Raw genomic sequence first — 72,089 nt, forward strand, 5'->3', positions numbered from 1 at the left:
AGGTGTAAAATTCTTGAATTTTCCACTTAACTCATTTCAGTTCACTTTAACGTGCCGTTAATTGTTCGTCTGGTCTTTTTCTCAAGTTAACAGAACCCTAACGTCGTCTTGGCCCTTTCTTCGAGTAATTTCTCAATAAATTACCGTTTGAATGTTTAGGCGGGTAAAATGATTTTACCATTTTACCCCCATGAATTCATTCTATAAATATGGGGAGTGAATTCTCATTTTCACACTTTACCCAATTGTGAATTCTAGAGAGAAGGTAGAGCATTCTAGTGAGAGAAAGTTACTTTTTCCTTAATCTTCAAGAGCGCCGCCGTGAGTTTGAGTTTTCCGGTCAACCTTCAAGAGCTTCACCACCACCTTCAAAGTTTTCAGAACGTACAGAGGTAGGCCGTCTACATTTCCTTTTTTTTATTTTTTCCTTGTTTTATTTTTCTTTTACTTCAATTCTGGATCCATACTCGGCTTCGTCCGACTCTTCTCATGAGGCCGGCCGTTCGCCTGGGACTGAGGAATCTAGAGTGGACGGAGAAGAGTTGTCTCCTCCTTGGAGTGAGTCTATGTCTGATGCGTACATACTCACCCCCACTTATTCTTCTCTGTCCCAACAGGCAATGGCAAGAACCATGCGTACGCGTGAGTGTCATGCGGCCAGGAACCCAGAAGGCAGTCTGGTTCATCCCAGGGTCCCCTATGACCCTAGTAACCCAAGTACTATGGTGGAGACTAACTCCACCACTCAATTTACGACCGCCTCCACTAGCTCCCATCATTTGGCCGTGGAGGTCACTTCTTCTTTCGAGGAACGCCTTCAAGCTGAAGGCGCCTCGTCCGCCCCTGCTCCGGAACTTAGGTTCCCTCATTTCGCCAGCTCGGTCATGGATGGGGCCGAGCTGGTAGCTTGCAAAGACAACCCTTCCGATCCTGGGGAAGACGCTTCTGGTTCGTCCGTCCCCACTTCTTCTCAACCTCGGCCTCAACTGGGTGGGGCGGACAGACCCTTAACAGGAATCTCAATCCGCGAACCGTCCGCCCTGCCTATTCGCAACGCCCCTCCTTCGGGAAATGAGGTGGACGCTGCCAAGGATAAAGGCAAGCGTCCAATGTTCGAGGAGGACGTTCCTTCTTCAATGGGCGTTCCAAGCTCAAGGGGCCGAAGCTCGGCCGAGGCAGCAGATTTGGACAGAGTGCTGTCTTCGGAGTTTGGGAGTGCCCCTTCTCACCAAGTGGAAGAAGAAGAAGTTGAGAAAGAGGCCGTGGGTGAGACGGCCGAAGGCGAGGCGGCGGCCGAAGAAACTGTCGCCAACATGGATAACTTCAGGGACCCGTACGCCTGTACAGTTGGGGAGACAGCCCTGAAGTTTTTAAGGAAGGATTTTGAGAAGTACAAGGAGTCCCTCCATTTGGGGGAGGGATTCGAAATTCAAGTCCCCAAGAAGGCCATTGCTGTGGCTACCTAGGATGAGGAGAAGCCGCGCAAACGAGCGTTTTGCGTCTACAGGGCCGCCTTGGATGTGGGGCTCCGCTTCCCTCTTCACCCATTCGTCCGGACTGTCCTGGACGAGTACGACATCGGCCTCTTCCAACTGACGCCAAACAGTTGGTTGAACATTTTTGGGTACTTAGTGACGTGCATTGCTAAGAAATTTACGCCAGACTTTGCGGTCTTTTGTGAGATGCACTCACTCACTCGGCTGGAAAAGGATGTGGATGGTTGGCTCATCTTGAGTGCAACCAGGGATTACATGGTCGTGGTCGACCGTGTCAGTAAGTGGAGGGACTGGAAGCACCGCTTCTACCGTGTCAAAACTCAGGACGCGGAGTTCAACCTCCGCATGAACAGGTGTCATCCAGAGCCTATTCAACTCGGACGCGGAGACCACAAGCCTGACAAGCCGCCCATCCACCCAAGCCACGAACACCAGCTCGAGTACTTCAAAGTTAATCGAGTCAAGCGGGGCAACAAAACTGAACGGGCCCCTAGCCATTGGGTTCCTCTCGCCAATTGGCTTAGGGACCCTATCTTCATGTCTGCGTACGACCTGTACCAGAACATGCCCCAAGGTGGACACTTAGATATATAAACTTTTTGTATGCACATAGAGTTTTTTAGAAAAATATTCTAACACTTTTGCTTTTTGTTTTTGCAGCGGAGGCGTACGCTTTGCTTGACTCGGCCCAAAAAGCAGAGGTTGAGATGTCCGAGGTGGACTTGGCCAGATACAAGGCTCGTTTCAAGATGTACGAGCAACTCAAAGAGGTAAACACTTAGTTCATTTTTTGAATTTCTCATTCCTTAATGTGTTCGTTCTGCTATATTGGGAGGAACCTACTTCCTGAGTTTGCACGGACGCTTTATGTCCGTTCAGCCATGCTGGAAGGGAGCTCCTTCCCCAATTTACACGGACGCGAGCATATACTTTGCCTTGTAAAATTTTGTTTTCACTTTGGTTGTATTTTTGCAGTCCTCCTCTACTCCGAAGGCTAGGAGGAAGTAACCGGCCACGGCCACTCCTGATGCGAACGCATCCAAAAAGAGGAAGACGGTTGCTTCCAAGACGTCTTCACAAACCGCCGCCAAGGCGAAGTCGCAGACTGCTACAACGCAGTCTTAAGGAGAACAACCCCGGCTGACACAAAGTGGGGCCTCCAAGCCCATGGAACCTGTTGCTAATCAGGTCCATGAAGAGTCCGTCCCTTCGGACGGTGGGGATAAGTTAACCCCAGAAAAAATGACCGGTCGCTGGATCGGGACGATGCTGGTCAACCAGCCGTCCAGCGATGCTGATGAGGGTCGTCCGGATGAGGGGGAGGCTCCTTTGCCGCCTCCTCCCACCAATCTTTCTCCTCCAAGCTTCTCCACTGGTTAGCCTTCTTCTTTCTTACTTTTTTACATCTTTATTTACTTGTGAATTTTAGCTAACTCTTCTTACACGGTCGTCCGCAGATATCTCAGAGGAGTTGCAAATGAGGCTGCCCGGCCAGTCACTGACTGGCGCGGACAGGAAGGCCATGCGCGAGGCCATGGTTCGCGCTGTTCCCCAAGCGCAGCGTGATAAGCTGCGGGGAATCAATGAGGGCTTCCTCGGCCCTATGCTCAACTGTACTGCTGAGGTACGTCTCCTTTTCTCTATACCTTTTCTTTCCAACACTTAGCAAATTCTTCTATATTTGACTAAGTTTCCTTCTTCTGTCCGCAGCTCTTCCTCCGCCTGAACGCCTTCCTTGAATGGAAGGATAAAGAGAACGAGCGGCTGAAGCAGGCTTGGATCGAAATCAGGAAGGCCGAGGATGCTGTGACGGGGACGGCCGCCGTCCAAAGGGTACATTTTGAGACCCAAATAACCGCGCTGTCTGACAAAGCGGCGCGGCAAACAGAGGACCTGGTCAAACTGGGCAAGGCACTCGAACAAGAGTCCTTGGCCAGGGAGGCCTTGAGGGTTGAAAGGGACGAGGCCGTCCTGGAGAATGAGAAGTGGAGGTTGGGCTTCGAGGCGTCCGAAGCCTTGAAAAGTGCGCTGAAGTTGGCCCAAGCCAACCTTAAGTCTGCTCTAGATGAAGCGGACGCGCTGAAGGTCGAGGTGGAGACCTTAAAGAAGTCCATTGCGGACTATGAGGAGCAACTTAAAACTCCTCGGCCGATCAGCGTTGAAGAAGTCATCCGCATCGAGCAAAATGCTGAAGACAGGCTTAAGGCATACTTCTTTGATGCCTTCAACTTGATGGTGGACGAAGGTGAAGCCGCCTATTACGAGGAACGCTTCAAGAAGCGGCTTCAGTACGTCTGCCTTAAAGAAGAGGCAAGGAAGGCCGGCATGCCTCCTCCAGAAATAGTAGTTACTTCCCCCGAGTCCGGAGAGGACGGGGATGAGGAGGAGGAGGTGGACAACAAGGCTGCCCCGGCCAAGGATGCCAAGACAGCGGAGGAGCCTGCCAAAGATAACACGGCTAAGTAGAGCTCAGGTCCTCCAGCAGCCGTCTGCTCAGCTTTCCTTCTTTTTTCAGCTTACCGTGTACTTAGCTTATTTTGTACTTCTCTTTTTTTTTGTTCTAATTTTGAGGCCGCCTGCTCAAGCGGTTTTGTAAAAATTTCGCCCGCCTTTGTGCGGTCTTATTAATGAAAATTTTGTCCGCCTTTTGAGCGGTTTTTACTTCTGTTTCATACTTAGCAGTTTTTTGCAAATTTTCTGCTTTTTGCAAGTTTTTCGTACGTCTCAATATTATGCCTTTTCGTACGTTCCTAGGGGTATGCCCCTTTATTCGGTGTTCGCCTAGTCCATTTTCTAAGTGGTTTGATTAACTTGGTAGTTTTTATGCCTTAAAAGGGTATGAAGACTAGCAAGTTAATCAAATCATAGTAAAGATTGCCCTTGGACTAGGTGAAGCACCGAATCAATTTAATTGGCCGTTAGGCTATCATTGTACGAGTATTCCGTTGAATCTATCGCTCGGACGTACCCTAGAAATCCCAAGTATTATCTCAACTTAGAGATTCCTTGCTCGGCCGGGCTAAATGCCTAGGTATGCCCTTGCCCCATTTGTAAAGGACACTTGTTTTCTACACAAGTTCGGAATACCTTGCCTCAATCGTCCGCCTAGAATTGGGCGGACGCATTGATCTCTGAATTAAATCAGTTTCAGTTTTTATTTTTTTATTTTTTTATTTTTTTATTTTTTTTGGGTGTGGCCGAATTGCTATATTGAGAGCAACCTTGCTTCCTTTTCACTTCGGCCATCTAGTAAGAATGGTAAGCCGTGTTGCCATATTGGAAGCAACTTAGTAAATCATTTCATTCGGCCTTTAATCAACAAATAGTTCAACAATGCCTAACTTTTCATTAATTTTGTCAAAGGTACATTGTTGTGGCCGTATGGCTTTAATTACAAGGCTCGGTTAGTAGACCTAGCTGTATAAACAGCTTTTTGGCTAAGTATTTAAAGAAATAAAAACTTAAACATGATATTTCTTCAAATTGTCAGTGTTCCACGTCCGTGGTATCTGACGGCCATCAATTGCCTCAAGGCGATATGTGCCATCTCGGACTTCTTCCCTGATTCGGTACGGCCCCTCCCAGTTTGGAGTCAACTTGCCGTCCTCATTGGCACGGCCAACAGCTTCCATTTTTCTCAACACTAGATCCCCCATTTTGAGCGGCCGCTTAGACACTCGGCGGTTATATGCCCTTGTCATCCTTAAGCGATAAATTTCATGCTTAAGCGCCGCATTGCCCCTAGCTTCTGGAAGGAAATCTAGGGCGGTCTTCATGGCCTCCCAATTGGCCGATTCATCATAAAGCATTACCCGCAAAGTGGGCTCGTACATTTCAATTGGGAGTACAGCCTCAGCTCCATAGACCAAAAAGAATGGAGTCTCCCCTGTAGAACTCTTTGCGGTTGTCCGTATGGACCATAGCACATTGACCAACTCGTCTGCCCATAGGCCGCCTGCCTTTTCAAGCTTGCGCTTGATCCCATTTGAAATCAACTTGTTATAGGCCTCAACTTGACCATTGGCTTGTGGTCGGCCGACTGAGGCAAAGCAATGGGTAATGCCTTGGTCTCCCAACCATTCTTTGAGTTGACGCGTCTCAAACTGGGGTCCATTGTCGAACACCATTGACTGAGGTACCCCATACCGAGTGATTATGCTTTTCCAAATGAAGGCTGACACATCCGTCCATTTAATGCCCCGGACGGCCTCGGCTTCAACCCATTTAGTGAAGTAGTCTACTGCCACTAGTACATATCGTCTCTGGCCGGATGCAGGAGTATACGGCCCCAAAATGTCCATGCCCCATTTGGCAAAGGGAAGCAGACTACTGATGGCTGATAGACTATTTGCTGGACGATGAATAAGGGTTGAAAATTTCTGGCACTTGTCACATTTTTTCACCATTTTCATGGCGTTCGACTTCAGGCTCGGCCAGTAATATCCCAAATGTGTCGCCTTTTCAGCTAAGGCTCGTCCTCCAATATGCGAACCACAATGCCCCTGATGAAGGTCATCCAACACATCATGCCTTCTTTCAGGAGTTATACATTTAAGGTAAGGCTTCACAAAGGCTCTTTTGAATAGCTCCCCATCCTTCATCTCAAACCAGGCCGCCTTCCTCTTCAATAGCCAACTCTCTTTCGGATCGTCCGGAAGTATTCCATCCCTTAAGTAGGAAATAATTTCGTCCATCCAGGTTGAACTTCTATCTATTATCTGAACGGGCTCGGCATCAATGCTCCTTTTTTCCTTTACTTCCCAAAACACTGATCTTGGAGTATCACATGACGCCGAGGAAGCCAATTTGGAGAGGGCGTCCGCTTGATGATTCTCTGAACGGGGAACTTGCTTGAGAGAAAAAAGCTCTAGGCCTTCGGCCTCATTTTTAACTAGCTGCATGTACTTCATCATGGCCGGCTCCCTGGCCTCAAAGCCACCATTGACTTGGTGGACTATTATCCGGGAGTCCGAGCATACTTCAATTTTGGTTGCCCCGGCCGCTTTACACATCCTTAGGCCGGCCAACAATGCTTCGTACTCAGCTTCATTGTTTGACGCTTGGAACTGAAACCTCAACGCGTACTCATACTTGTCTCCCTCAGGAGATTCACATATAATACCAGCGCCACACCCGGTCGCTATTGCACTACCATCCACAAACACTTTCCAGACTTGGTCCCCAGCCGGCTGAAGATCAGGCCGCGTCATTTCAGCCAAAAAATCCGCAAAGGCTTGCCCCTTGATTGCCTTCCTTGGTTCAAACACAAGATCAAAACCTCTGAGCTCTAAGGCCCACTTGAGCATGCGGCCACTTGCCTCTAAAGTTGAGAACGGCTTCTTCAAGGGTTGGTCTGTATAGACCACAATTGAATGTGCTAAAAAGTATGGCCGCAGCTTCTTTGATGCCATGTACAAGGCCAGGCCAAATTTTTCAATTGGGGGGTACTTTAGCTCAGCATTGTGAAGTACATGACTGATAAAATACACCGGGACCTGATGGCCGTCCCTTTCAGTAAGAAGGACGGCACTTAGAGAGTGTTCGGAGATGGTAAGATAGATATATAGCTTCTCATTCTTGAGCGGACTGACGAGGCGAGGCAATGTATGCAAGTGATTTTTCAACTGTATGAATGCTTCCTCGGCCTCCTCTGTCCACTCGAACATGGCTTTCTTCTTAATGGTTTGAAAAAAGTAACGACACTTATCCCCTGATCTTGACAAAAATCTTCCAAGGGTTGCTAAACAGCCGGTCAGTCTTTGCACTTCCTTGATTGTTCTTGGGGACTTCATGTCAAGGACGGCTTGAATTTTTTCAGGGTTGGCCTCGATTCCACGTTGATCAATCAAAAATCCGAGAAACATGCCGGACTCAACACCAAATACACACTTCTTTGGATTTAACATCATCTTATGCCGCCTGAGTTCGGCGAACGTTTCTTGTAGATCCTTGAGATGGTCGGCCGGCTCTTTTGACTTGACAATCATGTCATCAATATATGCCTCCATGTTCCGGCCGAGCTGATCTCCAAAGACCGTATTAACAAGCCTCTGAAATGTAGCAGGAGCATTCTTGAGGCCGAATGGCATAACCTTGTAACAGTACAACCCCTGCTCGGTCACAAACGTTGTTTTCTCTTGATCTTCTGCCCACAAAGGAATTTGATGGAATCCGGAGTATGCGTCCATGAAGCTCATAAGGGCGTGTCCGGCCGTAGAGTCAACCAAACGGTCAATCTTAGGCAAGGGGAAGCTATCCTTAGGACACGCCTTGTTCAAGTCCGTGTAATCCACGCACATCCTCCAAGTCCCATTCGGCTTTTTCACAAGAACTACATTGGCCACCCAATCTGGGTAAAAGCATTGTCGAATGAAACCGGCGTCCAGCAGCTTTTTTACCTCTGCTGCGGCCGCCTGATTCCTCTCTTCTCCATGATTTCTCTTCTTCTGGCGGACAGGCTTTATCAAAGGATTCACGGCCAACTTGTGCACGGCCAGGTCAGGACTTATTCCTGGCATTTCACCAACTTCAAATGCAAACACATCTTTGAATTCCTTTAACAGCTGAACCAACTTATCCCCAAGCAATTCCAAGGCTATAGTGCCGACACTAACTGTCCGTTCTGGGTGGTTGGAGTCAAGCACTATATCCTGGTGGCTGCCGGCCGGCTGGGGCCTCAACTCATCTGGCCGGCCGATAGTCATTAGTTGCTAGGCTTCTTCTGCCCTGGTCGCCTTATGCTTCTGGCCGACCTGGTATGCTGGGAGTGAGGTTCCTTCTTCCTTAATCTCGGACAATTTTGGGCCGCGTGCTGTTAGCTTCACGGCCAGCTGATTACATTCCTTAGCCATTTTCTGACTTCCTTGAATTGTTCCAATTTTTCCGTCCGACCTTTCAAACTTCAGCAACATCAAATGGGGCACTATGACCGCCTTGGCTGCATTGAGAGTAGGGCGGCCAAGTATTACATTGTACCCAGTCAACTCTTTTACCACAAGGAAACGGACGACCATGTCTCTTCCTTCACCCTTCTGCCCAAAACGGATGGGAAGGTCAATCCGTCCAACTGGATGAATGACATTCCCCCCAAATCCTACCAAGGGGTGAGTTATATCTTGGAGAGCATCTTCTGGGAAGCTTAAATTTCTCAAGGCCGAGAGACTTATGATATCGGCCGAACTGCCCGTATCAATCAATATCCGTCCCACCTTCAAATTTGCTATTTTCATTACAAAGACCATGGGATCATTGTGCAAAGCTCTGACCTCTCCACGTTCAACCTCACTTATGATCACTTCAGGAAATGGCTCGGCCTTAACAACGTCCGTCTGCATCACATTTGACAAATTTCGAGCGTCCTGCTTGATTCCTTTCATGGTAGGGCCGCCTGAAGCAAAGCCTCCTGATATGACGGCCACAAAACCTGAATCAGTGATATTCCCATCATCTTCCTTGTCATTCTTCTTTTCACTTTGTTGCTTTTTCTCGGACGTGTTGTCTGTCCGCTTAAAGGTGAATTTGGACTTGGTCACATAGGGTTTCAGCAGACCCTTGTCGGCCAACTTATCCAACAGTCTCTTCAAGTTGATACACTCATTCGTGTCATGACCCACATCCTTGTGGTAATGACAATACTTGTTCTTGTTTCTGTACTGGGCCGAGCCTCTCAAAGGCTGAGGCTTCTCAAACTCAAACTTGTCTTTTATCTCCATCAAAATGGAGTAACCATCCTTGTTGAACTCATACTGAGGCTCGTACGTCTTGCTTTTCTTTGACTTGGGTTGCTTGTCATCAGCTACCCAGATTTCTTTTCTTTTGTTTCCTTCTTTCTTTCGACCGGCCGAGTCTTGCTGAGAAGATTGCTTCTTCTCAGCCCCCTTGGCCGGCTGTTCTGATTTGGTGAGCGAACAAAAATCCGCGGCCTCAATATAGGCTTCGGCTTCCCGCAATACACCTGCGTATGACCGAATCTTTTTTCTTACCAAATCAAACTTAAAACCATTATGCCTTAATCCTCGGAGAAATTCTGAGTAAGCCATTTCTTCCGGAAGATTATGAATTTGGACTTTTTCTTGGTTAAACCTTTGGACGTACGAGCGTAGTCCTTCATTCTTTCCTTGGACAATTGTAGCCAAGTTGAGACTTGTCTTTCTTGGTGGGATGTTGTATGAGAAGTTTCCCATAAACAACAAACTGAGGGTGGTAAAGCAATTGATGCATCCGGCTGGAAGGCTGTTAAACCAGTCCTGGGCCACCCCTTTGAGAGTGGCCGGGAAGCATCTACACCATGTAGCATCATCTACACTTTTCAAGTACATCAAGTTCCTGTACGAGGTAACATGCTCTTCTGGGTTGCCCGTACCATCATAGGCACCCACTAGTACACTCTTCACTTTTGCTGGTTGAGGGGATGCTAGTATGTCTTGCGAAAACGGAGGCGGCTTATCTCCCAAATTCAACAAACGCATTTGCCAATCAATAGGCTGAGGCTGAGCGGACGTTCCAGCCAGGTAGGGAGTCTGGCCGAACATCTGACCATACGGCCCATATTGCCCAAAAACTTGGGGAGTTGGTTGTATCAACCCATTGAGTAATTGAGGGGGCTGATATTGCAATGGCTGAATTGGACGGGGAGTAATAGTATGGCTCTTGCTGGAAGCAGCCGTGTTGGTGTATTGGGAGAAAGATTGGTTGGAGACTTCATCCGGCATGGTTGGGGTAGAGGCCGTGTCAGAGTATGCGGCCCTCTCCCGTTGCCTGTGCCGAATGTAATCCCTTGCGTCTTTGAAACGCTGTGACGGCTCAGTCTCAACTCTTGTCGGTTGTCTGCCCCTCCCCCGGCCGGCTGTGTTTTCGCCAGCAGGCTAGAGAAGTTGGTATGTGGGACTCGGGGAGACCTTCCATGCGGACGGCGGAATGGGGTGTTACCAGCATCAGTTGCGTTGGTCTTGTTGTTGGCTTTCTTGGAAGTGCCTCCTCTCCCCTTTTGCTGGGTAGCCGCCAACTCCTTGCGGAGCTTAGTCAGCTCGGCCATTAAAGCAGCTGGAGTAACAGGAGGTTGTTCGGCCTCTTCAAATGAGGCAGTCAAAGGATTGCTTGAGTGTATGGTAGTACGTATATCCTCTACATATCCATCCTCGCCTGGACGAGGTCCAGAATTAGGTGTCTGGCCATCTATTGCCATAACGGACGAGTATCCCCACAGACGGCGCCAAATGTTTCGGGGTTTTTTGTGATTCCCTCGGATACTGGTCACGCTCTGCTGACAAAGACTCGGACACCTGCAAAATAACGAATATTCTGGTGATCGGAATATTCGCCTCCGACGCTCAAGTTAGTGAATGGAAGCGGAAAAGGCTAGAGAGAGAAAGTAGAGAGAAGTTGGAGCTCTTTAGTGCTCTTGTATTAATGTCACCTCAAAATCCCCCCTCCCATCATAAATGATTGGGGTATATATAGGGGTGGGAGCATGTGCCCCCTAGGGTTTATGCCCTAAAATCTCGTGATATGACTGGCTGCGCAATCAGAGGTCGCCACGTGTCGTGGGGGGCGTCGTTTTACGGCTTTCAAGGTTTTCTCGGGGTTTGGGCCTGAGGTCATCAGGGCCCTTTTCTCTTTCTGATTTCAGCATTGGGGCATTTAGAGATGGCTGACAGGTGTCACCATGACAGGTGGACACGTGTCTCACTCTCATAGGGCCACATGTCGCCTGTTTATTGGGCCACGTGTCACTATGAGATTGGGCCACGTACCTGGGGTATTTTTACCCTTAACACTAAGCACATCAAAAGAAAAAAATAAATAAATAAAAAGAGAGAGGGTGAAAGATATACCATGCGTACACGAGAACCTCCCCCCAAGCTAAATTAGACAATGTCCTCATTGTCTTAAAGGGAAGCTAGTAGTCAAGGTGACTACTCATCATCATCACCACATCAATGTCACCAAAGCCTCGAGGATTGCAATGCATCTCTTTAGAACAAAATTGGGCAAGAATGAAACAAAGTGTTAGTGGGAAAAAGTCTAAATTTGAGTCAGGTGCACTATTCTAATCATAAATTTTGATATATAAATGATAATACAATGATTCTAATTGCATTGGAAACTAGACTTGAAGAGCTTTCCAACAACAGGTCACATGCAAAAATCGGATAAGAAACACAAAAGTTATGGCCTGTCGAAGTTGACAAAGTTTGCTGACGCGTACGCGCGCCCGATCGGGCGAGCTATGCCCGATCGGGCCCGTGCTACTGATTTGACAGGCTGATCGCTGTTACTCTCTGCCCAAATATCTTTTGTACTAGTTTGTCGTCTTCTTTTTCGCTCTCTTGATCAAAACCTGCACAAAAAGGTACTCCCACAAGCATAAGATACACTCTCCTTACCTCTCTATAACAAAACAAAAAGAAAATACAAAAAAATAAAAGACTAAAAAAAAAAACTAAATAAAAAGCAACAAAATACGGGTTGCCTCCCGCAAAGCGCTAGTTTATCAAGGTCCCGCTCGACCATACTCTTTCTCTCAATCGGAAGAATTCAACGCCTTGAGTAACTTATCAAACGCCCCTGCAAACATTTCATTAAGCACTACATAGGGCTTAATAGCAAGCACATTAATCCCTACAAAGAAAATGTTAGGAGCACATAAAGAGAACTCAAGGTAGAAGTTAAAATCAAAAGAAAGAGATGAAAATACACCACAACCTTCTACTTCCTCCGTTAAAAATTTAGAATTAACAGAACGAACATGGAGGTAGTCATTGTCTTTATCATCCAATAATGACTTGAAAATTTTACCCTCACAAATAACCTTATCATCAACAAAGGAATTTTCTACCACCGTTTCTACAATTAATGATTTTTCAATCACTGATTCGTCACCCAATGATTTTTCAACCACACATTCTATAACCAATGGTTCTTCAACCTCAATAACATTCGTATTATTATAGGGTCCATAGACTTTTTCATCAAGAGCCTTCCAATAACTGTCATTAGCAACTAATCGTTTCCGAATATGATCATATGTATATGGAAAGACTCTAAAATCATCAGGAGCACGCACGAAAAACTCACTATAAGGGCATTCAGGATTTTCATGACAAAGACGATATTGACAACAACAGTATTCAGGTGCTGCATAAAAATCATATAATTCTTGTAGTGGCATAAGCATGGGTATGTTCAACTCATAAAAAAAAATAAAAAAAAAATAAAATAAAAGATAAAAAAAAAAAATCTAGACTTTAATAACAACTAGAAATAAAAATAAAACCGTTTCCCCGGCAACGGCGCCAAAATTTTGACAGGCTAAAGTCGTATCACCTAATCAAAAGTATTACCTAAATCCTCTAACTAAGTAGATAGGGAAGTAGGGTTGAATCCACAGGGAAACTGATCTTTTTACTCCTAATTAATTAATATAATCTAAATTATTAAGTACCAAATTGTTGTTATGGAAAGGTATTAAACTACGAAGAATAAGTGTAAGGGGAAGATCAATAATAAAGAAGACTAGGGTATAGGTTCACCAATAAATAATACTCCGGGGTAAAGCATAATAATCAAATATTAACATTGCATAGATAACATGGATCTAACAGGCTCTCGCAATTTATTAGATCTAAGTCTCAATGAAATTAGCCTATAATATTAAATTAACATCTGCTCGATTCATCAATTCAATATTGCTATACTTTCACAAGCCATGATTGTGAAGCGTTAAAATGATTCAGTAAGATAATATCATGCATTACCAATAATCAATAATCGTCAATCATCAATACAACAATTAACCAGATCATAAAGGGCTCTCGCTACGTAGTACGATCACATGATTAATCTACCGGTATTAAATCTCATCTCTCGATCTCGACTTAACCATTTATAAATTAATCTGCCTATTGACACTAGACCTAAACATCAATTCTCATCTCTCGAATCTTGAATTAATATTGTCAAACTCATGCATAAAAGATCTGCGCAAATCTAGTCACAGAGAATTAAATCAATCAATAGAAAACTAATCTAACATTGATAATTAACAACAATAAATTACCCCTTCATATTATTCATGGATCCCCACAAACCCTAGAAAGTAAACTACTCAGACATAATTAAATCTAAACTAAGCAATAAAAGTAGTCATGATAGAGTAAAGAAATAAAATAAATAACTGAGATTAAAAGAGAAGAAATCGTTACCAAAGTTAAAAGGAACAAGAGTTGTAGAGAGAGAAAATAATACTAAGAGTTTAAAAGAAGAGAGAAAAAGAAAAGTTAGAGAGAGAAAAGAGAGAGTAAGGGAAGGGAGAAAAGAATTCCCCCCTAAATTCGCTTAACAAAAGCGTATTTATACTAAGCTAGAAAATCCTAAGTTAAAACAAATTAAACGACGCTTAAAACGTCCTCCAGAAACACGCGCCCGATCGGGCGAGGCACCGCCCGATCGGGCGCGCTATCGGACGGATCATCGGGCGGACCATCGGGCAGACCATCGGGCGGACCATCGGGCGGACACCTTTGGGCCGCTTGGACTCCTCGTTTGGGCTCGTAACTTGGCCCAAACCAAATATCCTCTTTGGGGCTTAAATCATTCGGTCCAAATGCCTCGTCTTCACACAAGTCGAGCCCTTATTCACCGGCTTGATTACTCTAACCGATCTTGGGCTATGAAAGATGGTCGTGCTCCTCCAATGCTCGTAGTTGCTCCATAAAATCCCGGGAAAATGCTCCAAAGGTGCAATTCCCTACAAAACTCAACCAAAACTACAAAAACACTAGAAAACACATATTAGTAATAAAAGTGGCTCTAAAGAGCCAAAAACACTACTAATTATGACCAAGGGACGGGGGTAAAATACTATATAAAATAGACATATCACTCAGGTAATATATTTTTATTTTCAGGTACTAGCTTTTATAGTCAGGTATTTATCTATTTTTGTCATGTATAACAATATTTTTTTCAGGAATTAAACAGTCTTAGAGTTAGAGTTTTGGATTTAACATTTTTAAGTTTAACATAATATAGGTCAGGAATCAAACATTACAATATTTAGTCTGGAATTCGATTATTATGATCAGGAATAAGATATTATTAGTCCGGAATTACTATGCTTTAGTAAGATATTAGAGAATTCATCTCAGGTATTGTTGTATTTTTTCGGGCATAACAATTTAAGTCAGAAATATGATTATTATAATCAGGAATTAAATTATATTGATCAAGAATTAGCAAGTTTTAGTCATGAATTTGACAATCTAAGTCAGGTGGTGTATTTTTGTAAGGGATTATAACATGTAACTCAGATATTAACATTTTATAGTCAGATATTAGATAACTTATGTCAGGTATTAATCTATTTTTGTCAGGCATAACAATATTTTATTTAGGAATTAAACGGTCTTAGAGTTAGAGTTTTGGATTTAAGATTTTGAAGATTAACATAATATAGGCCAGGAATCAAACATTACAATTTTTATTCAGGAATTAGATTATTATAATAAGGAATTAGATATTATTATTCAGGAATTATCATGCTTTAGTCAGGTATTAGATAATTCATCTCCTGTAACATTGTATTTAGTCAGGCATAACAATCTAAAAGTCAGAAATTAGGAAGTTTTAGTCAGATATTAGATGAATTATATCAGGTATTGGTCTATAAGATATAATAGTTTAACTTATTTTGTTTTTTTATTTTGCAGATAACATTTCCCATTTGGTACAATAATCATTATACTCTGATGGTTTTCAATTTTATTCCTGGTATAACTCCGCGTATAGATTGGATAAATAACAGGACCGATATTGATCGAAGTCATTTGAATGGAATAGATAAATATTTGGTAAGGTTTTGTAAACTAACTATCTCATTCTGTTTATTGAAAATTACACTTTTAGATGCTTATATATATATATACAGAGTAGAGTTGTTTCTATTTATTTGCAAAAGAATGAACATCCATTAGCGGAAAAGGTTACTAATTTGTCATGGCATACTCCATCTTTTTCTTGGAAGACGAGTACAGAAAATTATGATTGTGGGCTTTTTGCATTAATGTGTATGCAAAAGTACACTGGATTAGATGGAGGACTTCTTGATTTAAAACTTGTAAGTGTTTTTTTTTTTTTTTTTGATATTTGTTGTGATTTATACTAATTATTTTTTAGTGTTCTTATTTTTGTATTTTTGTATAAATTTACAGAAGCAAAATCGAAAGTTGTATAGATGCAGAATAGCTTATGATTTGGTTAATAGAGAAGACAATTTTTTGCGCAAGAAATTGTGGAATGATTGCATTACCTTTTCTATTACCAAAGACAAAATTTTCAAAGCTCAGCCTGCAAGGAAGAAGCTCGAGGCTCAATATCAGAAGCAAAAGGCTGCTATAGAGAAAGAAAAAGAGAGGAGATACAACTTGGAGCAGCAGAAACTAAAGGAAATGGAAAAACAGCAAAACATAGACAATAGTTAGATAATTTTATTTTGTATATATATTTCCTTTTTGTAGTTAAATATTAGGTTTGTTTTGGTTGATAAATTTTGTTTTTACAGTTATTTATATATGTATATTTATTTATTTTTCTTTAATATTATCAATCAGGCATACATGCTTGTTTTTGCATAAGTTAGATTAATTTTATCAGGAAAAAAAAAAAGACAGTTAGGAGATAGTATTCAAGAAATAAGTGATTTTTATCAGGGAATAAATCATATTAGTCAGGAATAGCATTATTTTGTCTAGAAATTAGATTAATTCTATCAGGAATAATAAAATTTATCAAAACTTAATTTTGATTATAAATATAAAATATCAAAATCAAAATATACTTGAAGAAAATATAATATTTTTTACAAATATTTTTAATGAATAAAAATTATTTGATGAATGTCTCAATATTAAATGAGTTGTGGATTTGGAGTTTTTGTATCAAACTCATTTGGATCTCTAGTTGTTGTACTTCTTCTTTCAAAATGTCCTCTAATTCTTTTGTTTTTCTTTGGCCTTCCTTTTGTTTTTGGTCATTTTGGATCTTTTACAGCATTCCTTCTCTCTTGTTCTTCTTCAAGCTCACGAATTTTTTCTTCATTTGTTTGGAACACTTTTCTTACAGATTTGTGCATTTGTTCCAAAGCAACGTCACATAATTTTGTTGCTTCTTCGTTCCCTTGACATATTGTTACAAGGTTGTAGAAATTCTTTGTTATTGATTGCCTCCAAGGAGTGTTTATTAATGAATGATCCGTAGTTGCATTTCCTAAAACAAAAAAAAAAAAAAGATTACTACATTTTTGTCATAAGATAATATTAGTCAGGAATAAATATATAAATATTAGGAATAATATTATAATTTTCAGTAAATACAACATATATATCAGGAATAAAATTATAATGTCAGGAATAAGATATGTTTGGTCAGGAATAACAATATTGTTTTCTCCTTGGGCCATAAGTGTTTTTGCATCATGAAAAGTTATAAAAATCTGAAAATTTAATATATTTCATTATGAAAAAGTCATATACAAATTTAACTAAAGTCATGGAAAAGTCATATAAAACTGAAAAAGAATTTAATTGCAACTTCAAAAAGTCATACAAATCTGAAAAAACTGAAAAAGTCATATCATTTCAAAGTAATTTATTGCATCATGAAAAAGTCATAAAAAACAGCCAAAAGTCAAAATTTCTTCTGTTAAATTACATGTTAATTATTGTTGTTCATACATAACTGTTTTCTATTTAAAGGCTGTTTAAATCAAGTTTTTTCTATAAAAAGACTTAAATTAACAACCTCTATTGTTTCTATATAAGGTTGACTCTTATATCATTAAATTTGCATTAAGTTATATTTTTGTTCTTTTATACAATCTTGAAGACAATGGCTGATTTCTATGAAAATTTGGCAAAATGTTCTGTTAAATTCAGATCAATTTATCGGCTTAGTTTGGTAAATATATTAAGCTTTATACTTATACATTTGTTTTGTGTCTTAGTAAATATTTAATGTTTTCATTCTTTTTTTTTTTTTTTTGTGTGTGTGTGTGTTTTATTTTTTTTTATTTTTTTTAATTTCAGCCACTTCCTGCAGATTGGAAAGGTTTTCTTTTAAATTTTACAGGTCCAGTTAGAGTCTATCGTGGGAAAAATAGCAGATTTTGGGAGGTTAGAGTGTTAAGCGTACCACAAAATACAGGAACATGTGGTGGTTGTTTTATTGATGATGCATGGACAAGCTTTGTATCATCCAATAATATTGTTGAAGGAGAAAGACTAGATATTTATCATGATAATGATTTAAATTTTTACATTAGAGTTTTTAATGATGATGGTAATGAGAGGGTTCATACTGAAGCAGAAAATGGTATTAATGTATAAGTTTATTTGTTAAGATTATGTTTGTAATAAATAAGTTTATATTTATCAGAAATAATAATATTTGTATCAGGTATAAGATTATGTTTGTCATAATTAAATTGTTTTATTAGAAGTAACAATATTTGTTTCAGGAAAAAGACTATATTTGTCAGGAATAATATATTATTTGTCAGGAATAAGTTCTTATAATTAGGAATAATAATACTTTTATTTTAAATTTAATTAACAAATAATAAATTTTAAAATAACAAAGTATGTACTTACATTATTCATTCTCATCCCATATCATTGATTTAGCAAGCTTTGTCCAACGCTTCAGAACGTATCTCTCTGGTATAGCATGTATGCTGTACATTTGCATTATCTTGAGGATGTGAAAGCACAACAATCCGGTCTCTGTGAAGCACATACAAGAACACAGAAACTCATTGTTTTGACAGTGATATACGACTTGATAGGTGTGCTTATAATCTTCTTCAAGAGAAACATCAAAGAATTTGACATAATGCATTGAAGTTGGCTTTTCTCTTGCATATGCTCCTAGACTTGTGTCAAATTCCAACTTAAAATCCTTGTATAAGTTTAGAGTATAAACTTCAGTAGCATGTTTTAATATTTTTGTTGTTGTTTTTGGTTTCTCAGTAGTACATCTGAAGTTGTCACTCTTTTCAGTGCTTCTCCATCTTCTCACAGTAGCTTCAAATATGTGAAAGAACTCCAAAAGTTTAGTGGTTCTGTTTGCCTTAAATGAAATTGCTCTGTTTGTTACTTCTACTCTTTGAGATGAAAGAATTCCAGCAGAGAAAATATCCTTGCTCAATGCTGTGCACCATTTTTCTCGTAGCCCGAATAACCTATCAAACCATTCTTTTTTTTTCTAATTCATGCTTTTGAACCATCTTGTTCTAGAAATCTTCAAATTTAGATTTTAAATCACAGCCACTTAAGCACTTGTGAAACATATTCTTGAATTCAGGATTTTAGATAACTCATGTCAGTTATTAATCTATTTTTGTCAGGCATAATAATAATTTAGTCAGGAATTAAAGAGTCTTAGAGTTAGAGTTTTGCATTTAACATTTTTAACATTATATTGGTAAGGAATTAACTAGTTTTTTTAATCAGGTTTAACATAATATAGGTCAGGAATAAGATAATATTAATCAGCAATTGTTATGATTTATAGGGGAACAATTAAAACTTAAACACCAAGATATTATATTTTATGATATATTTCCTCATTTCCCTGAATTGATTATGAAATATATGAAATCTGTAGCCTATACATTACTTAGTATTTATTTAGTATCTTACTTTAATTTTATTTTGTTTTGTTTGTGTATATTATTTTATGTTTAAATTGGTATGTTTGATTTATAAATTATACTGTTTTAGTCATGTATTGTCTTTTTTTTTTCAGGAATCAAATTATAATAGTCAGACCATAATACTCTTTGGTCAAAAATTAGTATATTTTAGTCAGGCTTTAGATTTAATTTTTCATGTAATGGTTTATTTTTGTCAGAAATTAGATTACACTAAATTTCTTATATTACAATATTTTGTATTAGGGCTAAGTATAATACGTGGACAAATTAAAAGCCAGGAAATGATGAATTGATTGATTTAGAATAAAATTACTTGGGAAAGCGCGCAATAATAATTGATTTAAGTAAAGTATTAAAAAAAATCATTTTCCCAAAAAAATCTATCCACCCTTCCATATTTCTCTTCTGTTCATTAAAAAAACCATCCATTTCCAGAGCTTCAACAAAGGAGATTTAGTAGTTTATTATTCAATTTTTATTCGGATTCAAATAAATTGCAAGGTACATTTTTTCTCTGTTATTTTTATTGTTTTAATATTGAAATTAAGTTGAAAATATTATTGGTATTGTAGGATTTAGAATGCTATGTTGATCATCAGTTTTTTTGTGAAGTCATACATAAAGTGTTATAATGTGTGGAATTTATGTATTTTGTTATTTGTGAAGTCATACATAAAGTGCTATAATGTGTGAAAATACTTGAGTAAGATGCTTAAAATTGGTTGATGTTCATTGTTAGTATTTTTGAAAACAGAGTATTTTTTGGTTTGAATTATTTTAAATTGTGGTTGTGTTAACACCATGATTATTGGGTGTTTTGTTAGTTTAAATGGATCCAGTAGACGACCCTCACTACATGGCTGCTCTAAAGGATGCCCCACATGCTTTATCTATTCCTGAAATCTTATGTATGTATATCTTTCCTAAGTGCACCCCTCGAGCCCAAGCGATGTGTAATTGCGTGTGTAAGCACTGGAATGATCTGTGGTTTTGGAAATCCTGGATTCCTCATGTTGTTAGAGCTAGACAGGCCAGTGAAAGGTGGTGGATTGCAACTGATATTATGATGCATAATGGGTATGACTTCCATAATTCAATGGTTCAGGATTGGGCTGAGTTTCCGGATGGTTTGCGATGGCTATTTAGGGATGAAGAAGATATGTGGGGTAAGAAAAGGAAGAGGGAGGAAGCTATTCAACCTGGTAGGCAGCAGAAGAAGATTAGGCTAGAGTAGTGATGTAGATAGTGCTAGGCTAATTGCCCTGTGAGTTGGTTTTTGCTTAACTAGAGGGCAGTCTTTTGTATAGTAACTGACTCTAAGTAATTAATGCATGGAATTTTTTGCTCTTGTCATAGTTTAGTGTGACATTGTTCTTTTGCTTTTGTAAGGCAATGTCACCAGTATGACAAAGTGTTAATGTACTTATTTGACAATCATTAATGAAATGAAGAAATTGAAGTACTGATTTTGACTTAATTTTTTGTTTTGGTTTTGGTTTATATTCTGTATCTTTTTATTGTTTATTCTTTTTTGTGCATAATGTTGGTGAATGGAAAAACACCCCTCAATTGGACTATTTAATATTATTTTTCTCAGGAAATAAATTACCTCAACCAGGATTAAAATTCTTTCAATTAGAAATTAGATGAATATAATGAGGAATAAGTACATTTTAGTCAGGAATTATACTAATTTAACCAGAAATTAACTTATTTTTGTAAATAAATATATATATTTCTAATCAGGAATAATATTATTTATTTCAGGATTATTATCCTTTTAGTCAGGTATTAGGTTATTTAGGGCAGGAGTTAAATTATATTTGTCAGAAATTATTTTTGTTGTATTTTTGTCAAAGATTATAATATTTAAGTCAGATATTAGTATTTTATAGTCAGATATTAGATAATTCTTGTCAGGTATTGATCTATTTTTGTCAGCTATAAATATATTTTAGTTAGGAATTAAATAATTTTAGAGTTTATTTAGATTGGTTGTGAATAATTAGAGTTTTGGATTTAACATTTTTAACTCGGAAATAAGATTATCTTAATCAGGAATTAGATATTATTAGTCAGATATAATTTCTTTCATGTTAGGCATTGGTCGATTTTAGTTAGGCATAACCATTTGTACAGGTATTAGATTATGTAGGGCAGGAGTTAATTTATAATTGTCAGGAATTAAAGAGTATTTGTCAGAATTATATTTATTTTTGTAAGTAAATACATTTTAAATTGATAATAAGATAGTTCCATTCAGGTATTAGATTACTTTTGTCAGGATATAAAACTTTATTATCAGGAATAAGATTGCCTTCATCATGATTAAAAAGTTTAAAGTCAGGAATTAATAAATTTAAATTTGTCATTAATATCTTAGTCAGTTATTGCATTATTTTTCACAGGAATCATATTATTTTTGTCAGGAATTAACCTACATTAAATTATAGAATGCAAATCACATATTAAATTATACAACACAAATATTATGAAGCTAAAACTGCTTACCTCTGGTATGGCGTTGCTCATTGCATGATCTTGATCAGTGAAAATTGATTTTGGTTCAATTCCACACATTGACTTTTTGAAAATTGAAAGTAACCAAACAAATGTTTTAGTCTTTTCATCAATTATGAATGCACATCCAAACATTGTTGTTCTCCAGTGATTGTTTATACCAACAAATGGAGCACATATCAACCCATATTTGTTTGTTCTGTATGTTGTATCGAAGATTAAAACATCACCATAAGCTTTTAAATCTTCAAGCATTTGAGAGTCACGCCAAATATAGCTCACAACATTATTTTCTTCTCCAAATTTCAGTCTATAAAAGTATGAAGGATCTTGATCTGCTCTTTCTTAAAGGGTGTCTAATACATTCTACATGTCTCCACCTTCAACCATACTCATTTTCACCCTTGATACATAGTTAAGGTGATCTCTCTAAGTATGACGTACACATTCTTCTCCTCCAGCTTCATTGCTTATATAATTATAAGCATCCATTGGTTGAATACCACTCTCAATCATGCTCTCAATTAGCTCACCCATTGGAGCTGATATTTGCCTTTCTGATCTTAGATGATGTCGTTGAACTGTTATTACCAATTCATGATTATGTTCCAACTCATGTGTAAGAACAGTGAATCTACCTTTTGCATTTTTCTTGAAACGAATATGAGCTTTGCATCCAGTTCTTGTCTCATTTACTTTCGTTTCTTTTCTCTTTCTTTCATCAGTTTTACCCAATATGGGTATTTCTACTGAATTTTGTTCACATGCAATCTTCATTTTACCCTTCGTCTGTCCTTCCTTAGAACATCTAAAATAAAACTCATACAGTAAATTATTATTATCTATTCTCTTTGTTGATTTTCTGACACTGAAACCAACAGATCTTGAATGAGCTTTATATAAAAAATATCCATCATTATAGTCTAATACTGTATAACCTGCTAAACATCTACTTATGTTTTCATCCTTGTCATATTTGTAATAATCTGCAGCAAAAGTAAATATAAATTATACAAAAGTCAGGAATTAAAATATTTTTGGTGTAAGAAATTATAAAATTTCAGTCAGGAATTAGAATATTTAACTCAAGAAATATATCACTTCAGATAGTTTGTAAGGAATTAAAGATATACAGTCAATAATTAGATTTTACATATCAGGAATTATAGTTATACTGTCAGGAATTTATTTTCAGCAATAACATCACTATAATTACAGAGCATTTAATTATTAGTTGGTTGAGTAGGTAAAATATTTAATATAGTTGGTTGAGAGTCATTTATTCTTACCCTAAACACACTGTTCTTCATTTATCTTTTAGTCATGAATTACATTATATATGTCAGGTATTTCTCTATTTTTGTAAGCATTAAAATATTTTTCTCAAGAATTAAACTGTTTTTTGAAAGTCAAAGTCTCAGGAATTTGCATGTTTTAATGAGGAATTAGATAATTTATGTTAAGTATTACAATATTTTACTCAGGAATCTAATTATTTTTAATCAGGTTTAAGATAATATTGCTCATCAATTGGTATGCTTTACTCAGGGCTTAGATTATTTTAACACTTCATAAATCTTCTAATATTTATAATTTTCAAACAAACATACCTATTATATTTGCAGCATCTTCATCTCTTTCTTCATCATCTCTTTCTTGATTGTTGTTCTCTTCTATAATTACATTATCTGTCGCATTCATTCATTATAAGTCGAAATTAACAACGATCTGAAAAGAAATTAGCCTTGGTTGCATACTATAAGTCGAAATTAACTCGAAATTAAATACAATCTAAAATTAAATTAACAGTGCATGCAAATTTATAAGTCGAAATTGATTGTATGCAAATTTAAATTGCATCCAAAATTGAATTAATTCTTTGCGAAAATTTATAAACTCGAAATTGATTATGAACTAAATATGATATGAAATTAAGTATAATCTGAAATTAAATACAATCTGAAATTAAATACGATCTAAAATTATGAAATTAAATTGAAATAAATTGTACCTATTTCAGCAGTAATTGAGCTCGAAATTGATTCTATAGGTGAATTAGATTCTTCTTCAATTATCATTATGTTGTTTGATTTCTCCATTTTTGTGATTTGAATTTTCTGAAATTTGAAGATTTGAATGCTCTGAAATTTGAGTAAATGAAGGAGTTCTTAGTTTCGCGAAATTAATGCGTTCGCAATTTTGATAGAAAATGATGGCGCTCGAAATTTGAGGAAAATGATAAAAAAATTCACACATTTTATAAAAGGCGCGCGGGCTTAGGTCGAGTACCTCAGGGCCGCGCCCTTTTGATTAATAGCCCGGTCTCACGTGAGTCCAGTCTCACACAAAACGCTTTCTAACCATTAATAATAACTTTTGATAAATTTGAATATTTTTTTAGACTAATTAACAACGATTTATTTATACTACCGAGTGGTAAAAGTTTGTAAGCCAAACATAGTATGTGAATATCACAGAAGTCGATATGTTCTAACTTGTAACTACTTATTAAGACTTAAGAGGGTTGAGTTGAGTATACTTTTTTTTTTTTTTTTTAAAAAAAAAAATTGAGTTTTCTAACCTTCCTTCATATATTTTTAATTCACGAACATATTACACATGCATATTGTTTTACATAAATTCAAATTAAACTCATACATATTGTGTGGGTCAAATTATTGTACTTAAAATTAACAAATGGAGTAGTTTGCATGTATATATTTTACCTCCATTTCTTATTTTGTGCAACTTTTGCTCAAAATGGATGTTACAACTTTTGCTCAATAAGAAAGTCCCTTTATAGTAAATTTTTTGAGTAAATTTATCAACAAACCTTTACTTCAATCCAATTATGAATTAACACATAAATCATATGTTATTATTTATTAACCTAACTTAATCATTCCTAAATAAAAAAAAAACTCTTACCCATATTCTCTCTCCTCTCCCACAACCACATCCCATCTGTCCCACCACCCACATTACCACATTTTCTCTCTCCTCTCTTACAAGCCACCTTTACCACCACTTTTCTCTAATTTATGATCCTTATATACATCCGAGTGTACCATGCGCATGGTACACATGGTAAAAATAAGAATAGTAGAAAAAAGATCTCGAGTCGAACTCGAACTCGAGTTGAGCTCAATTGAGCCGAGCCTATATCAACTTTGGTCGAGCCGAGTCTTGAACAGTTCATGAGCCTACTCGACTTGTTAACAACCTAAGTTTGAATACAATAATTTAGTATGACTCAAATTTTAAAGAATAGACTTGACTTAACCTGATCCCACCAAACTCGAATCGACACCTTTTGATGGACCACACAACTATGCGAGTTGGGTTGTATTTCCCATAATTGATAACTTTGACTGATCCCATGTTTTCACTACTAATGCCAATCCTACTAAAAATCCTAGATTCCAAGTAGAAGCATAAAAGTATTTCTTGCAGTTGGAAATATTTTTATTATTTATTTTTTTTTTTTAAAAAAAAAAAATCTGCACACATGCACGGAACAACAAAATGCCAGGAATATCCCCTAATTTTTCGTTGCTTACTCAACTCAAAGCCGATTAATCTAACAAAATTTCCCAAAAACAATTTGCATTGCACCAATTTCTTTGCTATTCCAACTTTTTATTGCCATTTTCAGAGCTCACCCACTCATCTTCCTGCTGCTCAGGTGTGATTTTCTTCTTTAATCTCATATGGGTGTCTGAATTTTCTATTTTTTTTTTTTTAATTTACATTGATAATCTAATGTGGGGTTTTCATTTTTTTAATTTTTTTTAGGAATTGGATTGAAATTGGCAAAATTTAGCGTTTTCCAAGATAAACCCAGAAAAATTAATGCTTTAATTGGGAATTGGTTTTTGATGATTTGATGTTGATAGTCAAAGGTCAATTAAAGATATTTTCAAGTAGCATTTTCATTCATGTTGAAATGATCAATCATGTTGCATGTTTAATCAGGTTTCAAGGAGTATGACTAATGAGTAAGTATATTAGTGGGTACATAGTCATTAAGTCAATAATGAACAATGTGCTGCAGGTTGATGATCAACTGATTTTATTTGGTTTAAAGGCCTTGAGAACTTAAGATTCTGAATGGCTAAGAAATTTCTGTATACTTGTGTGTTCGTCTTGAGCCTCTAGAGGGGGTAGAATGTCTATTACATACCCGGGTGTAAAATAAATACTAACCTTAAGAAAATTGTCGTGGTTTGTGGTGTGCTGGTTAGTGTGTCAAGTCTGTCAATTGTCATTTAGAGTGTAAATTTCTGATCAAATGTAGAGTTTCTGAATAACTCTATATGAAATTTAAGGTTTGATTGTTTGATGTGGTTGTATTGGAAGTAAATATGAGGATTTATATGAAGTTTAAATGCAATTTTTGATATATTTGGCATTTATACTTATAATTGGTGGTTTGAAGTACGAGACTTTGTTATAGGACATTGTTCAAGTTATGTTGCTTCTTGATGATCGTCTCTTAGGTAATTTGAATCAGCCCAAGTTATTTGCACTAGTGCTAAGTCACAATGTCACTTATAAGACATCATTTACTTTTCTTCTTTGCTTTGTTTCAAACTGATAACTCTACATCTTGTTTTCAAACTTCTTTATATCATCTTCTAAACCTTGTATAGGCTGCAAAACAATCTATGGCATCGACAGAGAATGAAGAACCTTCTTTACTGAGGAATGAAGTATGGCAAGATCAATCTTTTTTCAAGTGGAGAAAGAGAGATGCACATGTTCCACTACGCTGTCATGATACAATAGAAGGTATAAGCTGTATCCGAATTTTGTGCTATGGTTTTCTGCACATATATATCTATTGGGCAATACAGTGATAAGATATTATTTCATTTTCTGTTTAATAAATTTTTTTTCTTATAAAATAATGCACTAAAAACAAAGATAACAATTACAAGTTACGTGATGAGGGTGAATGGCTGGAGTCCTTGGAGATAATGGCAGGGGGTATTGGTTGTCAGAAAACCTTAAATTTAGCTGGTAGGATCTATGGAGTTGGTCATTAGTGGAGGGTGTAACCTTTGTGAAATTATGATGTTGATGAAATTTGCTTGATGTCATGAATTCAGAATTGAGATATGGTTTAAGAAAATCAGTTGAGCAATAGGTCAACTTGAGCTAATTTAAATCCTCATTTATCAGTCATTGCTGCATTTAAGCTTTTGATCTTGTATTTATTATGTGATATATACATCTGTTTCTGAGACAGGATCTCTCAGATACTGGCTTGAAAGAAGCAAGGTGGATATTTCAGCATCAAGCTTGGCCACATGGGATGACAATGCTGTAGCTGCTGCTCTGAAATGCGCTTCTTCTTGGGTCGAAGGCTTGCCCTTTGTGAAGTCTTTATCTGGTTGCTGGAAATTTCACTTAGCTTCTGGACCAAGTGGCGTCCCAAATTTTTTTTACCACAGTGACTTTGATGACAATGATTGGGGAACTATACCAGGTGCTTAGCATAAACTTTTTTCAGTCCCCCTCCCCCTCGATTTTGTATATAGGCCAATAAATAATGTGAACTCAAAAGTTTTATGGTGGATGACTCATATAGTTGGACTTGGACAGACTCATAAATTGTGTTTTTGGCATATATGACCTTCACAATATGGTGACCAATTACTTTGAATTAGATGGATTACTGGATACTGTAGAATGTTTCACTGGATTTCTGTTTTAAGCATTGGATGCAAAGAGAATACCCCATTGGGTTTAGGTACCCACCAAGTGACCACTGTTACATTTTACATTTGACCCGAGTTTCACTAGCATGATCCATGGCGACTGGGTAGTTGTTATGCTACTCTTTGTAGTTAAACTCTCTTTCTGTAAAGAAGATTTTTATTGCTACATTTATTTGCTTATATTTGCGTATGTTGAGATGCTGGAAGTCTGGAAATTAATCTTACCTGGCATTAATCTTGTACGTGTGTTATGTTTGGTCACATGGAGTGCTGTAGTCATAGAAACTAGTTTGAGCTTTGCAACTATACATATCTGAGGTGCCTCTCAATAATTCATTAATGCCTGTGTTGATAAGGCTGGATGTTACTCTGCTTTTTTTTGCTGGATTGACAAGTTTATAACAATGCCAGATTTTCTTTTGTTGATTGGCCAGTTCCTTCAAATTGGCAGATGCAAGGATATGATAAGCCTATCTATACAAACACTGAATATCCATTTCTAGTTGATCCTCCCCATCTTCCCGCAGAAAATCCTACTGGTTGCTACAGGACATACTTTGAAATTTCTAATGAATGGAAAGGTACAGTCTGTTTCTTACAAGTTTGACTGAGTTGACGATATTGAATATCTAGCTGGTAGTGCATCTTGAAGTAGCAGTACTGTTTTATGTAACTCCATCTAGAATATCTTTAACTGCATGACGTGTTTGTATTGTAAACCTCTTTTTCTGTATCTTACATTTCTTTGTCTTACATAAACATACATATGTTTCTAGTGAAATTAATTGTATTACACTTTCCCTTGTACTTGCTGATTGATTTTGTCACCATTGTTTCTTTTTTAACCATAATATTGTTGAATATTGAATTACACTAAGCAAAGTGAAAGTACCTTTAGCGAGTAAGCAACTGTAGATCTTAAATGACCTTTGGAACAATACCTCTGTTCTAAGTGTAAAACCATTCTTCAATGCATGCACAGTGAATTTTTTGGTCATCCTTGCCAAAATAAAAAAAAACCTTGGTGTATTTGCAGTTTATCTATATTTGTATCACAAAAAAACAAAAAAAAAAAAAAAAAAAAAAAAAAAAAAAAAAAAGAGAAAAAAGAAAAAAAAAAGAGGATAAATAGCCTGCTAGAATTTTGGTGACTTCGCTTGAGGTCATTTTTCTACAAAGGCTTCTCTATTCTTTTCATGTTACAATTTATTACTCTTAAGAATTTTATTATTAGCCTCCCTTTATCTGTTATCAGATCCTTTGATTTTATGCTCAATTCATGAGATGCACTATGGATTTTTCATAGGTCGAAGAATATTGTTGTACTTTGAATCAGCTGATTCTGCCTATCACGTATGGGTTAATGGGGTCCCTGTTGGGTACAGGTAAGCTCATCAGATTAGCTTTTTGAATATTTCTTTCAGTTCTTTTATCAATATGAGGAAGTTTCCATTTGCACCAACAGTGTTATCTTTTAAGCATTACAAAAACAGTGAGACATATGTTAGAATCTACTCAGTCTAGATCAAGCTCTGTGGCAGGACAAGAATTAGGTGATAGAAACCTGTGTGAAATTTCATTTGAACTTCCAATATTTGCATCTCTAAATGACTTCTTTCTTGGAGGCCAACGTCCACAAGCAGTATCTTGGTATGGGAATCAAAGGCATTAGGGCGTCTCTTTATCTAGGATTTCTAACGAAGAATGATCAAGTCTGTAGACTGATATATATCACTATTAAAGTAAAATGTTGAACTTCTTTCAGAACATATAGCTACCGTCCGCAGACTAAAACACTAATGAGGTCTACAATAAAAAAAGGCTTTAGAATATATCAAGCACATGGTCTAGGGATGTGGGCAAGTAGATATTGTTTGCTTGATGCCTTTTTGCCTAACTTAGATTTATAATGAGGGTAAAAAAATTAGGTTGGTGTGAGTGACATATACAGGTCAATCATTGTGAAGAGCCTATTGGTCATTTCACCAATGGAATCTGCTAATATTGTTGAAACAGCGGTTTCATAATTCCTCTACTGCTTACTGCTTGATCTTCTATGTCTTTTGTATTCTGATCATGGTAGATTTTGTCCCTATATATGGCTATAATTTTTGCCCTATAATCTCTGTTGGTTCAAAAATTTTAACCTTGGATCTTCTGGTGAAACTACAATCTTGTCAAAGAATGTAACTCCTCTTACAAGTGATTAATAGATGACTATTTTGTTTTAATCAGTCAGGATAGTCGGTTGCCTGCTGAGTTTGAAATTACCGAATACATTCATCCGTGTGGTTCAGGAAAGAAAAATATTTTAGCTGTTCAAGTCTTCAGATGGAGTGATGGTACGTACCTTGAAGATCAAGATCAATGGTGGTTGTCTGGGATTCATCGTGATGTGCTCCTTCTAGCAAAACCTCAGGTTGGTTTACTGCTGCTCTAGATATTCTGTTATGCTTAATAAAATCTGACTTTGTTCTGATTTCCAAGACCTGCCCCACCATTAAGAAAAGGCTTGGCTGTGTTTAATTCTTAACATGTGTAGTCAGGATGAACTAATTTAAGCTTTGAGCCAAGTTGTTTTTATATGTGATGTAAAAAAGTAATATGGGGTGCTATTGCATTTAAAATGACTACACATCTTCATTCGTAAATTTATATTTGATTGCATTACAAGTAAATTTAGAGTACTGCAATTTCATGTCTCTGCACTCACAATTAGAAAGAAAAATTGATATGGATGAGTCTGTGGAGATATAACAGAAATATATTGTAGAAAACCATAAGAACTATACTTGAATGATGCTTCTCCAATTTTGATTGATGTGATGCCAATTGTACCTCTCCAAATTAAAAATTATGATCCAGTGCAAAGATCTTGATTAGTTGATGGAAACAAGGTATAATGCATCCATTTACGGGGTTGACCATCAAGTTTGAATGCATGTGCGATTGATGGGTTCAGGAAGTATTTAGGTTTGATAATATTGGTTTCAGTTGGATATTTCTTGATCATTGCCCAATTTTCTTCAATACTGAAATATTAGAGAGGTTCCCATGTAAGTTGATTTGACTCGAATATATCTCTATCTTATAGAAGTATAATATTACATTGAACTGTTATCCTAGAATATGAAATGACTTGTTTAGTATATGTTTCCTTTTAATAATTCTATTTACTATTATTTTCTTTTAATTTTATCAAATTACAAAGCATTTGTTTTGACTAACATCTGATGTACACAACCAAATAAACTACCTTAATTTATCTGGTTGTTGTGATTGACGCAAAACAAGTATGATTTGACACACCAAGTATTGGGACTTTTGGGTTCACTCTATTACAGGGTGTGGGTCATTACTTCAATTTCAATTGTCCCTCCCCTCCTTCTGCGAAAACACACACAAACGCTTGTATCCTTTTTGAACAAGACCAAAACCTTTTTCAATTATTAAACAGCCTTTTAATTCTTCTTTATAGTTTACCCTGTTGATCAACATATTATCATCTTTTAAATGGAGTTTAGCAATATAAATTCTGTATACCTTCATTGGCGTATAAAACATTGCTAAATTCTTTGTTTGAATTTCCCCTTTTGATATGATTTAATTATTTAATGCATGTTGTCAGCCTTTTGAAAGGTCTTTTCTTTTCTTCTATATTGGGACCGGATATTTAAAGCCTATTAAACAATTAACAAGCTGTTTCAACTGTGGCGATTAGGAGGGAAATATTCTACACATTAGTCCTGTTGTAGTTATGTTACTTTCTTATATTCTTCTCTTGAGTCGAGGACATACTACAATATATATGAAGGTTTGCTAGATTTTCTGTAGAAGGTAATTGGTGAAAATTATTGGCATGCAGGTTTTTATTGCAGATTATTCCTTCATTTCAAATTTGGATGGAAGTTTCTCTTATGCAGATTTAGAGGTAAGTTTTCAACCGTACTAATTTCTTCCCGTCATCCTTTATTTACTTTAGATACCTAACGTGGGTGAAAGCAATTACTGTGAACTATCTATTGTCAGAGTAGCAGTGTTTTTCTAATGTGATAGTACTAAAATTTTATGTGTAATTCCATGATACATCTAAAACACAAAATGGAGATTTTTTATTTTCTTTCCTGCAGAAATTGCTCTAGTTCCTTAGAATCAAAGTGGGCTGTGTTCTCTTCAACTTAATAAGTTATTATTTAGTAAAAAGCAGAATATGTATTATTTAGTTCTAATTTGCATAAGAGAAAAGCAAAGGAGAATCAACAAAATTCAATGATCAGTAAATTTAGTAAAAATCTGTAAAAAACAGTTTTCAGGTGAAGAGTTTAGGGTGGTAGGGTTTTAACTTTTAATGTGATTGTTCGTGGCTGGCTTATGATTTTTAATTGAGTCTTCTTCTTTTTAACATTACTTGTAAAAGTAAGGAAATATATCCTCTTATAATATGTGTGCCCGCAATTTCATAGAGGTAAGCAGTGGTGAATGTTAGCAACACTTTAGGATTTCATGTATTACTTTCTCTCACTTAGAACTTGCTTCTTTTCTTTCTTGAAGATCCCATCCAATCATCCATTCATCTCACTTTCCTGATCAGTGGAAGTTTTTGAATGCTATTTTGCTGCCTTCATGCTCCTTGATTTACTGAACACTATCAATTTGGTGATTGGTTTCATGCTCTGTCTCCCATCAGCATATTTTTCATTTTCATGCTATGATGTCTGTGCTCAGTAATGATATCATGGAAGATGAGCATTGAGCAATGTATCCATCAAATTATTTGCAATTGTGAATTAGTTCTTGCTAACATCAGTATATAGATCCTTGAGCTTGTCATAAATATTCCCGGTCCTTTTTTGTAGGTAGAGGTTAAAGTTGACATTCCACAAGGAATTTCTAAAGACCGCCTCCTTTCTGATTTTACTCTAGAAGCAGGGGTTTACGATAATGAAATGTGGCATGGAAACGATGGATCAGCTGATCTCCTTGCATCTGTAGTGACACAAATGGAACTTGTACCACCTGCAAGTTTCAGGTTCAACGGCTATCATTTTAAAGGAAAGATAGATAGGCCTAGGCTTTGGTCTGCTGAGCAGGTACGGGTTATTGTATTTAGATTAAGTATATTGATAATATTTTATGAGCTGTATAATTTTGAAACTTCACACACTTTCTAAAGGAAGAAAAAATGAAAGAGAAAACCTGGTGGTTTGATTTTGTTACCCCATTCAAAAGATCTATATTGTTCTGCTGCTGCCTGTCAATGCTGATTTATATAAGCAGAATTGCTGCAACTTCCCTCCAGGTTTCTTAAGGTTTGAGGTTTTTACATTGACTTTTGCAATAGAATAGATTTTCCAAAGTCTGGCTAAATTAATACATATTATATCTTCTACCTTCAAGTTCCGAGGGGTCATCATCAACTTTATCCCCCTTTTAGTTGACATTATTTATTTACTTTGATGTTCTTTACATCGCTCTCCTTCCTGCCTTCCAGCATTTGCTAGTGACTCCTTTGTTTCTTTGTTGTTGTGTGGAAACTGTAGCAATCTCTTACAAAAAATTAATAGCTATTTACTTTTATTTTTTAAAATTATAATTTCACCTTGATTGATAATTTTTTTTTTTTTTAATTAACATTTTTAGCTTTATGACCTTGTTCGTATTTGTTTGTTTTTTGCATAAATTGCAGCCAAATTTGTACACACTAGTTGTCATCTTGAAAGATGCAGATGGAAATGTGGTTGACTGTGAATCATGCCAAGTAGGTATCAGGCAAATAACAACTGCTTACAAACAGCTACTGGTGAATGGACAGCCTGTTCTGATTAGAGGAGTAAACAGGCATGAGTTCCACCCACGTCTTGGAAAGACAAATCTGGAGCATTGCATGGTTAAGGTGATGCCAACGGCTGTTTTTTCTTCTGCGGTGCAATCTTTAGTTTAAGAATCGAATTCAAATAAACTGAGTTACCCCTCTTTTTTTTTGTTCTATATCTAGGACTTGGTATTGATGAAGCAGTATAATATTAATGCCGTAAGGAACAGCCACTACCCCAACCATTCTCGATGGTATGAGTTGTGTGATCTATTTGGCATGTACATGATAGATGAAGCAAACATTGAGACACATGGTTTTGATCACTCTGGTCCTTTTAAACATCCTACAATGGAACCTGCCTGGGCTGCTCCCATGCTTGATCGTGTTATAGGCATGGTTGAAAGGGACAAAAACCATGCTTGCATCATTTCTTGGTCCTTGGGCAATGAGGCTGGATATGGACCAAATCATTCTGCTATGGCTGGTATGAAAATGATAACAATGCATTCTCATACTTAGGATCATTCTCATAGGATTTGTTACATTGTTTGTTGTATATGTATAGTGCTGAAGGGCTATGCATTAGAGTATACACTTTTTCTCTTTTTAATAATGGGTAAAAACAAATCAGGATGACATGACTCCAGGTGTTATAGTGAAGTAGAGGTTGGAGTTTGATGCTGGAATACCATGTTGAACAAAATCTGTGAAATGTTTGTGCTAAGTACCATGTTGAACTCTAGTCTTTACAACCAAAGAGAATATAATGAATATCAGTTCAGGCTCTTTGAACGAGCTTCCCTCCATCAAGTACTTTTGCTTCCTATATTAGGCTTCCTCGGCTCCTTGCCATTATGCAAACCCCTTGTACTTCTTTATCTTATTTTTAGGCTCTTACATCCCAACATCTTTAGATTATTTACTTTATTAAATTTTTTTAAAAATAATTGTTATTATAATTGAATTAAACGAAGTACTTGAATTGCTCTCTTCCACCACTTTATTCAATCTATTGCTCTCAACTAGTTGCAATTGGCATATGGTTGTTTCCCGAGTAATCTCAAAACTTGAGAATTACATTTAACTTTATAAAAAAATTGTATAAATTTGAAAGAAGATCTGAGAAAGTGGTTGACTAGATAATATTTATTTGAGTCATTTTAACATGTGTACTATATTGGTGCATGTGAAAATGTGAGTGTTCTGCGTATAATAGACAAATTCATTTACATATTTCATCTTTGAGTTTGATTTAGGGTGCAATTACTGCAATATATATAGAAGTCCTTTTTATCTATAAAAATATAAGATTTTTATTTTATTTTATATATATTTTTTATTTTCTCTGTTCTGCAGAAACATGTTTTTTTTACTCATAATGAGAATATAAGATTAATATGCTACGATTAATAATTTTCTACCTGCATGCCAATAATTTGCTTCTATAAAAATATGCATGTTTCATATTTTCTGCTTCATATTTTTTGCAACTTTGGGGTATTAATGTATTATGTGTGAGATATAAAATATTCCAAAGTTGCAAAAAATATGAAACGGAGGTAGTAGTTGAATTCAACTGGCAGTGACATAGGTTGGTGCTTGTTTAGTGAATCTCTATGTCCTGATCCTGTCACCATGCTGAAGTGCTTAGCTGCATCTATTAATATCTTCTTGTCTGCTAATTGTACAATTTTCAGGTTGGATAAGAGGAAAAGATCCTTCTAGGGTGATACATTATGAGGGAGGCGGATCCAGAACCTCATCTACAGATATTGTGTGTCCCATGTACATGCGTGTGTGGGACATTGTAAAGATAGCCAATGATCCAAATGAAGCAAGGCCTCTCATATTATGCGAGTAAGTTTAAAGACACCCCCCCCCCCCCCCCCCCCCCCCCCCCCCTTTTTTTTTGGCCTATAGTTACAAACATGCAAGATAAGAAAGAGGGGCTGTATAATATAAAATAGTAATTTTTTCTAATGGTAAATGAAGATAAACTGAAATGTGTTTCTTACTGCTGCATTGGTTTTGTCATCATTCTTTTTACTGATACATGGCATGTGCTTGCTAAACTTTGATGTAAATGGCAGGTATTCTCATGCAATGGGAAACAGCAATGGAAATATAGATGAGTATTGGGAAGCTATTGATAACACTTTTGGACTTCAGGGAGGTTTCATATGGGAGTGGGTTGATCAGGTTTGTAATACACTATTTAGAAGACATCTTCTGGCACACAAAACATGAATGTTTGTAAAGTCATTCTGTTTTGATGCATTTTGTGGTTTTCCCATATATGACTCTGTATGGTTAATTGCAATTCTTTTTATTTTGATGTAAAAGTGTTCTGTATAATAAAAAATCAAGTGCAAATTGAGACAAGTGAGAAGTAGCCAATAATATGTAATTAGGTTCTTGAGATGGTTTATTTCTTCTAAAAAATAATTCTTTACATTGATAAAGGATGCTCAATGTCTTTGCTTCAACAAAGAGTCTTGAATTGTTTATGGTTTATTAATCGTAGTCAGTTTTTTTTTGTCACGTGCATCAATTATATGCTCTTGATGGGAGAGGTGCACTTCAGAAAGGTAAATTTTGGCATTTTGCATGCAGGGACTATTGAAGGAAGGTGCAGATGGTAAGAAGCACTGGGCCTACGGTGGTGATTTTGGTGATACTCCCAATGATCTGAACTTCTGTCTCAATGGACTTGTATGGCCTGATAGAACTCCTCATCCAGCACTGCATGGTAACTTGAAGCAGCAGTCAGCACTGAAATCTAAATTTTCCTTCTAAGTTTTGTTTATTTTTTCGTTTTATTTAGATAATTCCGAAAGTATATTTCATTGCATAATTTGTATCTGCTTGTATGTTTCTTCCAGAAGTGAAATATGTTTATCAGCCAATCAAGATTTCGCTCAAGGAAGGACTGCTCAAGGTACTAAAATATTCACTAAATACAGGTTTTTTTTTTTTTTTTATTTTTTTTTTTTTTTTTTTTTTTTTTTTTTTTTTTTTTTTTTGTATATGGCAATAGGCTACTAAATCCTAGTTTCAAGAAGCTCTAAAATTTTACTTTTGCAGATAACAAACACCCATTTCTATGAAACTACGCAAGGATTGGATTTCCACTGGGTTGTTCTTGGGGATGGATCTGAACTAGAATCTGGAGTGTTATCTCTGCCACAGATTGAGCCCCAAAAGAGCCTTTCTATGGAATGGGTATCTGGTCCATGGTACTCGGCCTGGACTTCGTGTACTTCTGAGGAAATTTTCTTGACCATAAATGTGAAGCGTCTTCACTCCACTCGCTGGGTGGATGCTGGTCATGTAATTTCATCGACGCAAGTGCCATTGCCTCCCAAGAGAAAGTCTGCTCCTCATGTAAATTCCCCTTTTCTTACATTGACAATTCAAAGTGTTTGTATCTGAGGAAAGTTGAATTTTGTTCATCACTAACTGCAAATAAAATGGGTTTACAGGCTATCAAACCTAAAGATCATGTCCTCCGTACTGAGAATCATGGAGACTTGATCAAGATTTTCCAACACGATGTCAGTGAGATTACGTTCAACACTCGAACAGGATTGATCAAGAGCTGGAAGGTACTGTTAGTTTTCTAATCTTAATTTATTTCACTTTTTATATTTCATATCGTTACATTTCTAAATGGGGTTTATGTTTTATGTAAAAGGCTATCTATGCATAATTGAAGAGTAAGAGGATCTGTGCATTTGAGAACTTTTTTGTGCTTAACAAGTTAATCTATATTCAGTTTCCTTATGATTAGAGCAGAACCTCAACATTTAGTACTTAAGCACATTTATTACAAATATATGCATTTTATTGACATATATATGCACTACAAAAACATGCATTAGAAACTATGCAAGTCTATTGCAAACATTTGCTTCAAAAACTATGCACATCTGATTCAAAAAATTTGTACCTTTAGTTCAAAATAATTTCTCGTTAAAAAAGACATATTTGATTCAAAATATATGCACATTGAGGAGAGGGAAGGGAGGAAGCTTAGCTTAGAGCTTCAATGGTGTTTGCGATGGAATTAAGGAAAAGAAATTGAAAAGGGTGGGAATGATGGTCCAGAATCATTCTTATATAAAGGTGGTGCTCTCATTTGATCCTTTTTCTTCATATACTAGTAATTTAACTTCCTCCGTTGTAAAGTAAGTGCAACATTTTAGTTCTGCACTATCTGTTTACAAACTTTTACCACATATCTTAGTATTGTTGAATATAATACTAGCTTTTTTTAATTTATTTTTATTATTTCTATTGATAGGTAATTAAGGATATTTATGGTCAAAGTTGTGCATTAGAAAACGTGCATTACATGCTAGTCAAAGTGTTGCATTATTTTTAAATGGAGAAAGATATATAATATAAAGAGTATGGGGTTGGGGGGGGGGGGGAGGAATCGGATATGTAAGATTCAAATTTTTGGTCAAGTAGGATTAATGCTCTTACCTTGCAGGTTCAAGGAATTCCTGTGATGAACAGAGGCATAGTTCCTTGCTTCTGGAGAGCTCCTACAGATAATGACAAAGGGGGCGGTGCTGACAGTTACTTATCCAAGTGGAAAGCTGCCCTGCTCGATGACATAGTTTTCCTCACCAATAGCTGTTCGGTTCAAAGTAAAACAAATTTTGTTGAAATAGCTGCAGTCTTTCTTGGAATCCCGAAATCAAAAAGCAGTTCTGAACCAAAAGAATCAGATATCACTTTTACAGTAAATATAACATACATAATCTATGGTTCAGGTGACATAATCATTGAGACTAGTGTCAAACCTCGGTCTGATATTCCGCCTTTGCCTCGGGTTGGAGTTGAATTCCATATAGACAAAGAAGTGGACAGAGTAAACTGGTATGGAAAGGGGCCTTTTGAGTGTTACCCTGATAGAAAAGCAGCTGCCCAGGTAGCAATTCATGAAAAAACTGTTCCTGAGATGCATGTTCCTTACATAGTTCCTGGAGAATGTGGTGGGAGGGCGGAAGTTAGATGGTTGACTATGCAAAATAAAGATGGTGTTGGAATGTATGCTTCTGTATATGATAATTCCCCAACAATGCAAATGAGCGCCAGCTACTACACAACAACTGAGCTTGACCGGGCTACTCATAATGAAAATCTTGTAGAAGGAGAGGACATTGAGGTGATAATTCTTATGTCATTTTTTCACCACACCACACCTCACCATACTTTCTTTTCTTTGCACTTATTGTTCTCTTCAGTACTTGCTGTTATACTTTTAATCTGTTAATAAAAATTATTGGGTAACATGTTCACCGCATATCTTTGTGCTGAACTACTGTGTATTTTTTCATGTCTTTGTGAAGTTGAACTTGGGAAAAGTAGATAACCTTATTCGTTCTTTTGTTGTCTCTCGTAAACTTGTGAATCCTTATAATGTACCTTGTCTACCAGCCAATCTCTTATTACTATGCTTTGTGTGTGTGCGAGTATTTGTTATTTGGAGGGCTAAATGTAGGTTTTTCTTATTCCTATAAAGATTTGAATAGTTTCCATGTCCAAAATTCTTGGGAAATATTGTTTCCCCATTTTGATCTTGTGCTTATATGTTTTAGTCAGGTCCCTTTCTGTGTAGCTCTAGAGTTGATTTCACTTCCGTCTCACTGGTATACAATGTAATATGATACCTAGATAATATGTGCATTGTGAATTATAAGCTTGATTAAGCTGCATTGGTTGGAGTGGAGGCACATTCTGCCCTTTCTTTAGTCGATTGACATTTTTTTTTTGTAATGTGATTCCAGGTTCATCTTGACCACAAACATATGGGTTTAGGAGGAGACGATAGCTGGACCCCATGTGTCCATGATAAGTATTTGATCCAACCTGTACCTTATTCATTTTCGATCAGGCTATGTCCAGTCACGGCTGCAAGTTCAGGCAATCTTATCTACAAAGCTCAGCAACAAATCTGATAGCAAGAGTATGGCTCGAACTCCTCTGAAATGTTCGAGACTGACATAACACTTAACCTTGAAATAATCGTATGAGTTAGTTGTCTGATTTTATCAAATTGGCACTTGGTTTTCAATTTTCTGGACCAGCCGAGTTCATCTCACTCAGAAGGTTTTTTTTTTTTTTTTTTTTTTTTTTGTCAAGTAGTGCAAAGTGATTTCAATTTCTTGACATGCATAAAGAGGGTATACTGATGTAGTCGTTTCGTAATGTTTCATACATTTTTACATCATTTCATTCTCATATAAAAAGAAAAAAAAAAGTTATTTCCTCATTTTATAGCTAAATTTATTGTTCAGATAATGCAATTGTAGTTTAGAGGAGTACGTTGTTAACTTTCTATGATTCGTCGAGTTTCAGTCTTTTAGGAGTTGCTGTTTGTTCCTTGTAAATCCAAGTAGAATACAGTAATAATTTTGTAGCAATGCAGTTGTTACTATTAAGGGCATATTGAATGGGGCATTAACTTTTGGCAAAAGCTACTCTAAATACTAAAAGCTACTTTTACTACTACCTTGCCGAATATGGCTAATTTTTATCAAGTAGCGTTTTGACCAAGTTAAAAAGCTGAAAGCTACCTGAACGGTAGTGCTGAACATGCCATTGATATCCCATGATTATAATGTCATTTTAATCATTTGCTTCACCCTCGCCTTAACCCCCAAACTTCCCAACTATGAACCCCCCACCACAAAGGCAATTCTAATTCAATACACTATCACATCATCATACACCCACTGCCCCACCACCGCCATTGCCGCTCTACCACATCCTCAGTTAAACACTCTCCAATTTCATGAGCTCGATTTGACCTATTTAGTTGTTTAATATAATTTGAACACTCGTTATTTCGTGAAATTTGGCAGGCGGGAAAATGATTTAGAGATTAGGGGTACTAGTTATATATCCAATCCACGTGACATCTAAAAAACTATAATTAACCACAAATAAATGATTAGCTATTATGAATATAGATTTAAAAACCTTCAAAATGTTGCCAACAACATGAGTATACTCTTTAATAACATGTATCATTTATCATAGGTATCCTTGAGAAAAACATTTCAAAATGTTGCCAACAACATGAGTACAGTCTTTAACAACATGTATCATTTATCATAGGTATCCTTGAGAAAAACATTTCAATCAGTCCGAAATCACTCACAAGTCAACCCAACCTAAGTTAACGAGGTACACCTAGGTAGAACGTCCTAGATTCGTGATCCAAGATTGTATACTGTATTTGTATTGACTGCGAATGTAATTGATTCAACTGTTTAATCCATTCACCATATCAGAGGGATAATGAACACAACTCTACTATTACTGTCGTCTCTTTTAGTGTTCATCCTCTCCATTTTTCTCCTCCAACCTCTTTCCAGTAAGTCCCCCTTCTTCATTTCGTTCCATTCTTTAACACTTCGAATAGTGTCATACTCCGTTCTCTTTTAATCGCAACGTAAAAATCATACAAACAATACTTGTATTATGTAATGACATTATTGCAATTTAAAGAGAATGAAGAAATTATTATATTTTACTATAAAATTCAAATTAAATTGGTATTATGTTAACTTTTTTTTCAGAGTGGTCGAAATTGAAAGAAGCAGAAGTTGCAGATTTGTTGGTGACAAATGCATTCATATACACCAGTGATCCTTCTCTTCCCTTTGCTAATTCCATGGCCATTAAAAATGGTCGATTTTTGGGTGTTGGCAATTATTCATCTCTTCAGGTTTTTTTGTAATTAAAGATTATAGTTTTTTTTCAATAAATGAATTTCATAGTTTTATAGTTTGAATTTAGTTAATTTTGTTGCTGTATTGAAGGAATTTGAAGGAAGTACAACGGAGAAATTGAATTTGGAGGGAAAATTTGTGGTTCCTGGATTTATAGATTCCCATTTGCACTTGCTTTATGGTGGACTACAGGTTTGTCCGAAAAGCGAAACTCTTGTGGACTCGTCTTTACAGTAAAGGCAGTGATGTAGACGAAATTTGATGGTTTCATGGTTTTAAATTAGTTATTGGTTTGGGTGATGTCTCGGGTTATTGCATGTAATACTCGTTTGAGATTAAAAAAAGTTATTTACTACTTCACTCAATTGAATTTAAGCAAGGACAAAAGGGTTTGATCACTTTGGTGTGTGATAATAGTAGGATTGATGATGGGTTACAAAAGTAATGAGAGAGCGAATTTGACTAAAAAGTATTAAATGAGATTGAGGTAGACTTTTCCAATATTTACACAATGATATTAACAGTCCTGTATGTATATATAGTCTTGGTGACTAAAGTTTACTTTACTGTATTATTTATTGCAAGTGTTATAAAAGTAGGAAACTTTTATAAAATATGTTTTTAAGAAAAGTAGATTATGATAATAGTACTCTTAATATCTTGTAAAACAGCTAAAAGGTAGATTTTAGTATGTTAGAAAATATTATCAATACATTGCTATTTTGGTAGGATGCAAAAGTGAAGCTGTTTGAACTCTTAATATCTTGAACACTGATTACTGCTAACCTGTTAACTATATATTTGAAATGCTTTTGGTTGTCAATGAAATTCGATATCTTTTATCTCATGTTAAGCAGATGACTCAAGTGGAACTCCATGGTGTCAGTACGAAACAGGAGTTTGTTATGAAGATTGAAGCCGCTGTTAAAAGTATGTAAGCTTTAAAGAGCTTGATATTATAAAATGGTTGGAACAGTTAAGTATTACAAATTGCTGAATGAAAAATATTTTTGGGTATCCCATGCATCATAAACTGGCTTTGCTTTGGATTTAAGAGATTATAAAAACTTAAAGAGATTATATTTGTGGATAATTAAACTATAAGAGAAAAAGGATAGGGATTATTAGCACAGTCAGTTTGAATTCACTTGAATGGAAAGTTGTATTGTGAAATAAAGAACGGGTAAATTGTAGTCGTAACCAACTACGCCTTTGCTCTTCCATTTTTGAGGGCTATGTTTTTGCAAATTATAGATGCTTGGACCAAAAAATGATATCTATATGATGGGAAACTGTACTAGCTAACATCATATCTGGATCAAAAGTAACAAGAGCAATTCTATCTTGATAGTACCCAATAAAACAGATCCTGTTAGTGAGCAGCTGTAGCCCATGAAGGCAAGAATACTGGCACAAGAACAATCTATTGCGACTCTACAACCTGTTGCTTCTAATCTTCTTTTATGCACTGCATAAAGATGCTCCAAAACAAAATAAATAAGATCTCATGAATATAAGTCCATATTTCAGCTGCTGGTGGAAGAGAAAAGCTCTCATTTATGAATTTTCCAGCTTTAGATTTATCTACCTGCTATAGGAACTGCCGACATTTTTCTTCTTTCAGTGACCATAAGTAAACTTTTTTTATAGACCAAAGTCATAGCTGGCTATATAGTCTACTGGGTCTAGTTTAGTTTGTCTGTAGTAGGTGCACCATTCAGATAATCTTGTTATTCCTTTGATTCCAGTTGTTTGTTCAATGTGAACAATTCTACATCAGATTTAGAGTCTGAGCATGATAAAATCTCTTGAGATCTTGTGAGACCCTTTCTTGTGTGTAAACATTCATGTTGAGAGAAGTACACAGTCACTCTCAAAGGCAGCAGTGGTTAAATAGGCTTGGATTTTGGTCGTTGAGACTAGGGAGGCTAATGGTAGTATGTGGGTTCTACTTTAAATGGCAGATTTGATAGTTGGATATCCTGATTCCCTTAAGAGCATATTTTGAACCCATGTCACTGGTTACATCTTAGGATTAAAAAAGAACTAGACTTTTATGTATTTTGGAAGATGCCCCTTCTTTTTGTTCTCTTTCTTCTCAGTTAATATAATTTTTTTTTTTTTTTTTTTTTTTTGTCTTAAAAAAACATTGCAGGTAAGAAGGAAGGTGTTTGGATTTTGGGTGGTGGATGGAACAATGACCTTTGGGGAGGAGAACTGCCAATGGCAAATTGGATTGATGATATAAGTCCTCAAAATCCTGTAAAGTCAAAACTTCAAATTTGACATGATTTTTGCAGCTTGATACTTTGAAGCATCTTAAATGCTTATGCTACACTATCTTGCAGGTTTGGCTATCACGGATGGATGGTCATATGGGTTTGGCTAATTCACTGGCAATCAAGATGGCTGGAATCACTCGAGAAACCAAAGATCCACCTGGGGGCACATTAATCAGAACTGCAGATGGAGGTAAATATCAGTTATATCACTTGTATATGTCGATGCATCTTTTCCCAGAGAATAGCCGCCCGAGGGAGGGCGGGGAGGGGGGGGGGGGGGGAGTACCTCTATGTATGCAAATATAAGCTTCAGAAGTTCTTTGGTGTCTTTTCATGGTATATTGTGGTGTTCAATATTATTCTAAATACTGAGTAATGGTGACTATTTTATACAGTGATATATGCACTTATTCCCTTGTCTCATTCTTCTATTAGAGCCTACTGGATTGCTGATAGATGCTGCAAGACAGCTTATTCTTCCAAGTGTCCCAGAACCCACCATTGATGAAAGGAGGGAAGCATTATTAAAGGCCAGCTATTATGCTTTGACCAAAGGTGTAACAACAGTGGTTGATATGGGAAGATATGTTCCTGGTTCTTCATCAGATTTACCATGGCAAGATTTTACAGGTTATTAAGTACACAAATTATGCTTATATGTGCTCTATTTCCAAAAGTTTTTTCCTTTTGTAATGTAGTTATATTGTTTTCTCTGTCTTGAGATATTTCTTGGTTATTTACATGCTATTCTCATATTGTATCCGTTTTCTGTATGCTATTTGAATAATCGTTTTGATATCATCTGCACAAATTGTGTTTCCTCTGGACAGAGCTTTTAGTCCAATGGCCAAGTGATTAGTTAAAATCCCTACAAGAGGAATGCAGTTCATGGAATTCTTTTTTTAGTTTGATAATTTACTTGTTGAACTGACCATATGTTAGTTATTATAGCAATCAAATAATTTTTTAACTTTTTTTTTTTCTTTCTGAATGTTTAAATTGAATTTTCCCCTTCATAAGGTTTGGCAGATGTCTACAACTGGGCAAATGCTTCTGGAAATATGATGATCAGAGTTTGTCTGTTTTTCCCCCTTGATACCTGGTCACGTGTATCTGTATGTACTACTGTACTATTATTAAGTTAATTTATTTGGTTTTTTCTTATTTTTTTTCTGAAGGTATCCAGTCAATCTATGTTTTAATTTACTATGGGCTTACATATACTGCTTAATCAGGATCTTGTGCAGAAGTCAGGTCGTATGGTTAGCAAGTGGCTTTACCTTGGTGGTGTCAAGGCTTTCTTAGATGGATCGTTGGGGTCTAACAGTGCCCTCTTTTATGAGGTTAGCATGCACGAGCTAATATCTACTCCATGGTTATTTATTTAGATTGGTCATTTTGATGTTAATGAATGCTTATGTACCAGATTTTGTCAATTCTTGTAATGCTTGGAATGAAAGTTGTAATTATGATGAACTAACTGTGCACTCTTGATTTTCCTATTCAGCCATATGCTGATGATCCTGAGAGTTCAGGCTTTCAAGTGATGGACCTTGACGATCTGCTCAACATGACTGCACTTTCTGACAAATCTGGGCTGCAGGTGGTCCCTTGACACTACATCTATTTTACTCAATAGTATCTCTCAAGCTGTCAGGATAGGATAAAATTCTATAAGCGCTTTTCATGACTATACCAGGTCGCCATTCATGCTATTGGCGATAAGGCGAACGACTTAATCTTGGATGTGTATGACTCAGTTGCTTCTGAGAATGGAGAAAGGGACCGAAGATTTAGGGTAAGTAAATTTTCGTTGTTATCAGCTAAGTGGCCTGCAATTATGATGAGACCACCGTACATTGTTGCATGTTTAAATCTTATTTATTACTGTCACAAGTTCGTGGTCATGTTATTTTAGATTGAACATGCTCAGCATTTGGCACCTGGTTCAGCGGCTCGATTTGGTAAACAAGAAGTAGTTGCTTCAGTACAGGTTTGATTGGGACATTGTTCTTTGCATTTTCTCATATACTACTTTTTGATTGGCTTTACTACATGCATGATGTTTCATCTCTTGTGATACCACTTCAAGAGAAGACAATTTGTTCACCAATGATGTAAATGTTTTGCATCACATCAATGTTAAAAGATTGTTCAGAAATTCTGAAATTTCTGTTAAATTTTGGCAGCCTGTGCACCTTCTTGATGATGCTATTTCTGTAGAAAGAAAATTGGGGAAGCAACGGGCTGAACATGGATCTTATCTCTTTCATTCACTTCTAACAAGTCACTCACTGCTAGCTTTTGGATCTGATTGGCCTGTGCGAACTAAACTTCTTGCCATTACTATCTTTTGTTTTGTTTTTTTTTTTTTTTTGCACGTTTCCAACTTCTAATATCTGTATTTTCCTGACAATGTATTAGGTTGCAGACATTGATTCCTTGAACAACATTAGGACAGCAGTAAAAAGGATTCCACCAATGTGGGAAACATCATGGATTCCATCTGAATCCCTCTCACTCAATGATGCACTTGATGCGTAAGGCTCATCTTTTGTCTTGACATTTCTGTAGATCCCCTATGATTGATGTTTCCAGTGAGAGGTTTTTTAAGTTTGTCATATCTGAATACTAAAATCATTCAAGAATCATTCTGTAGACCTGCTTACGGAAAACCTCATAGAGTTTCTTCTGTTAGTGACTCCAGAAACACTATTAAAGTATTAGGGTTATAGTATGTCAGCTTTGCTTGGCTTGTCACTCTCTTACCTTGAAGTCCCAGTGTCCCACATTCAATTTCCCGGCAAGGTTATATAATGAGGCTTTCTCTTGCCTTATTCCTCTCACAATCATATATTCGTATTGCAGGGGCGTAGTCAACATACTAGACGACCTGATATAGGCTTAGCCTAGGAGGAATGAATGTCTTTCGGTGTGAATGGTCACTCCACACACACACGGCACACACACAAAACTTATGGTGTGTTCTCATTATTATTAAGTTTGTCATCTACACGTGTAAAATTAAACAGGGGTAGAGGAAGTGTATATTCTAGATGTAGCTCATGTCATGTTATGCAGTTACGAGTATAATCATTAGTAATTTGTATTAGAAAGGAATTTACTGAAATAGAAACTTGCCTGTTAAGTATAGTAACAATAAGTAAATAAACATTATTTTTCCTACAATTAGCTAACTAATCGCATATAATTCTATGATGTCATTATAGAAAATTGTTAGCTTCTTAAAATCTACCAAAGGAAATTTTGGCAAGAGAAGGGAGTCTATACTACATGTACAAGTCTCTATGAGATTTTGGTCTTAATCCTTCACTCCAGCTTGTGCTTGTGCATTTTATTTTCATAAACCAATAAAAACAACTCTTAAACATCGCAAAATTTTCTTCATGCAGGCACACGATTTCAGCAGCTCGTGCGTGTTTTCTTGACAAAGAAATAGGGTCAATATCTCCAGGAAAATGGGCAGATTTTGTTGTATTGTCCACAAACTCATGGGAGAAATTTATAGCTGAAGCATTTACTTCTGTAGAGGCTACATATGTTGGTGGAATTCAAGCCTATTCTTCAAAGAATGTTGTGTGATTATATTTTTGACATGTCTGGTAAAATAAATAATTCTATTGAGTATATTTCTATTTTAGTGTTTATGATTACTTTTGTTGGGTTGGAGTGCAAGTGGAAGCAAAATGATAGAAAAAAAATAAGTATATGGCAATTGACAATTTTTCTATAGCTCGCTCCTACCTGCCTTCACTTGATGGTGAGCTATAGCTCGCTGCTACTTCGATGCTTATTGAAGCCCCATGACCTATCACTTTTATATGCATCAATGGCTACTCGTTGAGTCTTGGTTCTTGGGTCGATTGGTCATCTTTGTCAAGTGGTCTTGCCAGATCATCGCCCATCATCCAATAATAATGTAGCTTATCTTTGATTATTTTATTTTTCTATTATCTTTTGTAATTTCCTTAGCTTAGAATTTAGGGAGCTATGAATACTCTAGGAGACTTATTTTCTCCTTATGTCTTTTATTATTATTTTTGTTCGTTTTTGTTTTCCTTTAGTCATAGGTTCTCATGGGTAATTCCATGGATTCTTCCATAAATTGCTCTTGAGCTTCTTACATTAATTCATAGAGGTATTTTATTTCTTTTTTTTTTTTTTTTAATTATGCTTTCGTAATTAGATTTAATTTTAATTTTTATTCCTCTTATCGCATGTTTAAATGTAAGCTGGTAAGTCTTATTTGTGTTGTTCGCACTCGTTATAATAGCTTAATGGTAAATGTCGTTAATGACCTTAGTTGGTGTTGTGTAAGGGCTTCTTATGCCTATAGTAACTTATGTTACTTTACATAAGTAAACTTTGCTTGTTGTAAACTTTGTTTAATTAATGTGATTTAAGTCGTTTTCAAAATAAATAAAAAAATCCAACAAAACTTGCAAATAATTGATAAAGTTTTGCTGTGTGAAAATAGTATTTAAGAAATGGAAAGACGAAGGAAAACTAATACTAGTACTTTTTAAGACGCGTTATTTTAAATTCTTAGAAGACCCATCCTGCCCTATAATTGAATGATCGTATTAAGACTCGTCCCATTTATTTATTAGACCGATCTAACCCATTAATATCTGTGCCGGGTCAAGGCTTTTACGGGCTTCAATGCCTCCAACCCTGCCTCTCTCTCAGTTATCTATTTAAGCTCACTTAAGAGCACTATCAACAATGAGCAAAAATTAATTTTGTCATTCTCCCTTCCAACTCATGAGCATTTTTGTGATCATATTTTTATCCCACCAATGATAATTTTTTTTTTTTTCATCATTCTCTTTGTTCTAAATTTTCTCTCTTACTTTTACTAATACCATCTTATATTTCTCTCTACTATATTATTTTTAATTCTTTTTTTTTACTTAATTTGTGGAACCTACCTGGTTACTATTCATCTTTAAAAATGCTGATCCCATGAGCAATTTTCTTTGAGCATTTTTTAATTGCTCGTTGATGTAAGTCATTTTTGTTTTAATTTCACCCAAAGTTTTGCCCATGAGCATTTTTTTGCGGAATGCTCTAACGTTCTCCAATGAAGCGCATTTCACGTTCTCAGTTGAATCGCACGGCGCCTTCTAATACTTGTATCCTCCATGGAAGAAGAAGAAGATTATAGGGTAAGAAGTTGTTTGTTTTTGTTATCATCTATAGGGTAAGAAGTTTGTTTTTGTTATCATCAACAATTTCACAATCCAGGGTTTATCTTTGATCTAATCTAATTTAATTGTCAGTGCATTAAGTGTAGGGTTCTAAAATCTCAACTATTGGTTCTAAACTCTAAGATTATGAAACATCATAACCAAAAGAAAAGAAAATTATGAGCCTAATTTGATTATTGAATCAAAATATCCCTAAAATTATGTATTTTTCGAGATAATTGAATCATATTTGGTTGCTAATATATTGCCCAACCCTTTAATCTTACGATTGAACAATTTGAACTATGAAATTAGAAGTGTAATGAAGTTGTAAAATTTATAATTAATAATTTTCATTTATTTCAAAGAAAGATTTGACCTTTATATTAGAAGTGTAATGAAGTAGTAAAATTTGATGAATGGGTCTTGTGAGAACAGGAATATTATATGAGTATTTTCATTGAGGAATATTCTATAATTATTAATTTTCATTTATTTTAAAGAAAGATTTGACCTTTCCTGATAGCCAACCGTGAGTTGGTGCAGAAATATTCTCCAGTTAAGGTTTTCCAGTTGATCTGCCAGCATTCTGCTGCTGCTTGTGCTACTGCACTGCTTGAATCTGGACTCGATGTGGATATAAATTTGCAATTATATTATGGCATGACTTAGGTTCTTTTAGATCATGGAGCTGACGCTGATCTTTCTTTTAGTGGTTTTGGAACCCCACTTTGGAATGCGGTAGATGCATTCAGGTGCGTGCCTCATTCCCAAACCTTCCTGTTTCATGGTTTTTTATTTGACTTTTAGGAGGTTTACTCTTGGGTTTGTGTTTTCAATGTCACAGTAAGCATAAATATTTTGAACAAGGTTGCACTGATGAAAAATCCATCCCCAAGCTTTTCTACTTTTTCTGCTTACCAGAATTGGTGATCATCTACTTTTATTGTTCTTTCCAGTCTTTTACTTACCACTCTTGAAAATAAAGTTCCTGCTTTGACTTAGTCCTATGCTTGGCAGAAAGAACCCATTGATACTATCAGACTGCTGGCGTCACAATCATAAAGTCAAGTATCTTTGCATTGCTTTGATAAATCGTGGTTCTGCCCAAAAATATGCTGTATTATTGTTTGTTGCTTGGGATAAGCTCATGGTCTCGTCTGCTGAGGGGGACCTAGAGACTACCCCAGTTGGGCAACACATATGTCGGGGGTTAAGAAATGCATCATACCTGCATGAGATATGTTATGGCACTCGCGTAATTTGCGATAAGTTCCAATTGTAAATGGAAATGGAGAGGGTGGTGAAGAATTTGACGATAGCATGGTATGTGGTCAAAACTATGTTGATGACTAAAGGTGTCATTGAGCGCTATTGTTACTCAAGGGTTGAGGTACACCTTCTCAGTATTTCGTATTTATCTTCTTTATATCTTCTTTCTTTTACATCCTTGATTTTACTTTTGTTTGGTTTGCAAACTTAACTAATTACCCTTAAGCCTAAAGCACATTGTTGTTTTTTATGTTTAAAGCCTCCTTCAATCATTTGCTATAAGCTACTTGATGTTATATTGTTTTGAGGTTGTTTTCAGTGCTATGTGTGGTTTTAAGCAGTGGTAGTTTCTGCGGGTTTTAGTGGTTGCAATGGTGATTGATGGCAGCAAGGGTGGTGGTTTGCTGGTGGGGTTGATGGGAGTGGAGAAGGGGGTGGCAGCATAGGTGAAGGTAAGCGTAAGGGTTTGCTGGTCAGGTTGGTGAAGGTGGTGGCTGTTGGAAGAATAGTTTGGTGGTGGTTGTTGGTGTTAGTAATTACTTAGATCTTAGTAAGTTAGATTTAGTTTGGTTTTTTAGTAAGTTAGATTATTATCACTAACCTATGTTTATGTTTAAAGGTAGGGGTATAGCAGGTTTTTCTTAGGCCTAATCTTAACATATGAGGAAATCAAACATTTGTTGCAAATAATTGTAAATCTCCAAAATTTCATTTGTTGCAAAAAAAAAAAAAAAAAAAAAAAAAAAAAAAAAAAAAGGAGGAAGTAGTAATGTAGTATACTATCAGTCATATGAGGAATCACCATGATTAATATGCCACCACCAATCATCTAAGGTGCCACCATTAGTATATGCCTCCTTATTGTATGGCATATTAGCAAGTTAGGAACTAGTATATATGAGAAGAGATGAACACATGATTAGGGAGGGAAGTTTGATTAAGATATGTAATTCGGGAAAATTTCTGACCGGTGGCTTGAGTTTTCATACTTCCTCCGATTTTTTAGTTGTGGCACATTAATTAAAAAGCTCACACATTTTTGTCAAAGTATCACAACAACAACAACAACAACAAAGAAAAAAAAAACCGAGGAAGTATAATTATATGACGTATGATAAAATATTTAGTGAATACAATAGCGGTAAACAGAGTTTTTTAATGACATTTAAATCCAAGATAAATATTTAGCAGAGAACCCTTGCTATTATTAAAATTGTTAAGTAAGTGCTAAAGCCAAGTAGTTATAAAAACCAATGTAAAAGCCTACTTGACTAAAAAAAGAGCCAACATATACTGTAAATTTGTGTGAAAAAAAGAATTAAAAGAGTTGAGAAGATCTATCATGTGGCCGAAGGAAAAGAAAAATGAGATTGAAAAGGAAATTGTGGCTAACAACTCAATTTAAAAAAAAAAAAATAAGAGGAAAACAGTACAAGCTGTCAACCACACTACTAGCCTACTAGGCATCATAGGAAATTTTTATGTTTTTAAAAGTCACGTGAATAGAAAGAGTAGTAAGAGAGAGAGAAACAAGAAATGGTAAAGCATTCCTTTCTTCTTTCATAACTATGGCATAGAATTTCGTAGGTCTAGGGTTCGTACCGAATCCAACACACGAATTTCGTGGGTGTCCGAATCCGTGTCGTGTTGTGTGACTGACACAAGTTTGGTGGTCTTTTAGCCAAGTCCGAGTAACATAGCAAACTTAGTATCTTATCAAAGATGTTACAACAACAATGCCTTAATCCCAATATATATTAGGGTCATACACACATTATCGCATGAGTCATATACATAGATCCTTTCTCCATTCTTCTTTGACATTTACCGCTTTCAACCACCCTCATCCAAACTTGCTTTTGTCTTCTTCTATTTCTCACCTTCTTCTCTCTTTGCCACTCTTCAAGCCTCCTTATCGATGTGGTACTTGGTCTCCGTTTTACATGATCAAGTCTTCTTAAATGATACACCCTCATCTTATAATTTTGCTTTTAATCGAAGATTTTACATGAAAAATTTATAATATTATTAAATCTCAAAAAAGAAAAGATGTTGACGACATGTCACTCTTATGTCACAATGAGATTTATGACTAGGCACCACATGTATAATTACATGGATAATACCTTTAACGTCTACATGGATAAGTATCAAATGTCTACCTGTAATGTGGAAGCCATTCACCGTCTCTTACCTTTATTTCTGTTTTGTTTTTCTCCCTTTTTCCCTTTGCATTTTTTTATTTTTTATTTTTATTGACATTTATTTTCCATCTCTTTCCAGAGTGTACCGATGTATGAGCTGCCATTTCACATTACATATGATCTTTTGAATGTCTTGAAGCCCAGTGGTGCCAACATACTGTGGTAAAGAGAGTTTGATGCTATATTACATATGCACTAACATTTGTTTGAGCAATCTGTTTTTTACTCCTATTTGGTTGTCTGAGTAGTTTGTTTGTGCTAGTGTAACCCTTAATTTTGGCAAAAATGGTCACAGGAATATCTTGTCATTGAAAGATACATGACAAAGTTTGTGTAGTCTATACATACAATTTGCATTCTCCCCTTTTAACTGAAGTGCTAGCATAGGAATTGAGAAGTACTTCTGAAATTATGCCCAATAATTTGAGTAGGTTATGGCATGATGAAATCCTTGAGTTGACAAGCAATTTCATTAGAGATATAAAATGAACAGAACATTGTCGAATAATTGCAGTGCAGTTAAATCTTGAGAGCTGGTGTATGAGCGGATAATTTGAGTTTTGGGTTCTGGATCATCTCACCCAAACTTGAAATGTATCTGTAGTTACCTGACACAGACTCGCTGCCCTGATTCAGTTATCAATTTCAATGACTTAATGACTTATAGTATACTGTTTGATTGTTAAAAGACTCAACTGGATGGCTGAAACTCTTGGATATGACCTGAATCAAATTTGATCAAAGTGACTTTGTTTTCCATACTTTGAGGAGTGGGCATAACCATATTACATTTTGATTATGGCCATTTTCATTTATTTTATTTTATTTCATTTCAATTTTTTTTTTTTAATTATTGTGATAGCCTTGTGTCACTTCCCTACCTTTTATAGTTTGAAATAACTCTTACGAATAGTGTTTGGACAATTATATCCTCTAAACTTATTTGCCCTAATTAATGTTAATCACCTCCTTTTTGACCTCTTAAAAATCGTGTACGGACATTTGTACCTGTAAAAATATTTGCTTACATATTTTCTCTCATTAATGCTACCATAAACTAAAGTTGTGGCATAAGACCAATGCAAAAGAGCTCCATGGACATGGCTAATTATAGTGCACTTGTTAACTGCCCTATTTTGCCCAAAAGGATGATATTGACATACGAGGGGCTTGCTCAATCATATAGAAGTAAATGAACGTAGTAGCCTTAGTTTGAATCATGAAGATAATAGCATTTGATTGATCGAGCCTTGTATTTTAGTATTTGGTAGTTTGGTGTGTGTCGATATATATGGGGATTATAATATGGGAAAAGTATAATTGCTAATTACTTTCGTTTCATATTTATTGCATGACAATGTATAGTGAAAGGTTAATATGGAGTTTTGAGTGGTCGATTTGATGTGTTGCTAATTAGAAGAGATCAACTGTTCAGAATTAGTTTGCAATTTTATTCTTTTGTTTATTTTATGACTGAGTTGTTTAGCATCTCCTTTTTTTCATTTTTATTTTAAATGGAAGCATCTCCTTGTAGTTAATTTTGTTAAATTCTGATAGAAGCATCTCGGTATAATTTACATCTTAATATATTACTTATTTCGATTGATGAAGTTTGCTGCCCAAGATTTCCTCAAAAAAAAAAAAAAAAAAAAAAGTTTGCTGCCCAAGCTCACGTCAGAGGCTAAAGGTATGTAGTTTTGATGACAATTGAACTAAGATTTTTATAGAATAATACTCTGTTGAGTTTTGTCAAGTGGTAGAAGGGCTTTTCATGTCATACAGTGCTGCCAGAGCAAAAATATCATGTGGAGCCACGCGATTTGGTCCAATATTATGTTCTTTCATTGAGGTAAATATTCCAACTTTTTACTAAAATTAGCTAAAACGTGTTGACTCACTTTGACTAAACTTTGACCGCATTGCAATATTTGATAGTGATTTCAAAAAAGTAACTCAACTGTTTTTGGTTATTTTCGTTTCTTGAATTTTTCTTGCAAAGCATGTTATACACTTGTTATTCTTGTTGGTTTTACTCGTGGTTATCTAAATGGCATCTTTTCGGGATGCTTTTGAATAGCTTTGCTAGTTTTTCAAATTTAATGCGTGGAAGTTTAGTGCAAACTACTTCACTACAATCATTAAATTTACATTATAGTTTTGTATGTATTGTATGTTGATGCTGCATTAATTAATTATTTGTTGCAGAAGCCTGTGATAGGTACTTCCGGGTCTCCGTCCTTGTTACATTTTCAATATCGTACACTTCACATCCTTACTCCTATGGAGAATCATCTATGGGGAACCCCACAAGTGAAGCCATCATCGCACAATGTTTTAGCGCTAGCAAAAGTATGTGCTCCTCTTATGTGGTTTGCTAAGAGGAGTATCAAGTAGGTACAATACGAATGTCCGAAAAAGTTTACAAGGCCATGGATGTTCTTGGAGCCCTTATCTTACTTATCTAGCTTCAGTCTTAATAATAACCAACAACATTTTAATAGCCTTGCCTATATTTGGTTATAATCTATTTGGAGTAGTTTCATTGTGTTCCTTTGTAATGCAATCTGACGATGTTTAACAATCATTCTACCCATAATGGCTTGGGGTCCTACTTGTGTTAAATCAATTTAGGATTCCTTTGAAAGGTTATGGTTTTTTAACACATGAAGTAATGCTGTAATTATTAGTTTAACTTGTGAATTATTTGCTGTAATTATTAGTTTAATTATTAACCAAGTACATTTTTAATAATTAGTTAATGATAGACATTTTTTAGCAAGTGTTTGTATTCTTTGTATTGATGTTCAAAGTAATTCACACTAATTACAAGATTAGTGTAATGTGCTAAAATCTGAGGGCGCAATATGGTTATTAGGGGTGTCCATTCGGTTTTCGGTTTGGATTTAGGCCAAATCCAATCCGATCCGAATTATAATTTGGTTTTTCAATTTTTCAATCCGATCCGATCCGAATTACTCTTCTAATCCAATCCGAATTAAAACTCGGTTGTTTTGGATCCGATCCGAAAATCCGAATTAAAATACGTTGATTTATAATGTCTAATAAACTAGTACAATAATATAAAATGGTAGTCATGATTAACATAAATTGTTCAACATCAAGTCTAATTAAATTGTTCAAAATATATAGTACAACTAAAAGGCAACACTAAGAGTTCATTACAAGTTTACAACAATTAAGTAGCAGCATTTTTGTTCAAAATAAGTAGCAGCAACTTTTTGTTCAAGACTTCAGCAACTTCCAATAGAAGGCAGTAGGAGGCATCAACTTAAAATAGTAGGCAACATCAACTTATAAAGAGAGCAGGCAGCAGCAACCTAAGAAGAAAGCAGCAAACAGAACAAAAGGCAGGCCACCAGCATTCTTTAATCAAGGCAGAAGCTTAGTCGTCTAAAATCTCAACTGTTTCAGGCTCAGCAATGGATATTTTGCATAAATCTTGATATTAAAGGCCCAATTATAAACCACTGCAGTCCATATTATACATGTTGATATCTAAATTTCGGTTTCCGGTTTTAATTGGATCCGAATCCAATTCGATCCGAATTTTAAAAAAATCTCAATCCGATCCGATTTAAAGTTCGGATCCGATCCGAATTGATAATTCAGTTTGAATTGGATTGGATTTCGGTTTTTATTCGAATTATGGACACCCCTAATGGTTATCTGCAACTTTGGAATATTTTATATCTCACAAATAATACTCTAAAGTTGCAAATAACTATTAATGGAGGTAGGTGTTTATATTTCGAGAAAAATAGTCATATCCATTTCATTAAGCGTGCAACGTATTGAGGATTTGACATACTTGACTAAGGCCTTGTTTAGTTTGTCTTATATTTGCTAATCTGATCTGATTTGGTCTGATCTGATATAATCTGATCTGGTCTGATCTGAACTTATATTTTCTAATCTGATCTGAACTTATATTTTTTGATCTGATCTGAACTTATTTTTTTCTGATCTGATCTGATCTGTTATTTTTTCTGATCTAATCTGATGTGAACTTATTTTTTCTGTTGTGAACTTATTTTAATTATTTCAATATTCTACTTTTAATTTTAATCAATATTAATGTTTTACTTTGGTGGTGGGGCAAGTTCTGCAGTTGATTATGGAGGAAGGACCTCGTTCTGGGTTATGTCTTAATGTGGAAAAAACTGAAGTTTTCTGGCCTATAGAAGACCCTCGAAGCAGGCTGGTGGGTGTCTTTCCACCTAATATTGCTCGACCTTTGCGTGGTGTTAGGTTGCTTGGAGGTCCCGCTAGTTCCGATTCTGGTTTTAGTGGTGAGCTTGTGATGCAGAGGGTGACCAAGACCATTGCCCTTATGGATAAGGTCGCTATGCTCGATGATCCTCAGTGTGAGCTGTTGTTACTTAGGGCATGTACTGGAGTTTCAAAACTCTACTTTGCATTGCGTACTTGTCCTCCTAGTACTTTTGAGGTGGCTCAGCGCACTTTTAATGTAGCTCTTCGATCTTCCATGGAGCGTATTGTTACTGCTTCGGGGCCGGGGTTTGGTGATTGGCAGTGGCGACTTGCCACCTTACCATTTGCGTTTGGAGGGCTTCGTGTTTATTCTGCAGGTGATGTTCGTCACTATGCTTTTCTTGCTTCTCGGTTACAGTCTGCTGGGTTGCAGACACAACTTCTTCGGCATGCTGGCATTGTTGGTCTTGGACGAGCCTTTGAGGATGCGTTGAGTCTGTTTAATGGAACAGTGGAGTCTGACATTTTGAGTAATCCTAGTGAGGTCGCTGCCCCTAAACTCATGAAGAAATTGGCAGATATATATTTCACAAAGGTTACCGCTTCTGCAGAATCTGCTTATTCTTTAACTCCTCGACAATCAGCATTATGGAAATCACAGCAAGGTGATCACACCTCTGATTGGCTTCGGGCGGTTCCTATTTCAGGGTTGGGTCAGACGATGAACGCCAAGACTTATCGCTGTGTGTTGTCCTATCGGTTGGGTGTACCATTGTTCTCTATCTCGACGTTGTGCTCTGCTTGTTCGAGGGTTTTTGCTGGAGATATTTTTGGTGATCACGCAGTGTCTTGTGCTGGTATTGTGGGTATTAAACATCGGCATAATGTTGTTCGGGATACCCTTGTTGATGTTTGCTTTCGTTCTGGGATTTCAGGGAGAAAAGAGGTTGACATTGGGTTGGCCGGAGGGAACGACGAGGCCCTCAGACCCGCGGATGTGTTACTTTATTCATGGGATCGTGGTCGCGATGTCTGTGTTGATTTGACAGGGTCTTCTCCTTTGACACAGTCAGGGCTATCTGACTTCATTCCTAGGCGGGTTGTGGCTGATGCAGCTCATCGGAAGCGGGTTAAGTATGAAGCTCGATGTCAGGCGATTGGATATGGTTTCATTCCCTTCTCCTTTTCTTCGCTTGGGGAATTAGAGAAAGAGGTTGTTGCGTTACTGAAGCGGATTCAAAGGTTCACGACGACGCAAGACATTGGGGCTCGTGCTGCAGCTCATATCTTCACTAGGGTAGGATTTGCAATAGCTAGAGGAGTGGGGGCCCAGATTGTATCTCGGCTTCCTACTAATTTATTGTAGGTTGTATGGCTTTTGTTTTTGAGATAATAATAATAATAGTAATAATAATAATAATAATAAAAACTTTCAAAAACCTCCCATTTAGGGCGATTAGGGTAGAGAACATCAACAGCTTCCACGTCAACGACTTTCACTTCATTTTCCTTCAACTTTCCGGCGGCCTTGGGTGGGTTTAGGTTAGGGGCAAGGTTCTTAGTTTGTGTGCAATCTACTCAGGCGAAATTCAATTCCTTTGAGCGCTATTTTCATGCAGTTTTTGGGTGATAATCCGATGGAATCGGGCTTCATTTGTGTAGTCTTGTAGGCGGTTATTCAGGTGGCTTTCAGGCAGCTTCTCCGGCGTAGGTTTAGGCAGGTTTTCCAAGCGTTTTTGGGGCTGTTTTCAGGCTTTTTTCAGGCGTATTCTGGTTGTTTTTTAAAGCATTTTTTAGGCATGATCTGCCCTGTTTTTAAGCGTGATTTTGGAGCTTCATTGCTGCAGTTTTTGGGGGATATTCTGCTGCATTTTCTGGTCGTTTTGGGTGCGAATTTCAGGCTACTATTGGGTCAGTTTTGCGGGTTGTTTTGGGGTGTTTTTGCTGTAGTTTTGGAGTGCAATTAGTGTTGTTTTGGGTGCAGTTTTGGTGTGGTTTTGGTGCTGTTTTTGGTGTGGTTTTGGTGCTGTTTTTGGTGCAGTTATAGTGTGCAATTGGTGCTATTTTGGTATGTAATTGGTGCTGTTTTGGGTGCAGTTTTGGGACGTTTGAGTTGTGTTGTATTGCGGTTCTCTTGTGGCAATTTGCGGTGGATGTTATGCCTCCTACAGTTCTCTTTCGTTGCCCGTTCGTGGGTCTTAATGGGTGTCAAGATGGTAGGGGTAATGGGCTCACTAAAACCTCTTTGATCACTCATCTTCGTGACCGTCATTGTTGTGTAAATGCGCGGGATATGACCCGACACTCTCTTACTTCGGATTTGGCTATTTCCTTGGAGGTTGAGGCGACCTCCCGTCGTATGGGCATTTGGCTTTATGGTGAGTGTTTCAAGACGCATACTCTTCGTACGAAGTGTCGACATGGTCCTGGTTCGGATGATTTTGTGGCCCCTCCTGACTTGGGAGATGGTGTTGTTCGGTTTGTTCTTTACGATTTTCCTAAACCGCAGGATCCTTTGGTGGTATCTCCTAGTGTGCCTCTTGAGCCTCATTTTTCTTTTGATGTTGCTCTTCTTGATAGTTTGCTATCTAAGAGGTTTCATTCGATGAAATCTATCCCTCCTAAGTGTCGCTTGGGTTTTTCTCAAGTTCTCAAAGGGGCCCTTAATAAGGTGATTGGCAAGCCTAATGACATCTCTTGTTGGGTTCAATTGCTTGTGTTGCCTCTCTATGTCCTTAAAACTTTTTCTCCGAGGAGTAGTCGAGAGCGTTCTTCGGGTGTCAGGCGACAGCAAGCGGCAGGAAGAGAGTATCACCGCTGCTATTCGTTCTTGGTGTGAGCCTGGTGGTTCTGTGCAGCTTGTGCGAGACACGTTCGCTGATGTGTCTCCACCTTTGTTGGATGCCGATGAGGACCATAATTTGTCCGAGCGTAATATTAAGCAGTGTAAGAGAAAGATTTCAGACGGACATTACACGGCTGCGGTTAGGGTTCTTTCGTCTTCTGGTCTTGCCCCTTACAATGATGCTACTCTTGCAGATTTGCAAGCTAAGCACCCTTCCTTTACGGCTCTTATCTTGCCGGATATTCCCGTTGATCAGCACCTTATTGCTACTCCTGCTGTTGTTTTGGATTAGATTAGGGGTTTTCCGCGAGGTACGTCTTGCGGTAGAGACGGCTTGCGTGCTCAACACCTTATGGATTGTTTGAGTGGTGTTGCAGTTGCTATTTCAGATGAGTTGGTGGACTCTATTACGTGGGTGGTTAATCTTTTTCTCGCTGGGAAATGTCCTGCTGAGTTGGGAAAATACATTGCTAGTTGTAGACACCCAATTATGTCTCCCCAAAAACCAAACTCAGTGATGAATACCTTTCACGTTATTTGATTATCGAACGAGGTGAAAGTGTGAAAAGTCTAGTGATGTGGTTGATTTTATTAAAATATCTCTGTTTCTGTTTTTGAAAATATTTCTTCTTATACTCTATTTATGAAAACGTCCATTACAGTTTAGTTTGGTCCATGATAAGGGTCCAATAATGGTGTAGTTGGATGGGGTTTGAAAAGACCTTTCCAACGATATATTATAAGCCCAATTCCGATGAATAATGAGGAAGTTATGGCCAAAATACTAAACTGGACCCAAAACGGATTTTACCTACGACCCAATAATCATGTGGAGGGTTCAAAGGTTTAATCCTATTCCTAAACTAATTAGGATTAATTAGAAACTTCCATAAGTTTCTAAAAGATGTTAATTATCCTTTTTGAAAAGATAAAATCAAAGAATTTGAAATTGAATAAAAACTTCCATTTTTTATAAAACTTTCCTTTTTTAAGTCCTAATTCTATTCGAATTTAAAGATGTTCAAAGATGATCAGATATTATTTTCGTTCCTCATAATTTTTATTAAAATCTTATATGGTTGGATAGAACTTGAAATTATCTTTCCAATGATATATTATAATATTAATTCCGAGCTATAACGAAAAAGATATTAAAGAAATACGAAACTCTATCCAAAACTGACACCGTCCCACTATTTCGGCCATATCTTTTAATCTACAAAAGATTTTAATCTGATTCCAATTAGGTTGGAAAGTAGACTTCAAGAGATTTTCAACGGCATATTATATGACTTATTTGGCCTTCTGGATCAAAAGATATGATAAAAAAAAAATCTGCAAAAACTACTCTCCAACGAGTTTTATTTCGATTCGAATTCGGATTCTTTTATTATTATTTGACTCTCTTTTTTCCTATAAATAAAGGTCATATCTCCCTTTTTTTTAATCATCCACAATCTACAATTCACCATCATCAATCTCTCTCTTTCTCTCTCTATTCTTTTTCTAAACCTTCCCCCTCTCAAAATTCCTCACTCATTATTTCTAGACACACCTAGCCAAGTTTGAATTTGCCTTCGTCCTAGACGTGAAAGGTTGATAATTTATGAGGGTTTGGTTCCAAATCCCTATTTCAATTATTTAATTTAATTTTTTTGTTTTATTATTTTCCTTGAAGTTACTAACGTGTGTATATTGTTATTAGAAAGAGATACGAGGCATCGAAGTAAGTAATTTAATTGCTTTATTGTTATAGAAATCATGCTTAGATTATTTTGTTGATTCCTAGTATCATGTTAGGATGTTATATTGCTTCCTAGTATCATGTTCAGGGTAATAACTAAAATTTCTAATATCATGTATATTATTATGATGCTTCCTATTTCTTTCCTAATATCATGTTAGTGTCATGTTAGGGCTAATTGATCTCTAATGTTTAGTGACATGCTAGGGTTTGTTATTAATCTTGTTAGTATCATGCCTAGGATCTTGCTAATATTATTATGCTTTGAGATTGAGAATATTACTATTATGATGATGATTGTTATTATGTTGCTTGATATTTATTGTTGTTATTGCTTGATCACACCTTTTATGCATGTTTAAAGGGAATTTGTACTTGTAATCACGCTTAATAAGATAATTAATAATCTTATTTAGGTTAATATGATTATAATTCAAGTGATCGCCAATAATAGTTTTGTTTGTGCATTAAATTCATCGAACGTAGATTTAACAGTTTTAGGGTTAACCTATTGATTGCATGTTAGTCAGAAAGCGCACATGAATACGAGAAGAATAAATTAGAGGCCTATTTAGGGCAGGTTCAATCTCTTTTAGGTTGGATTTGTACCTTCATCCCCGAACTTCCAGTCATGGTTCCAGACCTATTGGAGTTAGCGATCTCCTGGATCATTAAGGGGTGTAACCTTCACCCTGTGAACGGTTTACAAGTTCCTAAAACTTGTTGGCGACTCTTTTACTCTAGCTTCCTTCTTTTTGGACACCACCATGCTTAAGTGTATGATCACAGTGGGGCTCAAGTGTGGGATGCTTGAAATATTCCCTACACTAGTGCTCCTCTTACGCTACTTGTTAAGCCTGGCGGTGGTATTCGGCATATTGATGTGGGTACCGTTTGGAGGCGTCTGGTTTCAAAGGTTGGGGCTGCTTTAATTGGTCCGCGTCTGGGAAGCTATCTAGGAGGTCTTCAGTTTGGGGTTGGGGTGCCTGCGGGTGGTGAGGCTATTCTTCATGTTGTTAATCGTTTGGTTGAGGCGCGTGGTGGTGATGTTGGCCTCTCCATGTTGATGGTGGATTTCAAGAATGCCTTTAATTTGGTAGAACGTTCCGTTATGTTGCACGAGGTTCGTCTCCGTTGTCCAGCTCTCTCGCGATGGGTTGAATTCTATTACTCTATTCCAGCCAGGCTGTTTTACGGGGAGCATATCTTATGGTTTTGTCAGGGAGTGCAACAGGGTGATCCTCTAGGCCCTTTGCCTTTTGCTTTAGTTCTTCATCCATTAGTGTGCCAAATAAGGGATTCTTTTGACTTATGTTTGCAAGCTTGGTATTTAGATGACGGTACTATTATTGGTGACACCTTAGTGGTAGGAAAGGTTTTGGAGTTGATTTTGGCAAAGGGACCTCATCTCGAACTCCATGTCAACGTTGAGAAAACGGAAGTATTCCAGCCCTCGGAGGATCCTCATAGCCATCTCGTCGGTGTCTTTCCTCCAGATATTGGTCGCCCTGTGCATGGTGTTAAGTTGCTGGGTGGTCCTATCTGTGATGATTCCTCTTTCTATGGTGAGCTTGTTTCACAGAGAGTGTCGAAGACCATTGTGCTAATGGATGCTGTTGCTAAGCTCGATGATCCCTAATGCGAGTTGTTGCTTCTTCGTGCGTGCACTGGGGTTTCAAAACTCTACTTTGCTATGTGCACTTGTCCTCCTCGTCTTTTTGAAACGGCACATATTTCTTTTGACGTGGCCCTTCGGGCTTCTTTGGAGCGCATTGTAACTGCTTCGAGGCTTGGTTTTGGTGATTGGCAATGGCGACTTGCCACCTTACCTTTTACGTATGGTGGTTTGGGTGTCTATTCGATGGGTGATGTTTGACACTATGCTTTCCTTGCATCGCGTCTGCAGTCTTCTAGTCTTCAGGCTACGCTTCTTCGCAATTCTGGTATTGTTTGTTCGGGACCAGCCTTCGATGGTACTCTTAGTCTTTTTGACAGGACTGTGGAGACTGACCTTATGAGTAACCCTAGTGAGATCGCTGCCCCCAAACTCATGAAAAAACTGGCAGATATATATTTCACGAAGGTCACTGCATCTGCGGATTCCACTTTCTCATTATCTCCGCGTCAGGTTGCCTTATGGAAGTCCCAACAAGGGGATCACACTTTGGCCTGGTTGCGGACGGTCCCAATATCAGGTTTAGGTCAGACTATGAATGGTAAGACTTACCGTTGTGTTCTTTGCTACCGGTTGGGTGTTCCTTTGTTCTCCGTTTCAACACCGTGTTGTGCTTGCTCAAGGGTTTTTGATGGGGATATTTATGGGGATCATGCAGTGTCTTGTGCTGGGATGGTGGGTATTAAACATCGGCACAACGTTGTTCTTGACACGCTTGTTGATATTTGTTTTCGGTCTGGGATTTTTGCTCGAAAGGAGGTTAACGTTGGGTTGACTGGAGGGAACGAGGGGGCTCTTCGACCAGCATATGTGTTGCTTTATTCTTGGGATAGAGGCCTTGATGTATGTGTTGACCTGACGGGATCTTCACCTTTGACACAATCGGGGTTATCTGACTTCATTCCTGATCGTGTTGTGTCGGCGGCGGCTCAGCGGAAGCGGGACAAGTATGGGGAGCGTTGCAGGGCTATTGGCTATGGTTTTCTTCCTTTCTCCTTTTCTTCGTTGGGGGAATTAGAGAAGGATGCTATTGCGTTGCTGAAGCGGGTCCAGGTGTTTGCTAAGACTCATGATATTGGTGCTCGTGCAGTTGCTCACATCTTCAGCAGGATTGGGTTCGCTATAACTAGAGGGGTGGGGCCCAGATTGTATCTCGGTTCCCCACCAATTTCTTGTAAATTGATTGACTTTGTAGGTTTTTGATATTTTTATAATAATAATAATAATAATTATTATTATTATTATTATTATTATCTCAAAAACAAAAGCCATACAACCTACAATAAATTAGTGGGAAGCCGAGATACAATCTGGGCCCCCACTCCTCTAGCTATTGTAAATCCTACCCTAGTGAAGATATGAGCTGCAGCACGAGCCCCAATGTCTTGCGTCGTCGAGAACCTTTGAATCCGCTTCAGTAACGCAACAGCCTCTTTCTCTAATTCCCCAAGCGAAGAAAAGGAGAAGGGAATGAAACCATATCCAATCGCCTGACATCGAGCTTCATACTTAACCCGCTTCCGATGAGCTGCATCAGCCACAACCCGCCCAGGAATGAAGTCAGATAGCCCTGACTGTGTCAAAGGAGAAGACCCTGTCAAATCAACACAGACATCGCGACCACGATCCCATGAATAAAGTAACACATCCGCGGGTCTGAGGGCCTCGTCGTTCCCTCCGGCCAACCCAATGTCAACCTCTTTTCTCGCTGAAATCCCAGAACGAAAGCAAACATCAACAAGGGTATCCTGAACAACATTATGTTATTATTATTATTATTGTTGTTGTTGTTGGTAGGAAAATTATTATTATTATTATAAAATATTGTAGATCTACAAATATTTTAAAGAAACCACACTTTCACAAGATCTAGATGAGATAAGTGGTATTTTGTTGATTTATGTTGTAGAATGGATAACACACTTCCACTGTGCTTAACAATTATCACATTGGAAGAGCTAAAGAGACTTCTTACACCAATTGAGAGATTGCCTTTAAGGTTAAGTGGAGAATCTGGTAGCGAATACATAAACAGATTACTACACCCATCCTGATTTATGCAAAGAACAATTGAGATTCAATAGAAACATATTTGTGGATCTTGTTACTTGCATGAAAAATAAAAATGTATTATCGGATGGTCGTCACATATCTGTGGCTGAGCAAGTAGGAATATTTTTATATATCATGGCTAAAGGCAGTTCTTATTGTGATGCTGTCGGTCGATTTCAACACTTTGTTGCAACAATTGGGTTGTACTTTAAACAAGTATTGCAAGCAATAGTTCATTTGTCTACCGAGATCATAAGACCATACCAAAGTTTGAGCGAGGTGCCAAAAAAAATAAGTGACATCACAAAATATTGGCCATATTTCAAGGTATTAAGAAACATTATTATAATCTTGCATTGTCATTATATTATTTTATGCATGTGCAATATATAATCGCTTATAAAATGTATCTTTAAATGTTAATGAACTATTAGGATTGTGTTGGAGCATTAGTTGGGACTCACATAAAAAAACATGGAATGTTTTGGCTGCTTGATCTTTTGATAGACTTTTCACTTTTATCAACGTTGGATTTGAAGGTAGTGCTTATGATATTACCGTATGGAACCATTGCTTAACTGTACCAGAATTTCGATTTCCCCATCCACCTCCAGGTATAATTTAGAATAGGGTATGTTTTTACTCCATACATGACACTATACTAATATCCCATATAACTTTATTTTGTAACAGGAAAATATTATCTAGTAGATTCTGGATATCCGAACACCATTGGATATTTGAGTCCAATAAAAGATAAAGATATTAGAACCCAAATGCGCGAATTTCAATCTGAACTTCTTGTAATGAAAATTATATTTGTAAACGTTTAGAGCTTATAATGAAATTTTAATTATTATCGTTTATTGTTTCTCTATTGTAGGGAATATTTCAAGCATCCCACACTTGAGCCCCATTGTGATCATACACTTAAGCATGGTGGCGTCCAAAGGGAAGGAAGCTAGAGCAAAAGAGACGCCAACAAGTTTTAGGAACTTGTAAACCGTTCACAGGGTGAAGGTTACACCCCTTAACGATCCAGGAGATCGTTAACTCCAATAGGTCTGGAACCATGTCTGGAAGTTCGGGGATGAAGGTACAAATCCAACCTAAAAAAGATTGAACCTGCCCTAATAATAGGCCTCTACTTTATTCTTCTCGTATTCATGTGCGCTTTCTGACTAACATACAATCAATAGGTTAACCCTAAACCTGTTTAATCTATGTTGGTTGAATATTAATGCACAAGCAAAACTATTATTGGCGATCACTTGAATTATAATCATATTAGCCTAAACAAGATTATTGATTATCTTATTAAGCGTGATTACAAGTACAAATTCTCTTTAAACATGCATAAAAGGCGTGATCAAGCAATAACAATAATAATTTATATCATATCAAGCAACATAATAATAATCATCATAATAATAATAATATTCTCAATCTCAAAGCATAATAATATTAGAAAGATCCTAGGCATGATACTAATAAGATTAATAACAAATCCTAGCATGTCACTAAACATTAAAGATCAAAGCCCTAACATGACACTAACATGATATTAGGAAAGAAATAGGAAGCATCATAGAAACATGCATGATATTAGAAGCTATTACCCTAAACACGATACTAGGAAGCAATATAACATCCTAACATGATACTAGGAATCAACAAAATAATTTAAGCATGATTTCTATATCAAAAGATCAATAAAAAAATTAAAGTACTTACTTCGATGCCTCATACCTCTTTCTAATAACAAAATACACGCGTTAGTAACTTCAAGGAAAATAATAAATAAAACAATTAAATCAAATAATTGAAATAGAGATTAGGGACCAAACCCTCAGAAATTATAAACCTTTCACGTCTAGGGCGAAGGCAACTTCGAACTTTGCTAGGTGTGTCTAGAACTAATGTATGAGGAATTTTGAGAGAGGGAAGGTTTTGAAAGAGAAGAGAGAGAGAAAGCTTTTAGCTTTTAGAGAGAGAAAGAGAGAGATGATGATTGCTGAATGATGATTGTGGATGATTAAGAAAACGGGGAGATACGACCCCTACTTATAGGAAAAATAGCACGGGATCAAAGAAAATCATATTCGGAATAAAATACCTCCTGTCGCCAACGACAGGAGTCAGCGCCAGACGACAAGCTCGTCGCCAGGCAACGACTCTGTCGTCTCGCGCTGGTTCAGAAGTACAACGTGCTTTTACATGCGGAATCACCTTTTAAACCGGTTACAGGTAATTCTGCGTCCAAGCAAATTTAAAATCAGATTTAACATATTTTATTCAAAATAAAACATCTCTTTAAAAATATAATTATCAATCCTAATCTTATTAGAATTAAAAGAGAACCTTCTAAATATTCCTAGAAGATCAAAATCAATCCTAATTACTATAGGAATAATAATTAATAGGCCCTCCTCTAGATCATTGGGCCACATTTAAAATCATCGGGCCTAATTTAATTTAATCCATAACTTCCTCATAATTCATCGGAATTGGGCTTATAACATATCATTAGAAAGTTCTTTTCAAGCCCAATCCAACTACACTATTATTGGACCCTTCTCATGGACCAAACCAAATTGGACTGGCTATTTTAATATAAATAGAGTAAGAGAAGAAATATTTTTGAAAACAGAAAGAGAGATATTTTAATAAAAACATCCTCATCACTAGACTTTCCACACTTTCACTTCGTTCGATAATCAAATGACGTGAAAGGTATTCATCACTGCGTTTGGTTTTGGGGAGACACATTTGGGTGTCTACAGCTATTAATAATAATAATAATAATAATAATAATAATAATAATAATAATAATAATAATAATAATAATAATAATAAGAAGAAGAAGAAGAAGAAGAAGAAGAAGAAGTGAGCAGAAGCAATCGGGTTGTCTGACTTCGTTCCTGGTCATGTTGTGTCAGTGGCAGCTCAGCAGAAACGGGACAAGTATGGGGCGCGTTGAAGGGCTATTGGCTATGGTTTTCTACCTTTCTCCTTTTCTTCGTTGGGGGAATTAGAGAAGGATGCTATTGTGTTGCTGAAGTAGGTTTAGGCGTTCGCTAAGACTCAGGATATTGGTGCTCGTGCAGCTGCTCACATCTTTAGTAAGATCGGGTTCGCTATAGCTAGAGGGGTGGGGCCCAGATTGTATCTCGGCTCCCCACCAATTTCTTGTAAATTGATTGACTTTGTAGGTTTTTTGATATTTTTATAATAATAATAATAATAATAATAATAATAATAATAATAATAATAATAATAATAATAATAATAATAATAATAATAATAATAATAATAATAATTTGTATTTGATCAAAACTTATCTGATCTGAACTTATTTTTTTTTATCTGATCTGAACTTATTTTTCCTGATCTGATCTGAACTTATTTTTTCTGATATGAACTTATTTTTTCTAAAATAAGTAAAAATAAGGTGAACAAAACAAGGCCTAAGTTTGGCTACTGGTTGGGCTGTTTAGACCATGTGAGATGACGAGAAACTTGGTTGGGTCATGCAGATGGAGATATTTGGAGATTAGTGTAGAATGTTAGAAGGCCACCTAAAATGAAACAATTTTTGTGGAGAGCATGTACTTGTTCCCTGGCAACTAGGGGTGAGCAAAAATTTCGGGTATCCGGAATTGGAATAGGAACCGGCGGGTCCGAAATTGGAATTGGACCCGGCGGTTCCAAATTTTGGGTAATAATTCAAGGGCCCGGTTGTAACCAGTTCCAATTCCAATTCTTAATTTTTTGGAACCGGAACCGGTTGGGTACCCTGGTTACCTAACCTACATTGAACTAAATATATTTTTTAAAAAAAACAAAAATATGTTGAATGTAACTAATTATTAAAGTTAAAAAAATAATATTAATATTTATCATAAATAAATTAGCTTAGTGCATATAAAAATATTAATATTAAATGCTAAAAGTGAAAATAAACCAATAAAATATTATGATTTGTCCCACTTTTATACATAAGTGTTAAAATATTATGATTTGTATTATATTTTAACACTTATGAATAAAAGTGGGTACCCATAACCGGAATTGGTACCCGGTGGAACCAATTCCAATTCCTAAATCTTAGGACCCGGTTGTACCGGTTTCAATTCTAGTTCCAAATTTTAGGACCTGGTCCCAACCAATTCCAGGTCCGAATCCTAAAATTTTGACCAGGTACCCCGATTTGCTCACCCCTACCGGCAACAATGGAAATACTTCATTTTTTTTTAGTTGGCTAATAGACTTCATAAAGAAAAGCAATAGACAAATTACTAGGTTTGGGGTGGTGGCTGGGTTTTCGAGTAATGTGGAAAGCTTATGAGGGGTTTTCGAGGATCAGGTGCGGGGGGAGAGGGGAATTCGACTAAGGTGGGTTTTGACTAAGGTAGTGGATGGGGTCGGGGTTGTCGCCGGCGGGGGAGGGGGGATGGTCACCGAGAAGTGGAGCAGACGTCCAAGCGCCGGCAAGCCGGGGTGGGGGTTGAGGCTGGGCTGGCGGTGGCTAAGTTGGTGGTGTTATTTTGTCTACAATTTTTTTTATAGAAATTTTCTAAAGTTATTCAAATAAATAATATTAATAAGAACTAATTATAAGCTGCCATGTGGAATAATTAACGTTAATGACTAACTGTGTTAACGGAAATGACAAGTTGTGACATTTTTATAAAAGTAGAGGTTATATGTTGAATTTAAAGTTTTTTATGGTTATGGTGAATTAAGTTAAAACTCAATATTATATGGTGAAAAATCTAATTAATAACAAATGTTATCACAAACATGCGAAAAAATATAAGTTGTTAAAAAAAAAAGTGCATCGCACATAAAAAAGGTTCCCCTATAGTCTATTGACCCTACCCTATTATTTTCCTAAAACTTTGTGTTATACCTAGTGTTGCGTTTAATACAAAATGGAGTGAGTACGTATCTCTTTTTCGTGTAACCTTAATATCATTTTTTAATATTTTCTCCCTCTTACATTATTTTTAGTAGTCCTCTTTTATATTTCTACTAGATAAAAGCCTGTGCGATGCACGGGTTTTTCATCTAAGGTTTTTAATTATTTGATTTATTGTATTCAATAATTTCAGATAAAATTACAAAAGTTTAATTTTAATTTTTTTATTGTAATTCATAATGAATTTATTAAATATAAATAAATTGTAAATATGATATTTCATCCGTTATATAAAATCTTTAATGTGAAAAGATAAATTTTAATACTTTAAATCCTAAATCGTTATTCATTGTTTTACCATATCTTTTATTTCGATAGAATCACCAACTTCGTTCACAACCAACCTACTACATCTATGGATAAATTGAACCGTGAAATGTTAGCAAAATTGAAATTGATATAAGTTAAAGCTTTACATTTATATAACATAAATACAGATAAATGAAAAATTGTTGCAGTATAAAATCAATTTATGCATTGGAATTTTTTCATCATCTCCAATAATAACCAAAGCCACCCATATAATAAGTAAACAACATCAAATCGTGTGCCATTACATAAACAGATAATTGTTAAGTATCCCAAATAAACAATGCAAGTAATAATTACAAATATAAATTTAAACATAAGATTTTAAAAATTATCCGGACATTGATGACCTAAAACTAACACAAAATTGGCTTAATGGGGTTTTGCATGTATTGATACAAATATTTGTTTGTGTTGTATGTTGCGTTAGATCTACATGAAAAAATTAGTAAAATAAAACTTGAACATATAATCATTAAGTATTCCAAATTAACACAATATAAATAATAATTACAAATACAAATTTAAACATAGGATTTTAAAAATTAAGTTAGAAATCACCCCGCCATTGATGACAAAAAAGTTATTTCTTATCATATATACTATCAAAAGTTATCTTATAATGGTAGGTATCAAACTTTATTATAAGCGTTTATAATTTGAACATTTTTTTTATTATTATTAGAGATTTATATTTTTCTATATTTTTTAATAAATTGTAGTATTGATTTAATAAATTTATCTTTTCCTATATTTTTACTTTATTTTTTTTCATTAAAATTTATTTCGTGGATTATAATCTACGTGGCATTAAAATTTTAGATATATCAAATCTAATTCTTTACTTTTATTTAGGTGACGATATAATTTTTCAATTCAAAAATAAAATACAAATCATTTTTCTTATTGGTCGAAATAAATATATTTTTTAGGTGGTGCTCCGAATGCTCTCCAAAATGCCTACTTTATATATATATATATATATATATATATATATATATATATATATATATATATATATATATATATATATATATATATATATATATATATATATATATTACATTTTTTACGTTTCTAAAATATTTAATTCTAACCCTATCTATTAATATACAGTATTATTTTATTTGTTTGCCTAAAATTATATGCCAATAGTATGGGAACATAAAAAAAGGAAAAGAGTAAGGGCCTGTTCTCTTCAGATTATTTTCAGTTCAGTTCAGTTCAGCTCCAATAAGTTCAGTTCAGTTCAGTTCAGTCAATCAGAATAGGCCTAAGTGACTTATGGCATAGTTAGCATACTGGGTGTTAATCTTACTAACACTGTGACCCAATAAAAAAAGCCTTTCATTATAAAAAAAATAATAATAAAAAAAAAAAAACTGTATAGATGTGATGATCACGGCACGTTATTATGGAGTGATTGAACGACTGGTGTATACCCACTTATAAGGTGGGTTTTTTTTTTTTTTTGGAAAATTTTCAAATTGCAGCCATTTAAAGTTAGTATTTTGCAAATTGTAGCCATTAAAAAAAATTGCAAATTGCAGCCCAAAAGTTCTTATAAACTGTAAATTGCAGCCCAATTCAATTTTTTCATCAGTTTACGTGTCGAAAAATATTCGATTAAAGTTCACGTGTCGAATTCAGCTTGGAATTAGCAAAAAAATAACGTGAGTGCCTCATTTTTACTGTAAAAAAAATAATTGCCCACAAATCGATATTTTTTTAAGCAAAACGAGGCACTTACGTTATTTTTTTGCTAATTTCGAGTTCAATTCGATCCTTAACACCTAAAATGGCCCCTAAAACATTAGTCGAATATTTTTTTTTAAATGACTGCAATTTGCAAAATACAAACTTTAAATGGCTGTAATTGGCAGATTTTCCTTTTTATTTTTTTTTATTTTATTTTATTTAGAGAAATAACAAAAAAGAATGATTGCATAACTGCATTGATGTGGGTTGTTGGGCAATAAACGAAGTACTTGCCGTTAGGTGCCGTTACGCCAACAAGGTAACATTGTTATTATTATTGTTTCGGGTGAAACAAGGGGACCTTCGGATAGGTCCCTGTTGGTGGGCTGAAGACTGAACTCGGTCCAAGTGGTGACTGGGCCGAGGGTTTCCTGCACAGCAAAAACACGTAAACTAGCATCGGGGGTGGTGCCAAGGAAGGCCCCTCCGATGCCTAAGTTAGTACGATGATTAGAGAGAGAAAGCTATGCAAGAGTATTAATTGCTTGAGGCTTGAAGTGAATGAATGTAGA

The 72,089-nt window shown here is 36.3% G+C and overlaps 3 protein-coding genes across 7 annotated transcripts; all 3 read left to right on the forward strand.

Annotated features, from left to right (window-relative positions):
• The first annotated feature begins 25,111 nt into the window (after positions 1–25,111).
• Positions 25,112–39,538, forward strand: LOC145586065 (uncharacterized). Its single transcript, XM_081642785.1, has 18 exons — positions 25,112–25,411; positions 26,379–26,517; positions 26,978–27,217; positions 27,884–28,030; positions 28,756–28,834; positions 29,685–29,868; positions 31,315–31,380; positions 32,306–32,539; positions 33,136–33,342; positions 33,445–33,748; positions 34,962–35,121; positions 35,355–35,463; positions 35,878–36,013; positions 36,147–36,202; positions 36,349–36,648; positions 36,747–36,869; positions 37,760–38,440; positions 39,063–39,538. Exons 1-18 carry the CDS (start codon positions 25,235–25,237, stop codon positions 39,231–39,233), a joined length of 3,513 nt encoding a protein of 1,170 aa, XP_081498911.1. The 5' UTR covers positions 25,112–25,234; the 3' UTR covers positions 39,234–39,538.
• A 1,036-nt stretch (positions 39,539–40,574) lies between these two features.
• LOC145584654 (protein LONG AFTER FAR-RED 3-like) lies at positions 40,575–47,579 on the forward strand. Of its 2 annotated transcripts, none has more exons than XM_081641468.1 (15): positions 40,575–40,654; positions 40,860–41,008; positions 41,103–41,204; positions 41,870–41,942; positions 43,168–43,274; positions 43,361–43,484; positions 43,730–43,924; positions 44,315–44,409; positions 44,530–44,637; positions 44,802–44,897; positions 44,994–45,092; positions 45,213–45,287; positions 45,484–45,615; positions 45,719–45,834; positions 46,708–47,579. In XM_081641468.1, exons 1-15 carry the CDS (start codon positions 40,579–40,581, stop codon positions 46,895–46,897), a joined length of 1,737 nt encoding a protein of 578 aa, XP_081497594.1. In that variant the 5' UTR covers positions 40,575–40,578; the 3' UTR covers positions 46,898–47,579. The 2 variants fall into 2 exon arrangements, with proteins under 2 accessions (XP_081497594.1, XP_081497595.1); XM_081641469.1 differs by having other exon boundaries at positions 44,324–44,409; positions 46,708–47,578.
• A 673-nt stretch (positions 47,580–48,252) lies between these two features.
• LOC145586067 (meiotic drive suppressor JIEYAO-like) lies at positions 48,253–54,640 on the forward strand. 4 transcript variants are annotated; one of them, XM_081642786.1, is made up of 7 exons: positions 48,253–48,483; positions 49,177–49,259; positions 49,352–49,433; positions 49,525–49,897; positions 52,060–52,142; positions 53,592–53,829; positions 54,186–54,640. In XM_081642786.1, the coding sequence occupies exons 1-4, from the start codon at positions 48,460–48,462 to the stop codon at positions 49,567–49,569; spliced, it is 234 nt and encodes a 77-aa protein (XP_081498912.1). In that variant the 5' UTR covers positions 48,253–48,459; the 3' UTR covers positions 49,570–49,897; positions 52,060–52,142; positions 53,592–53,829; positions 54,186–54,640. The 4 variants fall into 4 exon arrangements, 1 of the variants encoding a protein (XP_081498912.1); XR_014100788.1 differs by having other exon boundaries at positions 48,254–48,483; positions 49,051–49,259; XR_014100789.1 differs by having other exon boundaries at positions 48,256–48,483; positions 49,187–49,259.
• Positions 54,641–72,089: the final 17,449 nt, after the last annotated feature.

Source organism: Chenopodium album, chromosome 16, assembly GCF_948465745.1.
Source record: "Chenopodium album chromosome 16, dcCheAlbu1.1, whole genome shotgun sequence".
NCBI lineage: Eukaryota > Viridiplantae > Streptophyta > Magnoliopsida > Caryophyllales > Amaranthaceae > Chenopodium > Chenopodium album.

Excerpts from the sequence above, each read along its gene's own strand:
- LOC145586067 (XM_081642786.1), top strand. The coding sequence starts at position 48,460 with ATGGAAGAAGAAGAAGATTATAGG. Across the intron at positions 49,260-49,351 it reads AATGCGGTAGATGCATTCAG|TAAGCATAAATATTTTGAAC; the intron begins GTGCGTGCCTCA and ends TCAATGTCACAG. Across the intron at positions 49,434-49,524 it reads TTTTCTGCTTACCAGAATTG|AAAGAACCCATTGATACTAT; the intron begins GTGATCATCTAC and ends TATGCTTGGCAG.
- LOC145586065 (XM_081642785.1), top strand. The coding sequence starts at position 25,235 with ATGCACGGAACAACAAAATGCCAGGAATATCCCCTAATTTTTCGTTGC. Across the intron at positions 28,835-29,684 it reads GGGGTCCCTGTTGGGTACAG|TCAGGATAGTCGGTTGCCTG; the intron begins GTAAGCTCATCA and ends TGTTTTAATCAG. Across the intron at positions 35,122-35,354 it reads AGGCCTCTCATATTATGCGA|GTATTCTCATGCAATGGGAA; the intron begins GTAAGTTTAAAG and ends TGTAAATGGCAG.
- LOC145584654 (XM_081641468.1), top strand. The coding sequence starts at position 40,579 with ATGAACACAACTCTACTATTACTGTCGTCTCTTTTAGTGTTCATCCTC. Across the intron at positions 43,925-44,314 it reads ACCATGGCAAGATTTTACAG|GTTTGGCAGATGTCTACAAC; the intron begins GTTATTAAGTAC and ends CCCCTTCATAAG. Across the intron at positions 45,288-45,483 it reads AAGTAGTTGCTTCAGTACAG|CCTGTGCACCTTCTTGATGA; the intron begins GTTTGATTGGGA and ends AAATTTTGGCAG.